Source organism: Mycena indigotica, assembly GCF_014461135.1.
Source record: "Mycena indigotica strain 171206Taipei chromosome Unknown Mind.scaff0013, whole genome shotgun sequence".
Lineage (NCBI taxonomy): Eukaryota > Fungi > Basidiomycota > Agaricomycetes > Agaricales > Mycenaceae > Mycena > Mycena indigotica.
Window position 1 is genome coordinate 2,019,770 of NW_023503012.1, and position 70,346 is coordinate 2,090,115.

At 51.6% G+C, this 70,346-nt stretch overlaps 10 protein-coding genes across 10 annotated transcripts; 6 read left to right on the forward strand and 4 right to left on the reverse strand.

The window, feature by feature from the left end:
* Positions 1 to 3,072: 3,072 nt before the first annotated feature.
* On the reverse strand, positions 3,073 to 3,990 carry MIND_01283000 (Cyclin N-terminal domain-containing protein; the record flags this gene model as incomplete). Its single annotated transcript, XM_037369300.1, has 2 exons — positions 3,840 to 3,990; positions 3,073 to 3,788 (listed from the first exon to the last, which is right to left on the reverse strand). Exons 1-2 carry the CDS (start codon positions 3,940 to 3,942, stop codon positions 3,073 to 3,075), a joined length of 819 nt encoding a protein of 272 aa, XP_037214506.1. The 5' UTR covers positions 3,943 to 3,990.
* Positions 3,991 to 6,706: 2,716 nt separating this feature from the next.
* Positions 6,707 to 8,412, reverse strand: MIND_01283100 (uncharacterized protein; the record flags this gene model as incomplete). The annotated part of the gene is made up of 4 exons (XM_037369301.1): positions 8,320 to 8,412; positions 7,853 to 8,268; positions 7,536 to 7,806; positions 6,707 to 7,480 (listed from the first exon to the last, which is right to left on the reverse strand). The coding sequence occupies exons 1-4, from the start codon at positions 8,395 to 8,397 to the stop codon at positions 6,707 to 6,709; spliced, it is 1,539 nt and encodes a 512-aa protein (XP_037214507.1). The 5' UTR covers positions 8,398 to 8,412.
* A 2,902-nt stretch (positions 8,413 to 11,314) lies between these two features.
* MIND_01283200 (uncharacterized protein) lies at positions 11,315 to 12,424 on the forward strand (the record flags this gene model as incomplete). The annotated part of the gene is made up of 1 exon (XM_037369302.1): positions 11,315 to 12,424. The coding sequence occupies one exon, from the start codon at positions 11,315 to 11,317 to the stop codon at positions 12,422 to 12,424; it is 1,110 nt and encodes a 369-aa protein (XP_037214508.1).
* Positions 12,425 to 12,942: 518 nt separating this feature from the next.
* Positions 12,943 to 13,744, reverse strand: MIND_01283300 (J domain-containing protein; the record flags this gene model as incomplete). Its single annotated transcript, XM_037369303.1, has 4 exons — positions 13,637 to 13,744; positions 13,577 to 13,591; positions 13,423 to 13,523; positions 12,943 to 13,366 (listed from the first exon to the last, which is right to left on the reverse strand). The coding sequence occupies exons 1-4, from the start codon at positions 13,736 to 13,738 to the stop codon at positions 12,943 to 12,945; spliced, it is 642 nt and encodes a 213-aa protein (XP_037214509.1). The 5' UTR covers positions 13,739 to 13,744.
* Positions 13,745 to 13,981: 237 nt separating this feature from the next.
* MIND_01283400 (Vacuolar sorting protein) lies at positions 13,982 to 14,970 on the reverse strand (the record flags this gene model as incomplete). Its single annotated transcript, XM_037369304.1, has 7 exons — positions 13,982 to 13,985; positions 14,051 to 14,117; positions 14,171 to 14,282; positions 14,329 to 14,440; positions 14,497 to 14,674; positions 14,728 to 14,895; positions 14,943 to 14,970. The coding sequence occupies 7 exons, from the start codon at positions 14,968 to 14,970 to the stop codon at positions 13,982 to 13,984; spliced, it is 669 nt and encodes a 222-aa protein (XP_037214510.1).
* Positions 14,971 to 15,855: 885 nt separating this feature from the next.
* Positions 15,856 to 16,683, forward strand: MIND_01283500 (uncharacterized protein; the record flags this gene model as incomplete). The annotated part of the gene is made up of 5 exons (XM_037369305.1): positions 15,856 to 16,054; positions 16,101 to 16,163; positions 16,209 to 16,446; positions 16,494 to 16,569; positions 16,615 to 16,683. The coding sequence occupies 5 exons, from the start codon at positions 15,856 to 15,858 to the stop codon at positions 16,681 to 16,683; spliced, it is 645 nt and encodes a 214-aa protein (XP_037214511.1).
* Positions 16,684 to 42,591: 25,908 nt separating this feature from the next.
* MIND_01283600 (Cyclin N-terminal domain-containing protein) lies at positions 42,592 to 43,410 on the forward strand (the record flags this gene model as incomplete). Its single annotated transcript, XM_037369306.1, has 2 exons — positions 42,592 to 42,694; positions 42,746 to 43,410. 2 exons carry the CDS (start codon positions 42,592 to 42,594, stop codon positions 43,408 to 43,410), a joined length of 768 nt encoding a protein of 255 aa, XP_037214512.1.
* Positions 43,411 to 46,289: 2,879 nt separating this feature from the next.
* Positions 46,290 to 47,230, forward strand: MIND_01283700 (uncharacterized protein; the record flags this gene model as incomplete). Its single annotated transcript, XM_037369307.1, has 3 exons — positions 46,290 to 46,562; positions 46,613 to 46,667; positions 46,717 to 47,230. The coding sequence occupies 3 exons, from the start codon at positions 46,290 to 46,292 to the stop codon at positions 46,797 to 46,799; spliced, it is 411 nt and encodes a 136-aa protein (XP_037214513.1). The 3' UTR covers positions 46,800 to 47,230.
* Positions 47,231 to 61,630: 14,400 nt separating this feature from the next.
* On the forward strand, positions 61,631 to 63,260 carry MIND_01283800 (uncharacterized protein; the record flags this gene model as incomplete). Its single annotated transcript, XM_037369308.1, has 3 exons — positions 61,631 to 62,806; positions 62,853 to 63,135; positions 63,190 to 63,260. The coding sequence occupies 3 exons, from the start codon at positions 61,631 to 61,633 to the stop codon at positions 63,258 to 63,260; spliced, it is 1,530 nt and encodes a 509-aa protein (XP_037214514.1).
* Positions 63,261 to 64,989: 1,729 nt separating this feature from the next.
* MIND_01283900 (PHD-type domain-containing protein) lies at positions 64,990 to 66,181 on the forward strand (the record flags this gene model as incomplete). The annotated part of the gene is made up of 4 exons (XM_037369309.1): positions 64,990 to 65,275; positions 65,322 to 65,381; positions 65,424 to 66,029; positions 66,096 to 66,181. The coding sequence occupies exons 1-4, from the start codon at positions 64,999 to 65,001 to the stop codon at positions 66,179 to 66,181; spliced, it is 1,029 nt and encodes a 342-aa protein (XP_037214515.1). The 5' UTR covers positions 64,990 to 64,998.
* Positions 66,182 to 70,346: the final 4,165 nt, after the last annotated feature.

Genomic DNA, 70,346 nt, shown 5'->3' on the forward strand with positions numbered 1-70,346 from the left:
AGCAAACTTCTCGAGTCGGCAGGTGCTACTATCAAGACGGAGCCTGTCGAATCCGCATACGCTGCTCGCGCTACGTGTCAACGCGACACGCGGTACAAGAACTTTGGTACTGCAATTGCGACAGGGGGAGTTTCCGGTTCTGCCCCCAGAGGGGGAGTCGGTACCACTGGTTCTGGGGGAGCCACCGGTTCTCATCGAGGCGAGGGTTATGTTGACCAGCAGGGCAATCACTGGTGCGATATGTCCATGGATGGATGTCATCGTTGCGGTGGGCGGTCACACAAGGCAGCGTGCTGCATCAAGGACATGCCGTCCGAAGTCAAGGACTGGTGCCTCAACCGTGCATATGAGACGACCCACCTTGCCGCAGAATCCATCCAGCCCGTCACAACATACTTCGCCCAGGAACCCGCTCCAACGCCTGCACATGGACTTTACGCAGTACAGAATATGGAGGTCAAGGCTCGTTTGAGATGGTTGACGATGACTTTGATGCCTAAGTACATGTTCTCTGTCTACGCTTGTCTCTTCCGCCCTGCAGAGGGGGAGTGTTGGTATATACTGTAGTTAGTCTGCGTGTCTGCAGAGACGTAGCTACTTATTGTAGTCACATGATATGGATCGGGGCTTTTCCGCCATCTTCTTGCGCTCATCTCAGAGTCCGGTCTCCGTTGTGTACCGACAATTTTAGTAGACTGACCCATAACACTATATCAAGTTAGAGGATGAGGACCCAAGATATCAATAAAATACTCTTCAACTCAGTATTTAAGCATATGTCAGGGGAAACCCTGATGCCGTCACTTGATCCCATCAAGCACCGCGTCTCTGCTCACGTCTCCGCATCTCCACTTGTGTCTCCACCCGGGTCTCCGTATCCCTGCACCCTGACGCTCCTCCTCCACTACTCCCACCACATCCCGCATCTAGTGGTCTCCAGCCTCCGACTCCCATGGCCACCCCTTTCTGGAAGTCTCTCCAGAGTCACCATCAAAGATCACTAATGCCATCGGAGACCTCTCCAGATGTGGACGCACCACTTTCCTCTGAGACCTCGAGCCTATGGCCTTATAGCCTCTTTGGGCTGTTGCTCATCAAGGTCTCCCTGCAACCTCTACCCGTTGGACCTCTTGGGTGTCCCCAACCTACGTCAGCGTTCGGGCTTACGTTCGGATGGCTGAGCCTTGCCATGGCTCCGCTCTCCACTCCGCGACCATGGCCGCATCAGGTCTTCCTTTGGGTGAGGCCTACTGCCATTAAGGCTCGTGCCTACTGTAGCGCCCCAGGCTGCACGCCCTCGCACCTCCACCTCTCTGGAGATGTCCGGGGACGTCTCCGAGTAACCCTCCTGTCGCTACCGTCCAGTAATCATGGCTGGCTGCCATTCCCATTAGTCCTCTCCAACACTCCCCGGCCCTTGGGCTAGACCGACTCCTTCCCTCTCCACTCCATGCCTCCCCTCTCCGTTTCCGGCTGTCACGTCATGGGCACGCACCCGGAATCGATTCCAATTCCGATTATGATTCCGCTTGTCACGGTCACAGTCACAAGCGGAGACACCCAGAGGCAGCCTGGACCCCCCCGAAGCCCTTCCTGGGCCTTGTAAGGATGCCTGGGCTCTTCCCTTGGCATCACAGTCCCAAACCTGCCTCTCCGGAGCTTCGAGGGCTACTCGACATTCACCTAGGGTCCATTAGCGAGACCTGACTTCTCCCATGCATCGTTTGTCTCTATGCAGTCACTCTAGCATTACTTTGGTCACTAGTATATAGTAGTGCACCTGAGCAGAGGGCTCCTTGGCTTGTTCTCTGAGGATTCCCCCTCTGCTCAGGACTCTGATTTTGAGCCTCGTGATACAGCATACTTAGCAGTGAATAGATTAGGGTGAGGGGAACAGCTGATATAAATGAAGTGGCTAACACATCAGGGTTTAGAGGGGAAAAGGTGACCCAAAGCTGAACTGTTTTATGGCAGATACAGGCCCAAATAGCGGGGGCCAATTCTTACCAAAATCACAGGCCCTGATTTAACTTAAGAAAAACTCCTAAGTCCAAGAATTATCAGAGAATTATCTGGGTAATTATCACAGTGTAGGCCCTGGCACTCTTCTCTTCATGTTAGAAGGCTTGCCCAGATGGGTCGAGCCTTCAGGCATAGTAGAGTCAATGCACAACAGCCATTCCAAATCCGTGAGCCTCATTTAGCCTACCAATAACATTCTTCACCCACCACATCAAGATCCAGGGCCGCATCAAGCTGATACAGTACCCTCGCGATTCATCGCGGACGGCTTCTCCCGCCACACCATATCACTAGCTGTATTGTTTGATACAATGCCGTCTGATAACAATGCGATTGGGCCTGTCGCCCGATCGCCGTTGGCGTGGCCATTGTTCTCTTGCTCCCGAACACCGCGCACAGCAACAGGCCAGCTGATTGGCGCGCTCTGAAACGACAATGGGCTGTCGCTGGCACCGTTGATAAAGGTATTTTGGCGTGCTGTATCCGCCGTGACAAACAAAAACTGAAATCGACAGCATGGCACGATATCGATCGCCCACGAGCGTATCGAACGCAGAGTACGAGTGAACGTTTTCGGGGGTATGGGCCTCGTGCTGCGGCACTGCTGCACACGATCCCAACTTGATCTGGTCCTGAATATGATGAAGTATCCTATTTACTAGTATTTGATCTACATGTGCTCTTCTGGAATGCTCTCCATTCCAGTTTCTCTGCTAAGACGACTATGATTTGCTGTACTGATACCACACTATACGACAATATATATATATACGACGTGTAAAGGAGACTTGTAACCAAAACGAGGGTTGCTTGTACTTGGACTTGTTTGTATGCGATGCGAGTTCGAGTCCATGATCTTGTCCGAAGGATGTGATAATATATACCAAGAAAGCGCGCATGTGCAGCGGCCGCGACCTTTACGAGGCGGTCAAGCGGTGTATGCTGCGGCGCGAGGCACTGGGCCGGGGGAGGCGAAAGGCGCTACTCATATTCGCGCGGATCGCAATAAATGCAGAGGAGGCGAGGAGAGAGTCAAGACGCATGTGGTGGTTACGCGACGCGCACACGGGGGTGCTCACGGTGCACGTGGTGGCGAATAGGGATCGGCACGGGCATCGGGAACGCGCGGAGGAGGTCGTTGAAGCGGCCCTTCTGGGCGGCGACGTCCATGTCCACGGGCAGCAGGCGGTGCTGGACCGGCGTCGGCGTCGGCGGGGAGAACGACCCTGCCGACGAGCCCGGGGAGCTCGGCGTGAGCTCCGGAATGGGAAGAGAGCCTGAGGACGAGTGGCGGGCGTGGGTGTGTGTGCGGGGGAGGGCGGGGAGGGGCTTGGCCGGGGATGGTAAGGCTACGGCGGTGAGCGCAGCGTGGTGGGCCAGTAAGTCGGCCTCTTTGATGGCCAGCTCCCAATTAAGGACGCCGAGGAACTCGCGCTCGATGCGGCCCACGTCCCGTTTGCCGAAGACGCCGGTGCAGAGCGCCCAGTGCATGTTCTTGAGGGTCGAGTCGTTGGTGTATTTGGAGGCCACGATGAGCGCGCCGAGGAACACCCGCTCAAGCGCCCACTCTTCAAGGGCGATGGACAGATGGGGGCGGGCGCGGGAGATGTAAACAAGGGAAGCGAGGACAGTGGCGGGCGTGACTTCAGCCCGGGTGAGGACGTTGTGGACGAAGGTGGTGAAGGAGGAGAGGTAGCCGGACGGTGTTGTGGGAGCGCGGCCCAGCGCGAAGTCGACGGTCTCGACGACGGACTCGATGAGGTACTCTGAAAGAGCAAGTGAGTCATGGAAAGAAGAAAGAAAGACAGCACACGCACCGACAACAGGCTTCGTCAACGGTATAGCTACAAGCTCGAGCACCGCAGGGCTGTGGCTGGCGGGGTCGACGAGCGAGGCAGCGTGTACAGGCGAGAAGCGCATCGTTTGGTGAACGGGCAAGCGGGGCGGGAAGTGGGTTAGCGCCCAGCCCGCAGCCCTTATATAGCCCCATCGTGGACGGGGCGAAAAAGCCCGTCAGGCGCAGCGCCGCAGTCGCAGTCGCAGTCAAAGGGGACCCGAAGGGTGACTCACGTGTGAACCATCGCAAACCATCGCAAGCCGGCTTGGGCGCCCGATTTGATGCGTTGCCCGATTTGGACCCGATCGATGTGTCAGCCTGTAAAGGTAATTTAGCCATGAATTGTGCAATTTGTGGCTGGCGCCCGCGCGACGGAGCGCCTGATTCGTGCGGCGGTGGGCGTGCTGCTGTCGCACCACACACCACGCGGACACAGAAGAACATCCTGCGACCTCCGGGACCAAATTTTCCGCGCGTTGTCATGTGGCGGCACGCCACGTCAGCACGCCGTGTCATGGCCCCACGTCACTCTTTTTGCTGTTTTCCTCTTCCCTTTTCCTGCCGCGCCGCTATCAGCTGCCCGTCCGCACTCCGGATCTGTCCGCCCCACTCATGGTCGAGTGCCAAGCGCTGGCTACATGCGGCTCGGTACGGCACACTCGCTCGACGCTCGTTCCGTCGTTCGGTCCGCTGTTCGAGCCGAATCGTCGCTCCGGGCACGCTGTATCCGGACCGCGCATGCGCTTCGAGGTGGCCAGGTTCTTTCTTCTCATTATCTCGCCTGTCCTTCTTACTGAGACCGTCGGAGAATGCACAGGCCCGGGCAAAAAACGCACCGCCAGTTACGCTCAGGCTCGAAACGGGAGTCGAACCCGCGCCGGGCGACCTCCCGGGCGAGCGCAGAAGCGAAGCGACCTGCCTTGTCGCAGACGGCGCCACATCCAGGGCGAGGTGCTGCAGGTGCATGCGTACTATTGAATTTATGTAGGCAGGTTGAGAACTTGGCAGCATCGAAGCGGACTCCGAATTCGCCATTTCGCCCTCGCGGACGAAGCACCTGCCCAGCGATCGGCGCTAGTCCCCAGCTGCCAGTCAGTGTCCATTTGTCTACCACTGCCAATTCGCCTCGCTCGCAGCTTATAACTGGCTTCTCAGACTCTGGGCTCGTCGTTCCTGCCCTAGCTAGGGTCTCGCCTGGCCTGCCCCACCGCTCGTTCCTGCGTGGGCTATTGACCAGGGACTCGAACGATGTTCAGGTCAACGCCCGGCCTAGTCGCGCCACTACCCTACGCCCGCCAACGCCGACGTCAAATGATAATCTGCAGCTGGTTCAAGGCCTACTAAAGCATCAGCACGCTCGGTGTTGAAATGCGGAGCGTACCGCGTTGTTCGCCAGTTACTGCCCAGACCGTAGCCCCTGTGTAGGTATATAAGCGTCATATAGTCTCCTAATAAACCTGTTCTCTTCCCGCCATCTGCTTCTCCTCGAGTGGCCCGTCCCGAGCGAGTTCCCCCGAGCCGTCTTGTTCCAACACTCGGCCCCGCCCCATCCGAGCTAGCACACCCTTCCTAATAGGAAGATCGCATGGGCCGGCGCAGAAGCTTCCGCGGGCGACTTGGCACCGGCACCGGCACCTTGAAGCTTGCGTACGCGGGCGTCCGAGTCGGAGCGCGTTCTTCCGTGCGTAAATACGCTCTATCGCACGACGGTGGCGGGCGGCTCCCTTCCGATTGCAGCTACTGGATCTTCGCCTTCTGATTGCGCTACTCGAATACTGTATCTTATTTCAGCCTTCGTGTTCTCAAATCACCTCTGGTCCATAGCTGAGGAAGACGTCGAGACTCGAGAGGTGAGTCATGGCTTGAGATGCTGTCCGTTCCAAGTCCATTTCCTGTGTTCGTCGTTCGACTCGGATGCACCGACGGTCACTGTTCAGCTTTGATTGAGCGGATCTTTTCTTTCTCAAATCATTCTGGTCCATTTTGATTTTGACACCTTTTGACACCGCCGAATCAGGAGCACCCAACCTGGCGCCCAACAATGGCGAACCGAATCGCAACACATCAACTGACTCGCGCGGCACGCCCAGTGTTGTGATCGGCGCCAGCGCTGGCCCGCCGTTATTCAACAATTAGCAAATCTCATGCCTGTCGTGTGGCAGCGCTGGAATCGGACCCACATTGGGATTAAGCGTGTCGGGACGGGACACGGACCGACGGCCGCTCGACCCAGCGCTGTGGTAATCAGCGGTCAACGGCGTTGTCGACGTCGTTTGCGTTTGCATGGCAACGCTCCACACAGCCAGCTTTTCTTGATCGCTAAAATTTTGCGACTCGGAAGACATTGGGGACATCTGAGTACAGGCCGCCAACGTTGCAACAGCCCATGGCCACACAATTGGCCCAGACATTGACGGTCGAGGGCCTAGCTTGGGCCTAGCATGAGGCGGGCGTTCAATAGGTTTCTCTGGCGTGCCTTGGCTCGGCGACGGAAAAAAATGGCCCAATGATCCGCAGACAACCATCGCATCTTCCCATTCGGATCGCGTTCCGTGATACGAGTCCGTTCGTGGGCATCGGGCAGCTCGGGCTCCAACGCCGGACGGGGATACCCGGAAACGGCCGCGTAACGTAGGCGCCACCTTCAGCCCTCGGCTCAAGGTAGTGCATTTTCCCAGCTCGTTACCAAACAATGGGCTATCGGCGCCAACCAAATAACAACCGTAATCCGGCGAGTTATAAAATTTGGAGTCATTCAGGCAGTGAATCTGATGGAATAGGGTCGGTAATTGGTGAAAGAATGTTTCGAGCTGAATGGATTACTCATTCAAGCCGCCAGAAATCCCTTCAGCAAACAACACATTTATCGTGCGGGGTCCCGCGCAGACACCCACGCCCCCAATCCCCGGAGTACGAATAAATGTTCGCACACTCTTGTTTCCTGTCCCACAGAACGACAAGCCCCAGGATATCGTCCACCGCCCGCACTCTGATATCACGCGCGTTGAGGTCGATACCGTCGGGCCCCCCGGAGAACCGCGCAATCCGCAGCGCGCCCCCGGGCCGCTCCGGTAGCCGGGCTATGCCCAAGCCGAGCGAGCCTTGACCCGCGAGCCCCGGGCCCCCGGACGAGAACACAAGGTACCGGCCCGAGTATCCCCCCACGTGGTTGCCATCGCCCGCCGGAGCCGCAAACACCAGGGCGTCCGCAGCGTGTGCTTCCCCGGTGCCCGGGCCGGCCCGGAGGAATGTGAGAGACGTCAGCAGCCGGCGTTGCGCCGCACCCACTGCCGCGTATTGTCGCTGGAAGTGTTGAGACCGCCAGGCGACGGCGCGGACGCCGAACCGGGCCTGTGCATCAGCGCTACACGTGGCCGCGAAGCCGGCCGAGGACCAGGAGTTCCACCCGCCGTCTCCCGGTGGGTTGTGGACATTGTCATCGGGGTGCACGAGCGTTTTTGAAGCCACCGGGGCTGAGGGATCAACTTGAATCCCACCGTTCGAGAGGGCCCGCAGGGGAAAACTGTGCACCACAGACACCGCGGTGTTCAATTCCGGTGCAGGGACCAGTCCGTAAAGGATGCCGCTAGCTGCGTCGAAGCTGAGTATACTGCGTTGGTCCTGTGGCCTTGCGGGTGAGTGGGATGCGGGGAAGACACAGGGTAAAGATGCTCACCTCAGGAAATGGGTACCGACAAATGGACACCGGTTGAGATGCATCTATCGGCCAACACAGGAGACCGACCGCTTCCATCGTGAACGTACCCCGGTGACATACAATCCCCATGAGCTTCTCTGTAATAAAAACATCAGGGAAGTGCGGGGTCTGTCGTGTTGCATGTATGATCCGGGGGGAGACCACAGTCGTTATACGGATCTTTTCCCTGTCCTTTAGATCGACGCAGACGACCGCGATGGCCTCAAGCACGACATCATTAGTACGCTCTCTGGTGGCGGAATCGGCATCAGTAGTGAAAAGAGACTGCGACGTACGACTCTATAATCGCAGCACTGAACAGCACACGAGAGCCAGACCACACACAGCTCATGCCAAAGATACGCAGTCGCTCATGGGCGACACTCGCAACAACACGGGCCTGCACCACGTCCCAGCAGTCGACTCTGCCAGGTGGATTGGTCAGCAAGAGACCGGTGCCAGGGATTAAGAAGTGGCCGTCTTTCAGAGCACCAGCGATCCGCAGAATGCGCTCCAGGCGGGGGCTAGGCGACGCGAGATTGCGCAGAATCCGGGCGGCACGGTGCGCCATGGCTTTGAGCTCGGCGAGCGGTAGTGCGGCGAAGTCCCTCGCCCGGGACGTCACAGGGTGCATCTGCACGCACTCAATGCGCTGCAGGCAGCCGATCCACAGCGCGGGCTCCGCGCTTAAGGCACGAATCCGGCGGCAGGTCTGCAAGCGATAGTCAGTGCTTTGATCATGGGGCGCGGAGGCCATACGCACTGCCAGCAGGTTGAGCAGGTCCTCCACGTCCAACAGCGCGGCGAAAGCAAGAACTATATCGGGTGGCGACTTCTCCATGAGCGTTTGTGACAAGTGGCGGATGGCTGTGCTGCGACACGTGCATGTCATCGTGACATTTAGAAGTTTCCCCATCGGGAAAATTATATTTATCTATCTTTTGTGTGATAAAACTGTGATATAAATGGTAGCTTTTGATGCAACGAAAACCTGTGGACAAAGCTGTCCTTTTTCCAGCGGAAAAACTCAAACTGAATTGAAGCTGTAATTTTTACAAAGTAAAATACTAGAGATAAATCTCAAATAAGTATATCCAAGTATTGATTCACAGGAAAAATCTGGCGGTTTTTAGATAAAGCAACAGCTAAACTTGTGTTGTCTTTTTAAATGACAGATTTTTCTGTGGCTTTAATCCAATAGAACAACCCCATATTTTTCTGACAGATAAATGTCCTGATTTATCCAAGATATCCTTTGTAGAAATCCCACATTGATTTAGTGGATAAATATGATATTTATCTATAAGTTTGACCTTGGGTTTTTGTGCTCTAGCTTTACACCAGAGGCATGTCCCGAGGCATCAGGCTGCCTGATGATGCTTTACGGACATCAGGCGAGCCTCAGGCAGATTGGCCTCATGGTAACCATGAGGCAGTGCTGTACCTATGTCATTTCTCTTCCCTAACCACCACAATCTCGGACCTACCAGCTGCACGTCAAACCCCACATTCCGGCTGCCGGCGCATCACTGAACAAGCTCAAGCCTCAAATCGGCAAACGTTCCGCTGAGAGGCGGCCACTGCCATGACACTGCCAATCCAAATTTCAAGGCCAATTCACCGACCATGCTGCATCTCCGCTGTTGATCCTTTGCCATTGCTGTACCACAGCGATGCCGCATCTAGTGATTGTCACGGGCCACCCGCAGACTTGGCCAGGGTGGCCCGTACCCGCACCCGCACTCAACCCGCACTTGGCCTGTACCCGCAGGCATGGGTGCGGGTACTTGCCGGTTAGGCGCAGGCCTCGGGTAGCTCGCGAACCCGCAGGCCCATAGCCATGTTTCCTAAGCACCTCACAACAGACAACAACGACAAATGCGTCCGCCCGATTTGACAACATCCTTAATGAACCTCCAGCCAGTCCGTTCGGTGCCATCGCAAACGACACTTGATTGCAGGGGAGACAAAGGCCAGGGCACCTTCAGAGTGGGAACTTGTATAGTGCTGAAGCTAAGAAATGAATATTCACATGTTTTATAACAAATTGCGTGAGCCGCGCAAGGAATCGGGTGACTGAGGCATACCCAAATCTGTCGCCGTTGCATGGCCGAACTACCGCCGGAGTCGGCGACAGGACGCTGCAGACAATCGATAAATTGCCCAGCAGCAGCGGCGCCGCTGTTCTGTGGACGACCTGTCGCCGTCCGCCAGGGACCCGGCCGATTTAGCTCAGTTTGGCGGTGTGTCGGCCGGTCGAAATGACGACGCGCAGACTTATCTTGCTGCAATCTAATCAGCATGGCTCATGGGGTTGCCATGAGGCCAAATTGCCTGAGACCTGCCTGGTGCCTCAGGGCATGCCTCCGGTGTTAACTCTGAATTTCCATTGCGTCAAAACTCCCCTAACTTTCCCAAGGGGAAATCCCTAAATCTGCAACAGGACTATAAGGGCAGAACTAAATACTGTAGGAATTAAATGGTGGCTATTTTGATGCATTGTATGCCCAAGATCAATGTATCAAAAAAAAAATTATACCTCTATCTATGCCCCCAAAAAATATCCAAAATTCACCTGCTTAAATGAGAAATAGGTATTATAAACGGGGACCAGATCAGCAGCCAATTGAAAGCCCCCCTTTTCTCTCTCTTATTAAGCCAAAACAGACTCAGTTTTTGTCACCTGATTTTTGGGGACTTAGCACAACCAACTATCCATTATCAGTGGTGTACTGATATGCCACAGTGCTGATAGTACTTCCTACGTGGTAAATACTTGTTAAAAGGTGGGATGAATAATTCTAAACTTCAAGGCAAATTTCTGCTAGGTTGAATCAGTAAAGGGTGAATAAAGGTGAATAATATGACACACAGGCCATCTGAAGTGCTGCTATGACATATATTTCTCAAAAGGAAATTTTTGCCAACATTGACAAATCCCTCTCCCTTCTTTCCTTTTGTGGGAATGGATACTTTTCCCTCAGATGCCCACAGGTATCTAGCCATATATCCACCTCATCCTATCGCAAATACAATCAGAAATTAAGAACAGTATCTACTCGGATTCGAACCGCCGCTGGCTGCTTCCACGGGAGTTTCGGCTCTGTCGGCCGACGGAATTTTTGGCGCTGGGGAAGGCTGAAACACTGTAGTCTACGGCGACGTTCTCACCATAGCTCTTGTTGACTTGTTGTCTCCGCCCTTGCGCCGCCACGAGTGCTCGTCCGCGTAGCCAAGATCCGGACGGATGATATGGGACTGCCTGATATAGATTCGATAGCCGTGCGGAAACCTCGAGGCGCGTGAGAATTTGTAACGGGCAAGTGCAGTGGTGGCAAGAACTTCTGTCCCAGCGGAAAATAGTTGGCGCTGCAGCGAGCGGAACTCAGATGGACAGGTCCGCGAGCTCGCGGCGGGGGTTGTACATGTGAAGGGCGTCCGCGAAAAGCCCCAGTTTGCGGATCAGCTGCCAAAGCGGCTAGCCGAGGACATAACATATTGTCGCCACGTGTCAGCCGGTGACTCACTCTTCGCTTCGTACACGCCCACGAAATGTGCTTGCGTGTGTGGTCTGGCGTTTCTCCCTCTTGCTTTTCGCCCTCGTCTGCCGTCTGGCCTCCTCCCCTTCCTCCTGCGTCAGCACCCACACCTCCTTTGATTCATCACAGGGCACCCCATCTCATTCGTGTTTCGACACATTAACGGCTCGTTATCTTCGCGACGCCTCCAGAGAAGCCCAGCGCTAGCAGCTACCGACGATGACGGAATACGACTACAGCGAAGAGGCGCTGCAGGCGTACCTTGCGACCCAGGACCGCATTTCGCGGTGGGCCAAGAAGACACATGAAGTTCAGCAAGCGGACCCCGAGACGCCACGGACACCAGCGCTGTCCGAAGCGCCTCTACCCCGACACGGCGACGAGCGGGGCGGCAAGCGAGGCAAGTCTCTTAGAGACAGAACGCGCTCCAGCGGAGATGGGTCAAGAGATAGACGGCGCCATAGAGAGAGAGAGGTCTCGCCGCCACCTCCGCTACCGGTCCCACCGCGGGGGATCAAGCTCGGTCGTTCCCACAGCGGAGGGCCGCTTCCCAGGCCAAGAACAGCACCTCCTCCTCGAGATATGGACCCATATGCCGGAATATACTCCGCCCCTCGTCATTCTAGACGCGAAATGTACCACGGACCGCCGACCAATCCGCCCTCCCCCACACATCATGCTCCCCTCCATGGCGTCCACACCCACACCCACCATGCCCCCAACGCTATCCGCCATCGCCGATCGAATTCCCTTCCACAGCCGGCAGTACCACCTATGCATCAACATGCGCCACCTAGTCCTCAATTATATGACCCTCTCCAGCCCACATCCTATACTTTTGCGCTCCCGCCCGCGTTCGGACCTGTACCCCGCCCCGGTCCGGTACCGATCCGTCCCGGCGCGCCTGTCCGCACCAACTCGAATCCAACGCCCATGCAGCACCCCATACATGTACATGCTCACTCTCACTCGCACCCGCCACACATTATGGCCCCGCAACCCAGACCAATATATGCCACGACCGCCGCGATCGCGTCGCAGATCCCCCCGATACGTTCCCAACACCAGCACCAACACAGTGTCCCCCCAATCCGTCCGATACGGTACGAGGGCCAGCCGCCAGGAGCCTATGGGAGCGCCAGCGCCCCGCATTTACCGCCGCCCGCGCCGAGGGCAGCGACCCCGATATCGAGCCGGTTGGGCGGTGGAAGCAGCCGCAGGCTCGCTGCCAGCGCCGCCCCCGGCCCGCCTATGCCCATGCCTATGCCGAAGGAGCCCTCCTGGTTGAAGAGGGTCTTCGGCTTCCGCATCGGAAGAAGAGGGTCGTAGTTGCGTTTTCCGTGCCGTTCCTTTTTCTTGTTTGTGTTTTTTCGAGGTGCGTTGCCTCGACAATCTCATGGCTGGACTGATATGTCGTTTAGTTGAGATTGATTCTCTTCCGGTTGGGCTCGGACCCTCGTTGCTTACGCTTCTCTACGAATCATGAAAGACATGAATGAATGATGCCTCTGAGTCCTTAGACCTTTCCTACTAGAATTTAGTTTTCGTGTCTGAACGGCCTTTTGGTGAGTTTGATTCACTTGGGGTTTAGAATTGCATGTCAGGACTTAAAAGATAGCAGTAACCTACCCGATAATTTAGACCATCAGACTGCAAGGTCGCGCGAAACCCTCTTCATTGTTTGGCGACTAGAATACAAGACTAGACTAACTTCAGAGATACCACTCTTGGACGGTCGAACGTCCACGTCCTGCCAAACATCTACGAGCAGTACGTAGACGGTAGAATAGCAACATAGATGGGTAGCCTCCGCGTCCCAGCTGTCATAGCCGCGCCGAATAACAGGTTTATGGCCACCAAGTCCCTAGCACCCAGCTGATCCCAAACAGCGCGCCGAGAGAGCCCACGACGCCAACCACATAGCGTTGTGGGCGTGTCTTCTGTTCGCGCATTAATTCTTTCTTCACGGCCCACACGGCGGCCTGTGCAACGGGGTCAGGCGGGCGGTAGCGCTGGCCCGGATGCCGCTCGTGTCGGTCGCGTGCTCCGAGGACGGGGTCATGAGCAGCGGCGCGTTTGCGGAAGGACGTTTGGGAGGGTTGAGCGCGATGGGAGGAAGAGTGTGGATTCACATGTGAGTGGGACTGGGGAGGCGGGGAAGAACGGGTGGCTGCGCGGCGATAGCGGGCAGCGGTATCCGCCATATGGCGCGAATACAGCGTAGATGGGGCGGGACGCGGTATGGATGGTAGTGTGTTGTCATATGCGCGTCTTTCATAGTCTCCTCAGTCATATGAAGCACACGAAATTAATCGTATCTGGCACACCTAGATACTGGGTCCCGCAAGACATTATACGCCGCCGTAATCTCGTGAAACGCCGGCGTCGACTTGTGGTCGGGCACGTCGGGATGGTGCCGCTTGCTCAGCTACATCTCCGCAGATAAGTCACGCGCAAGGCCGACGCAGCGGAAGAACCCACAGCGAAAAAGGCCGTCTGCCAACGTGTCAGCTTGCTCAAGGAAACGACTCAACGACGGACCTTGATTTGCGCGGGCGACGCGTCCCGCGCCAGCCCCAGTACCTCGTAGTGCGTCGCAGCCGCCCTGTACCGCCGCGACGAGGAGAACCCGCGTCGGTACATGACGGTGAGATGAGAAAAATATTGATCGGTGTGTGTCACACGGCCGGCCGATGTGACGTCACCATCGGGTCTCGGACCGCGTGCTTTGCGAAAATAGGGAACGAGAAGTCGGGCAACCACTAAATATTAAAATAATGTCAACCCTAAATGATTATTCAACGGCTAAATGCTTATTCAACCAAACGAGAGCCATGTCCGCATTTGATGAGCGGCAAGAAAGAAATACATAATGGCAGAAAAATGTCAACTTTAACTCAGTCAGCCCGCGCATCCCTCAAACGCGGTCCACTGAGAGATGTGGAGACTACATACTATAGTGCGGTCATGTCCGCCTGAAGCTGGCGAAGGATCTCCTCCTCTTCGTTTGGCAGTGCTGCGTCTGGTGCGCCAACATGTCAGCATGGGGCCAGGGACCCAGCAAAGAAAACTCACGCATCGGCACTGAGCCAACATCAGGATGATACAGCGGCGCATGCGACGCGGCGGCGAGACGCTCCGTGATCACGTCGTCTTCCAGTTCGGCGAGCTCGAGAAGGAGGTCGTCCTTGATGAATGATAAAATTGGTGATAATGTAGAAGCCAGAGCTCACCTCGTCGACCGTGTCCACGCCGACCGGCGTTGAGATGAGCGCAGAAATCTCGTAGGCGACCTCGCGCTGCTCCGCGATATCGGCCATCGTTCGGTCGACGTCGGCGACGGTCCTGAGTGAATTGATTGTTACTAAAAATGGCTCTAGACAGTCGAAAGGGAAACGTACATCTTCTTGTTAATCGACTGCAGAACTTCCGCCGCGCCCTTCATCGCCCTTACCGTCGCCTTGTTGATGTGCACGCTCTCCAGTGTGTCGATCTGCATCTGAATCTGCAGCTGCTGGCCGCGGAACTGTTCGAGCTGCGTTTCCTTGAGGCGTTTGCGTTTCAAGGCACGTGTGGCAACTGCATTCTGCAATTTAGCGGATGACACGGAAGGAAATGCCGGCGACACGCACGCGCTTTATTCGCCACCACATTCGCCTTCGCGATTCTCAATTGCTCGTCGATCTCCTTTTGCAGATGCGCCTCCTTCTTCTCCAGCAGATGCACTGTCTCGCGGAGCCGCACGATAGCGTCGCGCGCGGCTTGCTTGGTATCGGGACGGCCAAAGTACGATAGGAGCCCTGGCGCAGCGTTGGGATGCTTTCTAGGTTGTTGAGGAGAAACGCACCTGCCATGGCCACTGGTTGACAGTACATCGTATAGAAGAGTGTTATATGTAGCACACGACGCTGTGCCGCAGGACGCACGAGTCACCGGGATCAACAGGAATCAACCGAGCGAGCATTGAGCGTGGACTGCGGCGCAACTCATTTTCTGGTAGCCGGGGCCAGCGCAGCGCATGTCGTCAGCTGATAACAGCTCTAGCACGCCAGCGGGGTAAAGAACTTGCTGTTGGCCGTCCACGCGGGGAGTGTTGCCGCAGACCATGGTGATATGAAGAGGAGAAAAAGGTTGTTGACAAATTGATGGGTAGCGTGACGAGTCGTCACGCCATCCCACGCTGTCATCCTCCTCTCTCTTCTCCGCCACGACGATTTGGCAGACCGAGACCGTGGCTCATCGGCCAATTTTGGTGGACTGACGTCGCGGTCTGCAGCTTGGTCCGTATCGTTCTCCTCGGCGGTCTTGCCCTCGCGGAAGCCTTGACTCGGACTAGAGACTCGGAATACTTGCCACTGGGCCAACAACGTAGTGCTTTGCACCCGACTGTTCATGGGGGTAATTTGCTAATGCGCTCACCGGAAAGGTATTTACTCAGTATAGCCTCTATCCTCCGTCCAAGCCGCTTCACCAGCCCTGATCATCCGTGATACCTAGTGTTGTCCAGGGCCGGGCCTAAGCCCTGGAGCCCTGCCCGGCCCGGCCCTCTCAGGCCCGGCCCAAGCCCGGCCCTCGGAAGGGCCTGTCAGGACTCGGGGCTGAGGCTTTGGGTCACGGAAGCCCTCGGCCCCGGGCTTGGGCCCTCCAAGCCCCGCCCTCGGCGGCCTGCCGAGAGTGACTCATTGAAATTAGTCAAATGACCGGAATCACCGTTTGCACTGCCAAGCACTGCCACAGAAATTTTCTCGTCTTCTTCTCTCATGTCTGCTGCTTCTGCGCGACGTGAGAGGGACGTTCCTGACCCTTCTCTTGTACTCCCCAACAACGCATCGCGTAAACGGCGTGCTCCTCATCGAGCTGATGAGTCCCCCAATGAGCGAATTTCCATCGATGACTCCGACTCCAATGACGAGGAATCGAGCCGGCGCATCAAGCCTGTCAGGAAGCGCGCTAAAAACGGTACTGTGGCTTGGTGATGTCCTGGAGGTAGCTGATTCTCCCAAAGCTGTAATTCCAGATGCCGAGACAGATGCGGAGACAGATGCTGGGAAAGAGATGGATGGCGAAGGTGCGTCTGTCCTACGTCCTTGAGTTGGTGCTGATCAAAACCCAGCCTTTGGATCTTCTCAGGCTTCGTCCATCCTTCCCAGTCCATACGAGGAAGATGCGGAGGGCATGCTGAAAAATGTGCATGTCACCGCTGTCGAAGATGTGGATGTGAATGCACCACTGAACGATACCAAGCCGACCGCCGACCTCGAATACTTCTACAGCAACAAGCACCAGCGCAAGACTTTGGTCCGAGGAGGTGGGGAAGCAATGAAGATACATTACGACTGCGTAGCTCGCCGGTGAGTGGTTAGCCTACACGATGGTCAACGTCTCATATGTGGATAAGGCTCAAGAAGGCTGACAAGGTCTCGTTCGTCAAGGATGTATCCACCAGACGGCGGCACCTTGCTTCAAAGCATCCGGTATGGTTTCTTTGTTTGTCCCTTCTTGGCCTGACTCTGGAATAGCGCGAATACGAAAAGTTCTGTCGAGAAAAGAACTTTTTGTCGATGCTTGAAGCGGATGTGGCTGACTGAAAGAAAAAGGCCCAGGAGGTGAGTATCGACGTCAACTTCACATAACCAGCATCTCACTAACACTCATCAGGGAGCAGAACGTCTTCGTCAATCAAATCTGGACGGTCATCTCACCACCATCAACAAGAACGTACCAAAAACCGGACTCGGACGTTATACGGACGACAAGTTTTGCGGCGGCTGCAGTCTGCTGGCAAATTGTCACGGATCAGGTACGTGGGCCATTAGAAGTATTGCTTAGTATTGACCTCTTTCTATGGCAGCCTATCGACGCCCTCCAAGATGCAAGCTTCCAAGAGATGATCCAACTCGCCGCGAAAGCGCCGGATGGCGTTGTCAAGATTCCCAGCCGTGCCGCAACAAGACAACAGATTATCGACATGTTCCAGGCCTACATACGGGAAACTCGGGAAGCTCTCTCAGTGCGTCAATACGGGGTATCTATCATGTCACTCATGATGATTCAGAAAGTTCGTGGTGAAATTCCCATTGCGTGTGACGGGTGGGATGGAGGGAATCGGGATAGCTACTTCGATGTCAATACCCACTATATTGCAGAGACCGGTGATGGTCTTGACCGTAGTTGGGAGCTGGTTACGCGCGTTATTGGCTTCGTCAATTTAGCCAACCATTCCGGGCGGCATTTAGGCCAAGCGCTGTACAAGATCTGTAAACGGGTAGATATCTGCTCAAAGGTGCGTGTTTTAGTCGATGTCTTTCACCTTCTCTCATACGAACTATCTAGGTTGGGTTTGTTGCATCAGACAACACAAACGCCAACGATACGATGATGAAGGAATTTGCCCGACTAGTTGCACTTGATACAGGCGAGAAATATGAAGATGTAAACTGTCGTATTCGGTATGGGTACCTCACCGTGCCTGTTCCAACTGATCGATTACAGTTGTCTCTCGCATGTCGTCAACTTGGCAGCCCAACGGTTTATTGCGGCAGTCAGTCCGTCAAAACCTTACGATCCGCATAATCCCGAGGCACACATTCCAACGACTGCAGGAGATTCTGCAGGAAAGTTACGCGCTTTAGCGGTCAAGGTAAAATATGTTTCACTCTAAAACTGCTCTGATTCTTTCTAGTCCCGCTCAAGTGATAAGCAGCAAAAGAAGTTTCGAGACATTCAGGTGGCACTTGCAGCGGCTGCTGAATCCACCAAGGAAAAACTTCAAAAACCACTAAAACTTGTTCTCGACATGAAGATTCGGTGGTCCTCGTTCTTCTACTTCATTGGACGTGGGTATCAGCTTAAGAAGGTGTGTCTGTGTGCTCGACTCACTTCAAGATCATATAACATTGACTCCTCCAGGCTGTAAAACGTTACCGGCTTGAGCTTCTGTGCGATGACAGTCTCACCACAAAACAGAAGGCAAAGGTTGACAAGTTGACGATGGAGGAGGAAGACTGGGCTCGAATCAAGAAGATGATCAAGATTCTTCGAGTACGTCAACTCAAATACTGCTTCTAGAGCGGTGGATATTGACTGTCTAGATTGCCGATGACTCCCAACAACTGGGTTCGGCGGAGAAGTACCCGACTCTCCACCTTGTAATCCCTGCTCTCGAGCGTATTCACCAGCGATGGACTGCGATGTCCAGCAAACCCGAGTTTGGAGAGTTCAAGCCAGCCCTAGACCAAGCGCTTGAGTTGATTGCAGAATATTATGACCGCTCTGCAACCTCTGACGCGTACCTCATGGCAATGGGTAGTCTTCTTGGTCCTCGCATTGTACAACAATTGGCACTGACGAACGTTGCTTAGTACTTGAACCGACTATGAAGCTGGCATGGCTAAAGGCATATTGGACTAAGGATGAATACGAGGCGGCCAAGGCCAGTGTCAAATCGGTTGTGTGTATTCCGCTATTCATCGGCTGTTTCCTCACGTCAAAATCCAGTTCAAGACTCGCTTTGAGAAGATCCACAAAGGGCCAGCAGTCCCATATCGGCAATCGAAGGTGTCGAAGAAAGGCCAGCATCTCTTTACGGTCTCGGATGATGAAGACGAAGACGATACTCCCATTCAGTCAAGCTCCGATACAAATGTTCTCATAGTTCCAGGTCCTGCACCCATCCCATCGGGGCCCAATGTTGACACTGCATTTGACCGTTATTTCGATCACCAAGACACGCTCAACGAAAAGCAAACTGTCTTGAACTGGTGGGCCGTGAGTCCGAGTCTCTCCATACTCCCAACGATTCCCACCTGACATTCACCCAGCAAAATGGCTACCTTTATGACCCCACATGGGTTTCTTTGGCGCGTGATTACCTTGCCATTCCTGCGTCGTCTGTGTCGTGTGAACGGGTATTCTCTTCCGCTGGCCTCACAATTACTAAACGCCGCAACCGATTGAAGCCGGACGTGGTGGAAGCGCTTCAAACGCTGAAGTTTGCATTGAAACACAACATTTGGTATCCGGAGATGCAGGAAACACTCTCGTATGAGCAGCAGCTAGAGAATGAAGAGGTGAAGGAGGGCCAAATTCAATCAGAGCTCAAGGTTGTGGAGGATGGATTGGACCTCGCTGATGACTGCTATCTTACAGATGACGAGTCCTAGCTACTTAAGTTGTAATCAAACTTTTGCGTTTCACTTGTGTTATACGCAAGGCCTGAGCCCTAAGCCCAGGGCAGGGCAGGGCAGGGCAGGGCCTAGGGCCAGGGCTTGACCTCAAGTCAAGCCTCAGCCCTGGTAAGCCCGGCCCTAAATGGGGCTTGGCAGGGCAGCCCGGCCCTGAACAACACTAGCACTGATACCCCAATTCCCACATGCGAAGTCTCCCCAATTCCAATTCGCCTCTTCTCCATCTATGTGGATCAAGACCCTGTCCTGACTCTGTCGTTGGACGTCGCGCCCGGCCTTCGCGCGGCGTCGGCATCAAACAGCTAACATTCAATCTCACGCTATTCATGGCGCGCGCCATATATAAGACGGGAACTCTCGATCTACTCGACAACAAACTGTCAAATGCTACTCTGTGGACAGTATTAGTACTGTGGCGCCCTCCACTCTTCTAGTAGGATCCGACATGCGGACGGGTTCTCCAGCGCCTCTACAGTCCCGCTCTGATTATAAAAGCCGCAGGACATACTGCAGACGTCTGATTGCGATCCCAAGAGACCCAGGCCATGTCGACGACTCAAATCATATTCGACCCCAATCCCACCCTAGGTGGGTGTCCTTTTATCACCTGAATCCCACTCATGGCTTGTTATTAGGCGCGCTGCTCATTGGCGTACTTTTCTCATCGGTGTTGTTCGGTGACTTCAAGAATTATCCCTCCAATACGTTGCCTCTAACCCCAACGAATAGGGATCACGACCGTACAAGGGTATATCTACACTAGCGGCAAAATCAAATGATTCTGCCTTTTTTGGTAGTTACGATCAATAACATGTCACATTGCCTCCTTTGCCCTCTTTTCGCCACTGTATGGTGCGGACACCTCCAACCACACCCCAACGACGTGCCATTGAGCATCCTGCGACTAAATGTACACCCACCAAGCGCGCAAAAGCTATCATTCTCCATGATGAGCTTCACCTAACCTATCAACAAATTGCACAATGGTCGCCATTCAAGGCCATCCAACCCTGCGTCATCGCAGCAAATGTTCGCGCGCTGTCAAGAAGCATCATGGAGACTGCTATTATAATGGGAAGATTGGGAGGTGTGGACGCAAACCCAAGATCTCAGAGGAGACATTAGACGAGGTGGTTGAGCGGATTGAGTCGGGAGAATTGCAGACTGCGGCGGATGTTCATCGCAAAGTGATTCCTGATGTCCCGGAACGCACAGTGCGTGTCAATACTTTTTTTCTACACACTAACATCTGATTCTATCGATTTCCCAGGTCCGACACGCTCTACTCACACGTCGTGGTCTTGGGGGGTTTGTCCGACGCAAGAAGGCCAACCTCCAGCCTTCACATGTCCAGCAACGCAAGACAATGTATGAGAAGAACCAGAGCTGGACCGATGAGCGTGTCTTCAACCAGGGAGTCTTTATCAACTCAGATGAAAGCAAAGTCAATCTTGCGGCATCGGATGGCATTCGATACACACGCCGTCGACGTGTATACTGAGAGGAACATCCGCCGGCACCTCCCCCATGGCCGACTCAAGGTCAAGGTGAACGTGTGGGGCGCTATTGGGCCAGATGGAGTGGGAACTCTCTTTCGTATCGAAGGCAACTTGACTGGTGTCAAGTATACAGAGATTCTTGAGCACGCGATGCTACCAATGTATCAGCACTACCAACGCCGTCCACACACCTTCCTCGTCTTCCAGCAAGACAATGACCCCAAGCATAAATCCAGAGTTGTGAAGGACTGGTTTCACCAACACGACATCAATGTCTTCGACTGGCCGGCACTCTCCCCAGATCTCTCCCCAATTGAGAATGTCTGGGCTGAGTTAAAGCGCCGGGCACGCTTGGACAGGCGCTACTGGGAGCTGCGGACCAACATGCAGCTGTTCCAGTTGCTCGAAGAAATTTGGTATAGTGATTCTTTTGGGAAGTATGTCGTAGACGTCTATCATTCATTTCCACGCCGCCTTCGCTTACTCAAGGATAATAACTTTCTTTGGACCAAATACTAGCTACTATTTACCCTCCATACTTTTAGTTTTGCTGTACATTGCGTATTTCTTGCTAGAATACTGAAAAGAGCTTCCCATCACAAAATTGCCAAAAAAGGCAGAATCATTTGATTTTGCCGCTACTGTATTATACTCGATTCCCCGATGACAGCTGGCGCATCAAGGCAACCGCATTGTTCATATGGTACTGACTCCAAACACATTGCTGTTGCAGCTTATAGCTGACGCCTTTCCACAGGATATGTGAGGCTGCGCACTTCGGATGCGTCGCCAAGACTGCGTATACATATCTGATCACCGACTATGGCAACCCCGCGACCATCCTCGGCGCGCCGCTCCGCGCTATGGTCTCCGCACTTTTCCTCACCATTGCCATTGCCGTCTGCGGTAGGTTCTTCCGAATCGTGGTCCCCTTGCCTTCCATCCAGTTGCAGTCCAGATGTTCTTCTCCTACCGCATATATGTGCTCTCGAAATCGCTCATCATTCCTACGTTTACCTACGTGCTCTCTGCCGCGCGACTCGTGATCGGCTTTATACTCTTCATCGACGCGCTGCATGCGAAGTCGAACCCCGAGTTCGTCACGCGCTGGCAGCCGCTGTCGCTCGCCATTTGGAGCCTCAGCGCTGCGGAAGACATCACAATCACGATCTCACTGGTCTATCTCTTGTGGCAGCAAAGGAATAACGTCCATCGCCAGTATGTGGCTTGGTGTCTCTGCCAATATACCTTCACTCATGTCGTATAGGAAGACCATTCTGATGGACAAAATCATTACCTGGACGATCGGTGCGTCCCGCGTCTCCATTCGGAAGAGGTCATGCTAACTGAGTCTTGTATATGGTCAGAAATGGGCGTTGTTACGAGGTCCGGCACAAGCTCAAGTATCCTGAGGTGCTGATCGAATATTGTCTAGCACTTTCTCCGTCGTCACTCTCGTCGTTGTGCGTATACCTCTTCCCAAGCGCTCCTCGATTTCATAAGGTACTTATAGTTCCACCTCATGAGTGACAATTGTTCGTCTTCCCTTTCGAGTTTTGAGATTTATGACTGACTACTATATTATCTAGTCATTTGGGTGGCCTTGTTCGCGATGGAAGCAAGAAGTATGCCGCTTTTCTCGTCGATGAATACTGACCCAAATATCTAGTGTTTGCAAACTCGTTCTTCGCAAGGTGACTATTATACATTCCTTGTGAGGCAATGCCATTGAACATCCCACTAGTCTCAACTCCCGAAGCGTCCTGCGCAGCTTGAAGGACACCTCCGTCAACAGCGGTGGCGACATACTCTCGTTGTCATCCAGCAAAGTGCGTGCACACAGCTCAACATCTACTCTGTTGTCTTAACGGGATCGATAGCTGCCCACAAGCATCCGATACGCTCCGCCCAGCCCCGCGCACGCGGGCACCGCGAGGCAAGCATGAACGCGGGCATTTCCGTGGAAATGCCACACCCACACCGTGACGAGCACATATCCCGAGGATGTCGGGCGATCGCGGGGGAGTCTGAAGCCGACTGCGCTGTAGTTGCGCTTTCGCCGATAAGTTAGTTTGGCGCGTCATTGCCATGTATGAATTCTTGAATCGTAATATGCTGAATGAAACAAACACCAATGCCGCCTGCGGCTGCTGGAATCGGCTGGATGCGAACCGCCATGGACCAACATATTGTCAGCGAAATGGTTTTGGACAAACTTTGCATAAGTACATACTAGTAAATTACCCTAGATATAATGCTTTTATGGTACTGGGTTCAACATATCATATACAGCTTTGTATCCCAATTAGGATTGGTCACATTTTACAGCTTTTGTTACCAATTTGGGGCCTTAACAGCAGTGGTCCTAAAAATGGAAATGTGGAGCAAATGAATTGCTAAGGCCATGTGCATACATTCACACGACATCTGCTTAATGTAAGAGTAATATAAGAGTAATAATATATCTCTTTATAGACTCACTTTCAGCTCTTGAACGCTATAAATAAGCCATGACTGAGCTAAGAATGGTCACCTGCTATCAATAACTGGATGACAACAATGTGCCAAGATGTCACCCTGCACCTATTTAAGCCCAAGAACCTTGAATTATTCAGATATGGGGGCATAACTTGAGCAATAGGGTAATATAGAGTAAGTATCATATATTTTTCATGGATATGGACCTATATTTGCTGCAAAGAATCTCACCTGTAGTTCCCACATATCCTTTCTAATATGAAGTGATGGTATACCTGACCGTCAATTCATATTAGAAGGAAAGTATCAAAAATCCCTCTGCTGCAGTAAATGCTGGAAGAAAACTGCAATAATTTCTAGATATATAACAGAGTAACTTCTGAATCAGCGGTTGCTACATATGCTGCAGTAAATCCCTCAACATTTACCCAGGTATGTAAGTCAGTTCTATCTGATTGTAGACTACTTACTAACTACTTAAAAAGGAAATATAGAGAAAGTCCTAAAATGTCAGCACCTATACAGGCCAATACCTACTAGGGTCGTACACTGTGCTACATAGTGTGGCATGAGATCACAAGGTGACATCTTCCCAAAAATGAAATTTTCGCAGTTGAACAGCAAAATGATCAAAAAATGTCATAAATCGTCACAAAATCAAAGTTGTACATTTTTGGTTGACTGAGTGCGCTCAGTGCAGTCGTCAAATGTACACAACTACAGGTGGAATCGACAGGTGGCCCTCGAGGCCGAAGTGTCCTGAGTCAACAGGGAATACACTGCCGTAGTGTCAGACTGCGGGTCAGGCCATGCAAACAGACAAATTGTCAGGCCCACAAGTATGGCAGGCGGGGTAGATTGAAACTGAAAGGGCCCGTTAACTCGGTCCCTTGTCGCTGTCAGTGGTCGAAGGTTTGAATCGGGTCGTGTCGGGCCCGATGAGTCGATGGCACCTCCTTGCATGGAGTAAGGTAGTTCTCCAGATGATCTAAGCGATAGAGTACATGGTATGCTATCACGCCTTATATACGCGGGCCCGCAAAGGGGTGATCGGACACCCTGGCCTCCTGGCCTCCCCTGCTCCTCCTCGCTCCCATTCCCGGCCGCAGAGGGGACAATTGTACATCCCTTGCGGGCCAGGCGCTACTCCTAACCTCCTAGCACCTCCCCAGTCCCCTGGTGTCGAGTTGGGCTCGGCAATGGCTTGACACGTCGTTCTTGGTCACGTGCGTCCCACGTGTGTGTTCCTCCTACTGGGGCGCATGTTCCCCGTCGTCACGTTGAAACGCGTGAAATCAAAGGTAGGGTGGAAATGGATGAGCCAACAAAGGCAAGTGGAAAGGAACAGGGGAAGGGGAATGAGAAGGGGAAAGAACAGGGGAATGGGGAAGGATGACTAGCACCCAACAAACACCAACTAACACTCACAACCAATGAATATAATATCTCAAATGTAACCCTAACCCTAAGTTGAGGCTCTCCAAGTACAATGTTGTCGATGTTAATGCGGGTGTGTTCGCTCCAGCCAAAATATATGACTGTGGCAATCCAATTAACAACTCAGATGTGTGTGGGGTGATGTAAGACTTTAGCGATCAACGTGTCAGTCAACGGTCGTGGGACGTGTGGTGGTCAGGCAGTCGTGTGGGAAGCCGTTCGGGCTAACAATAGAGTCTCCGGGCCGTGTTCGATCGTTCCGAGGTTGCCCCGTAGGTGGGCCGCGTGTTCAATTCAAGACGTCAATCGTTATATAAAAGCTGTGTCGTTTCGCGAAGGCCCGCTACTGAAAGCGAGAGCCAATGACTCGAATTCCCTCTGGAGTTCAGTGTCTATCTACTACAGGTGTGTGGCCTTTTATACCTTTCTCCCTCCTTGGCTGACAAGCCGCCCCAGCCTATTTCCAAGGCTCCCCCGGTGCCTAGCTCTCCTCCAGTTGCTCGGTATTGCGCTTAGCGCTCGGCGCCAAACGCGCTTTGCCTCCGCGGGCTTGGTAGCCCAAGTCATCTTCTGGCGCCGATTTCCTGCGCGCTCGTGGCACCGGTGCGTCATCTCCCCCTTTTCAAAAATTCTGAGTGTCCCCACTCAGGTTTAGAAGCCGCGTCTTCTCTTGATCGGTATCTTGCTGCGGCCAGATCTTCTCGCGGCGTCAACGTTTATAAACCCATTCACCAGCCCTTCCTTCTCCCACAAATTATGCCCACCATCTCTTATCCCACCTATATCGACGACGCGCTCTTCTCGGTTGACCCGAGTTTCATTTCCGCTGGCTTTCAAGTGCCGTCGCTAACCGTCCTTCTTGTTCCCTCGACCGGTCCTAATGGCGAACTCGTCCTGCCTCGCCTTCATGAACATCCTTCCGCTGCCAATTCTTGTGAGGTCCAGCGGGCCCTTAGTTTCCGTTTCCCCGTGCGTAATTCTTATAGCTTGTTGGTATTTTGTTGACGTTCAACAGCCCATGGCCAAATGCGCCTATTGCCTCAAGAACAACCTCCGCTGCCGCCTTCGCTCGAATGGCGTTCCCTGCACAAACTGCCTGTTTGCCGCCAAAGACGACTGCTGTTTTGTTAATCCCGACTTCTTCCTCCGTTCGGTCGCAGAGTGGCGTGAAGAGGAGATCATTGGGATATGCCGCGAGCTGGCGGCGTCAAATCTTGGACCCAGAGCAACGTCGTACGTTCACTGACTTATCCTCACTATTCTTAATTCATCCCGTTCAGAATTCTGTTTCAACCGTGCTGTAGAACACGCCGACCGCTCTGTGCAAGGTGCCATTGCTCTCTTTGAGGTTTGTTATGCGCTTGCTTGTCTTTGCCCTTACTGACCATTGTCAGGTCCTCACCAAATCCTTTCGTAGCCTCGCTTCTGTTGGCTATGCTGACCTTGCAGTCCTCCCTAGTAATTCAGATCACTTGGGCGCGTTATCCGTTTAGCCTTAGATTCGCACTTCTCCATTAGACCTGGACCTTCTCTGCGTGTACCACTCTTGTAATATAATTTTGTGGTTTGCTGGCTGGCCCAGCCCTTCCATTTCCGCGTCTGCATTCGTCCGGAGCCTTATAAACACAGTTCTTCCGCTCGTGTTAGCGTACACTTTTCTCCCTCATTATGCCTTTTTCTCGTAGCTTGTCTGGCTTCCGTGTCACCTGTTAATCCCACATATCCCTTGTAGTTAGAATGTACTCCACAGCGGTGTACATTCTAACTACAAATGTTTCTGTAAATGGCCCAATGCTGCAATAAATAGAGTTTAAAGTTGCAATAAATGTAATAATTCTGGGGTCTAAGACTTGAATGCTAAGTTGGCAACCTACGCTGCAATATCTACTATAAATATTAAGCTAACAGATCATTGAGGCTTGCCAAAAAAGGCAATTTCAGTTGAAAGGACTATAAGGCATGTAGACTGTAATATCTACTATCTCTGTGATACATTATGATTACATCATTGAAAGTTACCAAAAGAAGAAATGCTTAGTATTAAGGATCTAGTACTTAAGTAACTATGATATATGACACTGTTATATGACATCTTACTATATTTGTTATATTATGTCATACTATTCATATTGATGGTACTTGTTTCAGCTCTATATGTGCTGTTACACAGTGTTATATCATATGTGCTGTGACAGGTGTGACATATCTCTTAAAAAGGAAATTTTCGCCATTTGACAGTACAATCATCAGATAATGTCACAAAGCGTCACAAAATTAAAGTTATATATTTTGACTATATGAACAACTTTCATTAAGTGACCAATAGTGGCAGCTCAGTAATTATGTTAGCATTGGCCAATTATTAGCTGATCTATGCCTTATACAGTGATACTTTACTATGTAGACAACCCACATGGGTTATTGAAGCACCACTAAGGGTACCTGAATATTAAGACCAGTACCCTTTAAAATATAATGTTATTAGTATACCTATACCATCTCATGATGATTCATCATATCTATTGATGCTGAAATTTGTCTACCAAATCTGTATGAATTCAAATGATTGTTGTACTGGTAGGTAGCTATTTACTTAAGCTTTAGATGTTCTGATGTGATCATAGTCCTATATCTTAATACTCCAATATTATGCCACTTTCCCCCTGGTTTCCATGTTTTAAATTGGATCAGGCACAATGATCACTTGATATCTTGCTGAGAAATGCATGGATAATCATGATCCAAGTTGCATTCAGGTCTAATGGATGTCCATAGTAGCTGTGTGTACCCCCCATAATTTTATATATCACATGCACCTGTATACATGGCATAATTTCTATCACTCTAATCTCTTAATAACCTACTTGAAGGTGAGGGGTCCCCTGATGGGATTAAGGTGGGAAACATGTAGAGGGATCCCCCTATGAAATGGTATGCCTTACATCACATACTATGTCCAGAAAATCCTGTTATGCTCTATTAGACTGATGAATACTACTATATATTATATTGGCAATGGAGCTATGATCTATGATTTGATTGGAGATCAAATATGTAGAACTCGGCAAATATGGTGTATACACATACCCACATACTCTGATTGATCTCTCTATATTTCCAGAGGATTAATTGGGGTCAATATTCCGAGATGAGTTGAGTGCAGAACTGGGGTCTATAGACTGAGCACCAGACATTAAGATGCATAGATGAGGATATTTGGATGTCTAGTAGGACTCCATACTATAATGCATTGTGGTTGTGGCATGTGTTGCTACAGTTAGCTGAACAGAGGGTAGGTATGCCTAGAGCAAAAGAGAGTGCCTTCGCTATTACAACAGGTCAGAAATTAATTTCAAGTATGATGCAAGCCTTAAGCCTAGAATTGTATAGGGCTCCAAATGAACCTGTCCAGCACTTGAATCAACCTTATATCTGTTCTGGATCCCTCACAGTACTATTATCAGTGTTATCTACCACAAAGATGATGGGTTCACCATGGTATCACCCATGCGGTTCGAGGAAATCTAAGGATATATACTGGTAGGGGTATGCTCCACCTCCCAGAAACTGGTGGCCCTGACCCTCTAGCATATCTCTATCCTGTGCTATATAGCACCTAGGGTCTTTGGGAATTGAATCACCCTAGCACCTGCTGTGTGGTTATAAATGAGCGGAGGCATGGTGGACCATCCTATGGTCTCAGATCAACTTAGATCATGAGATTCTATGCATGTGGCCCTAAGATATCAGCAAAATACTGTTCAACTTGGTATTTTAACATGCTTGGCAGTGAATAGCTCAGGGTAATGGTAATGAATGATACAGAGACAAGGGCTGAAGGATAGATGGATGGTACACCTTTCAAATGAACTCTCTCCCAGCTTTATCAACCAAGGCTAGCTGGAGATCTGTGCTTATCTTGCAAGGGTGATAGGGATCAATACCACTGATGAGTGGATGTATTGCATTATCAGTGCCACATTCACTGGGAATTAAGAAGGGACACATCAGAGCCTTAGGTCAGAGTAGGCAAACTTACAAGTCAGCTACCTTATATTTTAAAAGTACCAGATATTCTCTTTTTCAGGACTGAAGGGTCAATGTAGTAATTATACAATATGATAATCATCAACATATCTGATCAATCAATAGTACTTTTGAGACCCTTCCTGCTGGTACTTGATTCATGCTTTTAGCTCAAGTAGCTATAAAGATAGAGGCCCATCAGTTATACATGAGCTAGTGATGGGTTAGTGCTCACACATTTATTGAGCTGCCACCATGGGTTACTTAAAGAAAAGGTGGTTATATAGTCAAAATATACAACTTTGATTTTGTGACAATGTGTGACATTCTCTGATGATTTTCCCGTCAAATGGCGAAAATTTCCTTTTTAAGAGATATGTGACACTTGTGACCTCATATGACACTGTGTAACAAAACCAGTACCATCAATACATATAGTATCACATAATATCACAAATATAGTAAGATGTTATATAACAGTGTCATATCTTATAGTTACTTAGGTACTAGATCCTGCTGTATAGTAATACCAACTCTTTCCTTTTTTGGCAACTTTCAGTGAAGTAATCATAATATGTTACTGGAGATAGCAGATATTACAGTCTACACATGTTATAGTGCCTTTGAACTAAAAATGCCTTTTTTGGCAAGCCTCAACGATCTGTTAGTTTAATATTTATAGTAGATATTGCAGCATAGGTTGCCGACTTAGCATTCAAGTCTTGTGCCCCAGAATTATTACATTTATTGCAACTTTAAACTCTATTTATTGCAGCATTGGGCCATTTACAGAAACATTTGTAGTTAGAATGCACACCGCGCTGTAGCGTACATTCTAACTACAAGGGATATGTGGGATTAACAGGTGTTCCGTGTCTCCCCTGTAGTTCGTCCAACCACTTCCTTAACATCTTCACCTTCTTGTGGTGCCGACACCTTCATATCTGCCAGGACCCGGGTCTCTCAGCTTCAGTGAAAGCCCTGCACTATTCCACCTGTGCCTCAGCTCGTCGTTGATGAGCAAGGCCATCCCCATTTCCCTCGACTTTCGGACTATCCATTTGTCGTCTCTTCGCCAGCCGTTGAGCGCGTTATGAGACATCGTCCCGAGGTAGCCTTACTGCCTGATTATCTCTTCCTTGCTCATCGCTCATCTTCAGACGTTGCAAGCTTGCGAACATTGTCGACAATTCGGATTTTCTTGTGTTTTCCGTGCTATGGGTATTCCTTGCGGGCCCTGTGTCGCAGCTGGATCCAACGACTGCTGCTTCGTCGACCCTGCTATTTTCTTCGATAGCCTCCTGTCGTTTCGCAGCACCGAGCTGTCCGAATTCCGTTTCGACTTGTCTTGCCGAGTCTCTCATGGTATTATGGATGCTGCTGAGGCCGGTTCATACCATTTCTCCTTTCTATCTTTGGCTTAATTTCCCACTAGATGCCTTCTATGACAAAACCGTTCTGCGTTTAGACGGTATTTTGCAGGGTTCCATTGCGCGGTTTCAGGTTTGCTTGTTGTTCTTCTGATTCTTTCCTGCTTATCTCCACTTTCAGGTAGTTTCAGAGGCCTTCGATGGCCTAGTCTTTTCTGGTTTTCAGACCTTCCTTTCCGCTTGGGACGACTGTGAATTTCTGGGCCAATTCATCGCCATCCTCTCTGCTTCGGGTGCTATGCATCCTTTGCTGACCATCGCCGCCGCCCAACGTGTCATTGCTTTATCGACTTCTCAGATTCAGTAACTTGTGGATTGACAGAAATATTGCTGTCATTTCTTGGTATTCTTGTCGTTCTTGTATGCTTCTAGCCCAGCCCTATCTTGGCAATACATCGATCTTTGGTTTGCCATGTTCGTGTTGGCAACAGTGCTATTTCGGTCCATTGTATACTTTTCTTCTTCGTGATTCTCGGAAGTGCCAATTTGGCTTGGCCCAGGGCTCGCCCAGCCGCAGCATCCCTCGAACGTAGCTGCTATCGTGGCCCATAAAAGCCCGCCCTGTCCTCTCGTTCCTCACTCATCTATTCCTGCCTGGCGCTGGACATGTCCAACACCAGCTCATTCACTCAGAATTGCTAGCAAAAACGTGGCTACTGGTGAAGAGCCTTACTCACAAAATTGGGCAACAGCCCCAGGGTCACAAATGTCACACTTTTTAAAAAATCATTTTATTCATATTTAGGTGTTAGATCATGGTATTGATGATGGAATTGATGGCCTCAAGATAAAGTGATCAGTGTGGAACGATTTTTGATTGACATCAGTGCTTTTGATGGCTATGTCAAAATACATCAATTTCAGCCCAATTAGGATGTATACCTTTGCTCTAGCTTACAAGCCCCCCTAGATGTTTATCCGGGTCTTCGGCCTGAAGAAATGGTGATTTGCCTTTATATATATGGTAATAGCTTAGTCATAGCTATCAAACTCATTGAGATATTCACAATTGATTCAATGTCACATTTCTTGTCACAATACCTGGTTTTGGCTGGGATGGGCCGTTGCCCAGTTTTGTGAGTAAGGCTCTTCACCAGCAGCCACGTTTTTGCTAGCAAAAGTAGGTGCACATCCTGCCAACACATCCTCTCATTTGTCTCTGGCTGAGCTGGCCTCGGTGCTATTCACGACAACCTCTGTCATCGTCTTCTAGACGATCCTGCTGGTTGCAACCCGGTGCTTGTAGACCTCGCGAACTCCCTGGTATATCCTTCTTGGATCTTTATTGACCTGTATCTCATCGTTCCTAGCTGCTGTTTTGTGATCGCCCATCTTCCAAGAACAACCTCCGCTGCCGCCTTCGCTCGAATGGCGTTCCCTGCACAAACTGCCTGTTTGCCGCCAAAGACGACTGCTGTTTTGTTAATCCCGACTTCTTCCTCCGTTCGGTCGCAGAGTGGCGTGAAGAGGAGATCATTGGGATATGCCGCGAGCTGGCGCGTCAAATCTTGGACCCAGAGCAACGTCGTACGTTCACTGACTTATCCTCACTATTCTTAATTCATCCCGTTCAGAATTCTGTTTCAACCGTGCTGTAGAACACGCCGACCGCTCTGTGCAAGGTGCCATTGCTCTCTTTGAGGTTTGTTATGCGCTTGCTTGTCTTTGCCCTTACTGACCATTGTCAGGTCCTCACCAAATCCTTTCGTAGCCTCGCTTCTGTTGGCTATGCTGACCTTGCAGTCCTCCCTAGTAATTCAGATCACTTGGGCCGCGTTATCCGTTTAGCCTTAGATTCGCACTTCTCCATTAGACCTGGACCTTCTCTGCGTGTACCACTCTTGTAATATAATTTTGTGGTTTGCTGGCTGGCCCAGCCCTTCCATTTCCGCGTCTGCATTCGTCCGGAGCCTTATAAACACAGTTCTTCCGCTCGTGTTAGCGTACACTTTTCTCCCTCATTATGCCTTTTTCTCGTAGCTTGTCTGGCTTCCGTGTCACCTGTTAATCCCACATATCCCTTGTAGTTAGAATGTACGCTACAGCGCGGTGTACATTCTAACTACAAATGTTTCTGTAAATGGCCCAATGCTGCAATAAATAGAGTTTAAAGTTGCAATAAATGTAATAATTCTGGGGTCTAAGACTTGAATGCTAAGTTGGCAACCTACGCTGCAATATCTACTATAAATATTAAGCTAACAGATCATTGAGGCTTGCCAAAAAAGGCAATTTCAGTTGAAAGGACTATAAGGCATGTAGACTGTAATATCTACTATCTCTGTGATACATTATGATTACATCATTGAAAGTTACCAAAAGAAGAAATGCTTAGTATTAAGGATCTAGTACTTAAGTAACTATGATATATGACACTGTTATATGACATCTTACTATATTTGTTATATTATGTCATACTATTCATATTGATGGTACTTGTTTCAGCTCTATATGTGCTGTTACACAGTGTTATATCATATGTGCTGTGACAGGTGTGACATATCTCTTAAAAAGGAAATTTTCGCCATTTGACAGTACAATCATCAGATAATGTCACAAAGCGTCACAAAATTAAAGTTATATATTTTGACTATATGAACAACTTTCATTAAGTGACCAATAGTGGCAGCTCAGTAATTATGTTAGCATTGGCCAATTATTAGCTGATCTATGCCTTATACAGTGATACTTTACTATGTAGACAACCCACATGGGTTATTGAAGCACCACTAAGGGTACCTGAATATTAAGACCAGTACCCTTTAAAATATAATGTTATTAGTATACCTATACCATCTCATGATGATTCATCATATCTATTGATGCTGAAATTTGTCTACCAAATCTGTATGAATTCAAATGATTGTTGTACTGGTAGGTAGCTATTTACTTAAGCTTTAGATGTTCTGATGTGATCATAGTCCTATATCTTAATACTCCAATATTATGCCACTTTCCCCCTGGTTTCCATGTTTTAAATTGGATCAGGCACAATGATCACTTGATATCTTGCTGAGAAATGCATGGATAATCATGATCCAAGTTGCATTCAGGTCTAATGGATGTCCATAGTAGCTGTGTGTACCCCCCATAATTTTATATATCACATGCACCTGTATACATGGCATAATTTCTATCACTCTAATCTCTTAATAACCTACTTGAAGGTGAGGGGTCCCCTGATGGGATTAAGGTGGGAAACATGTAGAGGGATCCCCCTATGAAATGGTATGCCTTACATCACATACTATGTCCAGAAAATCCTGTTATGCTCTATTAGACTGATGAATACTACTATATATTATATTGGCAATGGAGCTATGATCTATGATTTGATTGGAGATCAAATATGTAGAACTCGGCAAATATGGTGTATACACATACCCACATACTCTGATTGACTCTCTATATTTCCAGAGGATTAATTGGGGTCAATATTCCGAGATGAGTTGAGTGCAGAACTGGGGTCTATAGACTGAGCACCAGACATTAAGATGCATAGATGAGGATATTTGGATGTCTAGTAGGACTCCATACTATAATGCATTGTGGTTGTGGCATGTGTTGCTACAGTTAGCTGAACAGAGGGTAGGTATGCCTAGAGCAAAAGAGAGTGCCTTCGCTATTACAACAGGTCAGAAATTAATTTCAAGTATGATGCAAGCCTTAAGCCTAGAATTGTATAGGGCTCCAAATGAACCTGTCCAGCACTTGAATCAACCTTATATCTGTTCTGGATCCCTCACAGTACTATTATCAGTGTTATCTACCACAAAGATGATGGGTTCACCATGGTATCACCCATGCGGTTCGAGGAAATCTAAGGATATATACTGGTAGGGGTATGCTCCACCTCCCAGAAACTGGTGGCCCTGACCCTCTAGCATATCTCTATCCTGTGCTATATAGCACCTAGGGTCTTTGGGAATTGAATCACCCTAGCACCTGCTGTGTGGTTATAAATGAGCGGAGGCATGGTGGACCATCCTATGGTCTCAGATCAACTTAGATCATGAGATTCTATGCATGTGGCCCTAAGATATCAGCAAAATACTGTTCAACTTGGTATTTTAACATGCTTGGCAGTGAATAGCTCAGGGTAATGGTAATGAATGATACAGAGACAAGGGCTGAAGGATAGATGGATGGTACACCTTTCAAATGAACTCTCTCCCAGCTTTATCAACCAAGGCTAGCTGGAGATCTGTGCTTATCTTGCAAGGGTGATAGGGATCAATACCACTGATGAGTGGATGTATTGCATTATCAGTGCCACATTCACTGGGAATTAAGAAGGGACACATCAGAGCCTTAGGTCAGAGTAGGCAAACTTACAAGTCAGCTACCTTATATTTTAAAAGTACCAGATATTCTCTTTTTCAGGACTGAAGGGTCAATGTAGTAATTATACAATATGATAATCATCAACATATCTGATCAATCAATAGTACTTTTGAGACCCTTCCTGCTGGTACTTGATTCATGCTTTTAGCTCAAGTAGCTATAAAGATAGAGGCCCATCAGTTATACATGAGCTAGTGATGGGTTAGTGCTCACACATTTATTGAGCTGCCACCATGGGTTACTTAAAGAAAAGGTGGTTATATAGTCAAAATATACAACTTTGATTTTGTGACAATGTGTGACATTCTCTGATGATTTTCCCGTCAAATGGCGAAAATTTCCTTTTTAAGAGATATGTGACACTTGTGACCTCATATGACACTGTGTAACAAAACCAGTACCATCAATACATATAGTATCACATAATATCACAAATATAGTAAGATGTTATATAACAGTGTCATATCTTATAGTTACTTAGGTACTAGATCCTGCTGTATAGTAATACCAACTCTTTCCTTTTTTGGCAACTTTCAGTGAAGTAATCATAATATGTTACTGGAGATAGCAGATATTACAGTCTACACATGTTATAGTGCCTTTGAACTAAAAATGCCTTTTTTGGCAAGCCTCAACGATCTGTTAGTTTAATATTTATAGTAGATATTGCAGCATAGGTTGCCGACTTAGCATTCAAGTCTTGTGCCCCAGAATTATTACATTTATTGCAACTTTAAACTCTATTTATTGCAGCATTGGGCCATTTACAGAAACATTTGTAGTTAGAATGCACACCGCTGTAGCGTACATTCTAACTACAAGGGATATGTGGGATTAACAGGTGTTCCGTGTCTCCCCTGTAGTTCGTCCAACCACTTCCTTAACATCTTCACCTTCTTGTGGTGCCGACACCTTCATATCTGCCAGGACCCGGGTCTCTCAGCTTCAGTGAAAGCCCTGCACTATTCCACCTGTGCCTCAGCTCGTCGTTGATGAGCAAGGCCATCCCCATTTCCCTCGACTTTCGGACTATCCATTTGTCGTCTCTTCGCCAGCCGTTGAGCGCGTTATGAGACATCGTCCCGAGGTAGCCTTACTGCCTGATTATCTCTTCCTTGCTCATCGCTCATCTTCAGACGTTGCAAGCTTGCGAACATTGTCGACAATTCGGATTTTCTTGTGTTTTCCGTGCTATGGGTATTCCTTGCGGGCCCTGTGTCGCAGCTGGATCCAACGACTGCTGCTTCGTCGACCCTGCTATTTTCTTCGATAGCCTCCTGTCGTTTCGCAGCACCGAGCTGTCCGAATTCCGTTTCGACTTGTCTTGCCGAGTCTCTCATGGTATTATGGATGCTGCTGAGGCCGGTTCATACCATTTCTCCTTTCTATCTTTGGCTTAATTTCCCACTAGATGCCTTCTATGACAAAACCGTTCTGCGTTTAGACGGTATTTTGCAGGGTTCCATTGCGCGGTTTCAGGTTTGCTTGTTGTTCTTCTGATTCTTTCCTGCTTATCTCCACTTTCAGGTAGTTTCAGAGGCCTTCGATGGCCTAGTCTTTTCTGGTTTTCAGACCTTCCTTTCCGCTTGGGACGACTGTGAATTTCTGGGCCAATTCATCGCCATCCTCTCTGCTTCGGGTGCTATGCATCCTTTGCTGACCATCGCCGCCGCCCAACGTGTCATTGCTTTATCGACTTCTCAGATTCAGTAACTTGTGGATTGACAGAAATATTGCTGTCATTTCTTGGTATTCTTGTCGTTCTTGTATGCTTCTAGCCCAGCCCTATCTTGGCAATACATCGATCTTTGGTTTGCCATGTTCGTGTTGGCAACAGTGCTATTTCGGTCCATTGTATACTTTTCTTCTTCGTGATTCTCGGAAGTGCCAATTTGGCTTGGCCCAGGGCTCGCCCAGCCGCAGCATCCCTCGAACGTAGCTGCTATCGTGGCCCATAAAAGCCCGCCCTGTCCTCTCGTTCCTCACTCATCTATTCCTGCCTGGCGCTGGACATGTCCAACACCAGCTCATTCACTCAGAATTGCTAGCAAAAACGTGGCTACTGGTGAAGAGCCTTACTCACAAAATTGGGCAACAGCCCCAGGGTCACAAATGTCACACTTTTTAAAAAATCATTTTATTCATATTTAGGTGTTAGATCATGGTATTGATGATGGAATTGATGGCCTCAAGATAAAGTGATCAGTGTGGAACGATTTTTGATTGACATCAGTGCTTTTGATGGCTATGTCAAAATACATCAATTTCAGCCCAATTAGGATGTATACCTTTGCTCTAGCTTACAAGCCCCCCTAGATGTTTATCCGGGTCTTCGGCCTGAAGAAATGGTGATTTGCCTTTATATATATGGTAATAGCTTAGTCATAGCTATCAAACTCATTGAGATATTCACAATTGATTCAATGTCACATTTCTTGTCACAATACCTGGTTTTGGCTGGGATGGGCCGTTGCCCAGTTTTGTGAGTAAGGCTCTTCACCAGCAGCCACGTTTTTGCTAGCAAAAGTAGGTGCACATCCTGCCAACACATCCTCTCATTTGTCTCTGGCTGAGCTGGCCTCGGTGCTATTCACGACAACCTCTGTCATCGTCTTCTAGACGATCCTGCTGGTTGCAACCCGGTGCTTGTAGACCTCGCGAACTCCCTGGTATATCCTTCTTGGATCTTTATTGACCTGTATCTCATCGTTCCTAGCTGCTGTTTTGTGATCGCCCATCTTCCTTCGCCGACAATCCTGATGCCGGAGACTGTGTCTTCGCCATTCGGAACGCCTTGTACCAAAATGGTTTCCGTGCCGGCGGGCCATTCAGTCGACTCTTAATGGATGTCGTCGCCTTCTGTTCCGAAGTCACTCGGTTGCGACGACTGGCTTGTTCTCAGGCGACCGACACAGCTGATTATGCCACCAACTTGGCCTGCTGGCAGGTGAGTTATTCCTCCCGCTTGCCGTCTACTCGCTTATCGTCTTTAGGCCAATCCTCTGGGTACTCAGACTCCAGCTGCGGCCGACGTCCCGCCACTTCCTGCTTCACCCAACGATCTTCCTGGCTTGATTCCGGCTGACCAAGTTGATGTTTCAGCCCCGTATTCTCCTACTCTGGGTATGTCCATCTATTTTCCTCCTTGGCCATCCTTATAATGCTTAGTATGTGTTGTAGTATCACCCATTTCTGAGCTTTTGACTCGCTTCAGCACTCTCCGCCTTCAGGCGCTTCCTGTCCCGGTGAGTCATTCTTGCTGACATCTTCGCTTGATTTGATCGGTCATCAGCCTCTGTCCCCGGTGTCGATCCCGATCTCGAAAACACAGGTGTCCTGCCTCTTCCAGACACGCGCAAGATGCTTCGTTCCTCCAGCCCATCTATCTCGCGTCCCAAACGAGCCCATGCTCCTTTTTCGCGGCCTTCCCAAGAGAGGCCCATGCCGAGATCGCGCAGCAGATAATGGAGACCCACGTCCAAATCAAGGACATGGATGCAACTAGTTATTTCACAGTGCTCGACTCCCTCAACAAAGTTGCCCACTATGATGACATGTCAGGCCATTATCTGAGGGTATATGTAGGCAACCAATAGTATCTTAACTTACTTGTTAATCAGGCCTCAAATTAATTGCTTGTTGGCCAACTTTGAATCACATCAATGTTTTCAACCAATTTTTTTTTTTTTTGCTAAGTCCATTGGATCACGTGACCACATCCGACAAGCTTCAAGTATCATGGATATGTTCTTACGCAAGTCCTGACAGTCTTGTACACACATTCCTTTATAGCCAAACTCTGGAATAACATGTACTTTAGATGATTGCGCTACAGTCAGCCTCAATTTGCAGCCTAATATTCTCCAACGCCCAAGTCGCCTCCTTTACTCCCTTCTCCCACGATTCCAAAGATGTCGCCTCTCTTTTGCAGCCCCACCAATACAAACTAACCACCACACTGATCATGCCATTTAAGTACCCCCCAGACAAAGTAACACACCTTTGTGATCTGCGCGGCCACGATTTTGGCCAGTGCTGCTTGGTTTCGCACAATATTCCCATCTCGCATGCGGCATGGCCTTGAATGCCACACGCCTCTCTCGATCCTCTCTCTGCTCTCTCCTCTTCATCCTCTTCGTCGCTTCCCTTGTCATCCTCCTCTCCACTAAGCCTTGCCTCCGACGCCAAACACACTTTGGTCTGCTTCATGGCTCCTTCCAATGCTGGTGTGTCTTTGGATGTGGTTGCGGCCAGCATTGAAGCATTGGCGACAGCACTAGATGAGTCGGCGAGTTTGTGTCATCGAGATCTGGTAAGGGCTCCGCAGGTTCTGAAGTAGCTCCGAATTTGTTGTCAGCATCATCTAGCCCAGCGATGTCGATAGCACAAACGGTGGGGAAGGCACCCGCAAGCAAGCACAATTTGAGAAGTCAGAGACGCCAAACCTTGGCACGTGTGTGCGGCAAGGGCTGTTGGCGTCGGCCTTCCATCGCTGTTCACTGTGTGATAGCATATGCATGCATTTAGGCAAACCAAGAACCGTGGGTTCGACTCCCACATGTAGCAATGCCAATTGTTGCCGGCTCGCGCTCGTCAGCGTGATGCGGTGATGGTAGGCCGATTAACCGCGTTGCCATCTTTGCAGTGCGCAGCGCTCAAGATGGAGACGGAGATCACATGGATCAGGCACGCGCTGTGCGCTGTGGATAATGATTGCCGCGGCGCGTCGCCTGCGATAGAGGACTCCGATCCAAGGTGCCTTTGGCGTGCCCTGAGCCCACGGATCGCTATCAGCGAGCTCCGCCAATTCCGTGTATCGCGGAGCACGCAACCCAAGTAACTAGCTACGGGATGCGGGCGGGAACGGAGAGACGAGCAGCTGACGACGGACGTCGATGTGGGGTAAAGAGAGAAATGACGTGCCGGTGCGTGTGCGTGATGACGAGAACCCCCAATTGTAATTTATGATAATTATCGCCCGGAAATTGCGGATGGGTGCCCTTTGATCCCCGGGGATCTTCTGCGTTGCTGAGAAAGAAGTGCTGAGAAAGCTTGGCTGAGCAATATGAGTGGTAAGCGCACGCACAGGCCGCAGGCGGCGCGAGCGAGCACACCAACAGCGCACATGCGCCTAATAGTGGGCAGAAACCAGCACAAAGTCGCGCGCCAGCCACAAATTGCGCGCACCGGCGTTGCCTGCCCCACGGCGGCTAAATTGCGGGGTCGTCGCTGCTTACGTCTCCGCGCTGACCGGCCCGCACTGGCATCGCGCGCAAATCGGGGACTATTGCAACAGAAACCATTCAGTCACACTTTTGACGTATGGCGACGATTGCCGACTGTTACGCGAGGACCGGAGATGACAGACCAAGCCATCAGGCCCCCGAGGTAAGAATCAGATGGTCTTTAGGGCCGGTTCAGACAGATGCTTGAGACCACCTGGAAGCAAGTGCAAACATAGACTACTTATATGTGTAGTACATCGATGTTTTCATATACTAAATATTACGAAGCCCGAAATCCACCGAGACCTGTAAGCCGACCCGGCGCCGGCCCGGCGCTGCTCGGAGCCTGCTCCCCCACAGCCGCACCTGCAAGTCGGCTGGCTCACAATCGCTGAGCCAGACGATTTTAGAGCCGCTCGGGTGGCCAGTCTACAGTCTGAGCTGCCCCACCTGCCAGCGGAACTCACAAGCTTCTGAGCAGGTTGCTGGAAACCAGGATAAGGCCGCGCAGGGCCAACAACCGGCCCCTTCCCCCTAGAAATTTCAGGGAATAGAGCGACACTATGCCCCTCGTATTCCTGAGAATCTCAGGCGGAACGCGTGAGAAATGCGCCCAGCGCGCTCGAGTCTTCCCCGAGACGCGTCCACTGCCGAGCCTAGCCGATGCAGCCCGCCGCCGACGCCTGGGACGCGCCGAACACGATGAGACAAGTTCCCTGAATCTTCCTCGACATGGCCGGATCTGACCGAGGGCCTGTTTGGTGCGAAACGGGCAGTTTCCGGCCAAACACGGCGCGTAGCTGTCGGCCGGTGGATCCCCGCCAAAGTCCAGCATATTGACGAGGACATCGGCGGCCCTCCTCGAGTCCGTTTCCGCGTCGATCTGCGGTCGCGATCGCGCGGGGCGGTGTGTCTGAGTTCCTCCCGTTGAGCCCAAAGATCAGCGCCGAGCATTGAGGCCGAGTAAGCGTGTGCTGCTGGACATGAAGCAAATCACCAGTCAGTCTGAATATGGTGGCAAAACAAGAACGCACAGTGCAGTGGGATACTTGTGCGTAAGAGTAGAACTTGAAGGAGAGTTTGGCAACCTATTCGTCCACACTGTCCAGAAATGGAGCTAATGGTGGGTGCGGCCTCACGATCTCGACACCGGTAAGTAATGACTAGAGACAATGATAGGTAGTAGTAAATGTCTACAACGTAAACATCCTCACCTGTTCTGAGTTGGTTGTTGCATGTCGTAGCCTCTTCGTTACTATAGCCAGTAGGTCGCCAGAAATCGTAGCACCAAGTACCAGGAAAGCCGACTGCTTTAACTATTGTAGCACAAGTGTCAAGCGGGGGGGAAATGCATGGGGGGCAGCGCTAAACCTGGTGCCGTGCCGGTATGAATGTACTACGAAATTGGGCATGAGCCGCCCGACCGAGGGTGCGGCCAACTGGAAAGCGCGGCGGTGCTCTTGAACAACTGAATTAAAACGACACCAGAGTTCAATTGCGCGCACCTGTGCTGCAGGAGGAAGCGCAGGAGTCCATGGAGCTGGTGGCGGGTACTTATGGACGGGCTCACGATCTCGACTCTGATAAGTAGTAAGTGTGTCGGTGATAATGAGTAAATACCTGCGACGTAAACATCCTCACCCATCACAGCGCTCGCATCTGTCGGCCCGGGTGCTGCTGCTTAAGCTAAGACAGCGCGCGGGCGGTGCTAAACGCAACCGTACCTCGGTGGGACCCGCCATCCGATCCTTCGCGAGTCGCCAAACGGGCAGCGCTACATGCATTGAGAGCTGCAAAAAGCCTTTAGATAACACGACCAGGGTACGGGGAACACAATGCACCGTTGTATTAGGCGCGGATGGCCGCGCATACATACGCCAGACGTCTACACTGGCAAACTATACCGGCGGTCATGGGAAATAAAAATTCGGAGTTGTGCACTGGCGGCTTCGCTCACGCCGGGGCTGAATTTATTCAGTGAGTTGAGACTGTACAATAAGTATTGGTGATTTGGAACACTCACCGTTGGCCAAATGCGTGTTCGCGGAAGCGCTAATCATTGGCGCGAGAAACTGCCAACAAATACGAGAGCTTTTCGGCGCTCACTGCTGCGCACCGGTGCATGTTGGCGCGCCGACTGGGCCGAATCAGTTGCTTTGGATTTACAGTGAGAACAAAACTCGACTGAACTTCAAGGAAATGGACCACATTGGCCAAACCTGAACTCGATAATGCTTGAATGGGTACCCCGGAGCCAGTCGTCCTGTATCGCGCCAATATCGCGCTTTGCATACTTTGCTGCATCGTAAACTGGTCGACAGCAGGACTTGACACCGAGACACAAGAGAGTTTAACTGGTTTGTACCAGACACTCAGCCGAAGAACCCTAGCTATGAGCCTATGAGCAACGAGAGAGCCGGTTTGTAGCTGAGGAGTGGGGGTCGCGTTGTAACCATAGGAAGAGAAGCAAGAGGCGCGAGGCGCGAGGCGGCATATGATTGTGGCAGTCGGTCTGGGAGGACAGGCCGTTTGGAGGCCGTCGTGGGTGCGCTGGCAGGATCAGTGACGTGGATAGTCACGTGCCCCACGGCACGATAGCGGTACCACGGTGGCCTGGGGTCCCTGCTTGGCGGTCGGCAATCGTCGCCACACGTCAAAAGTGTGACTGAATGGTTTCTGTTGCAATAGGGGACATCCAAATCGGGAAGCTGATCTGAGCCGGCTCGCGTGAGTCATCCGCTTCGGGAGCGGAGCCGTTTGACGGCTGCCACGGGCTTTTTCTTTTCGCCACGCCCACGAGCAGCGGGTATATAAGGCGCTGCTGCGGGCTGGGCTGGGCCCACTTCCCGCCCACCGCAAGCTTGAGCGCAGATGCACTCGTCGCCGATACACGCCGCGTCCCTCGTGGACCCCGCCATGCACTCGCCTGCTGTTATGGAGCTCATCGGTATACGACTGACGAAGCCGGTCGTCGGTGCGTCGCCGCTTGCCTGCCCTTTCTCTTTGAGACTTATGTTTCTTTCAGAATACCTCATTGACTCAGTTGTCGAGACCGTCGACTGCGCCATGGGCCGTGCCTCGACACCGAGGGGCCGCAACCCGTCGCGCTACCTCTCCTCTTTCACCACCTTTGTGCACAACGTCCTCACTCGCGCCGAAGTCACGCCCGCCACCGTCCTCGCCTCCCTCGTCTACATCTCCCGCGCCCGCCCCCATCTGTCCATCGCGCTTGAGGAGTGGGCGTTGGAGCGCGTCTTCCTCGGCGCGCTTATCGTCGCCTCCAAGTACACGAACGACTCGACGCTGAGGAACATCCACTGGGCGCTCTGCACGGGCGTCTTCGGGAGGCGGGACGTGGGCCGGATCGAGCGCGAGTTCCTCGAGGTGCTCGACTGGGAGCTGGCCATCAACGAGGCCGACTTGCTCGCGCACCACCCCGCGCTCATGGCCGTCGCCTTCCCGTCCACACTCCCTCCCACTTCCTTCGTCCGCACGCACACCCGCCACGCCTCGTCCCCTGCCCTCCCCGACCTCGCCCCGAGCTCGCCGGGCTCGTCGCTCGGCTCGTTCTCGCCCCCCACGCCGCTGCCGCAGCACGTGTCCGTGGACGTTGTCCCCCAGCAGAAGGGACAACTGGGCGACCTCATCCGCGCGTTTCCCACTCCTATCACCATCCGCCACCACGCGTAAACTTCACGCCCTTGGCGTCGTGTTTCCTGCAGCCCGCGATCCGCGCGAATGAGTAGCGCCTTTCGCCTACCCTTGGTGTCTTGGCCCCAGCGCCGCAGCGTGCCGCTCGACGATTGCTTATGTCGCGGCCGTTGCGCCCTTGCTCGGTATATATCCGCCCTCTCATCCAACTCTCATCTATGGCCTTTGCATGGACGACTCAAGGCATACAACGGGCCCTCCTTTTTGGTTTCGTATTACGGTTTACCTACCTACCTACCTATCATCGTATATAGTGTACAGCGTTTAGTTACTAGCTTTCGGAAGAAAATAACAACGTGTTTTGTACATTTGTGCTAGGTTGCGATCGCGAGCAGCCGCATCCATACCAACAGGAGCGATGCAGGGCACGCAACGAAGGTCCTTGAAAACTGAAAACTGAAAACTTCTCATCCGTGTTTTTTTTCGAGTCTCGTATGTTGCTCGGATGACCCGGAGCCTAGTTCTTTGCAATTGCTTCGTCGGGTGGCAACATCTTTCGCCCAATTGCATTTTTTCGGTCAATTCGCGCCGCCCGCCGGCTGGTGTCCTGGCCGGGACTCACACACGTGGGCGTCCGGCGTTTGGGCCTGTCGTGTGGCGTGCCCGAGTGGCGGATGGACGACAGCTTGCGGGCGCGCATGCGCGCGTTTTGGGGACAAGGGCCTGTCGCACGTGAGTCGGGGGACGCACACCGCTGGCACATGCCGCGCTGACGCTCGCGGTAGAGATGGACGGGCGGCTGATGCAGAGAGCGCCGAGGTACGTACGCGCGATGCGCCATCACCCCAGAGAGCCCGAGGATACCCCGCCGACAGATGCGAAATGCCGGCCCACAGGCATCGCCCAGCGGCAGCCACATCCAGATTCCAGACCGCGTGGAAGTCGGGCATATCAAAGTGGGCGCAGCCCGGCGACGCACGTGGGTCGGCGCTGCGTTCTGCTGCGTTCCAGCGTCGCACGATCACGATCGGCGATGGCTGATTCATTCGGGCAGCCGAACCGGAGCCTCTCGGCGCTCATCGAGGGTCCGCTTACTTAGGGCGTGACATCCGGCCAGGCGCCTCCGCACCACGCACGCCGATCACCGTCTGAGCTCAGCTGCGCCCCTGCCTCTCCCTGCCTCCGCGGTCGGATGTGTGAGGCGTAATCGGTGATGACGCGATGCCCTGCCGCTGCCGTGATGGCGCACACAACAACGGGAGGCAGATCGGCGGAGCCGCGTGCAGCGCGCGCGACGCGAGGACAGGGCCCAGGGCCGTCGTGTGGTGGGTGGAGTGGGAAAGCGCGCGCTGCGGTAAGCGTGCGCCTGGCAAAGAAGCGGATGCGTCTCGAAGCGCAGTACATGAGCCGGCCCGACTGCCTGGCGCCGGAAGGTCCGGACCGTGCTGGGCCGCGTCTCGAGCGCTTCCATTCCAATCAGCTCCGCGAATGGACTGGGTGGATCGCTGAGCCGGTTTGCGCGTGAGGCGCGCCTGCGCCATCGATTATCGCATCACATCCCGTCGACGATCAATTTTTTTCTTTCTTCTTTTTTTTCGACGAAGCTGCGAATGCCGATCATGGTCCTGCCGATTCCGAGTCATGGATCGCCCGAGTTATCGATATCGATGTGCAGTGACTCATGCGCCGTGCTGGCTTATGCTTCCGAATGACTTCACAGATGCATTGATAATGAAAGTCATGAACGACATGATATTCGAGTCATAACTACTGTGCATAGGCAAAGTCCATACATGAGTCGATGAATCTACCGCAGGTGCTCGGGCCTGGGGTATGCCGGGGGCGGGTACAACGGCTATAAGCGTCATCAGAGTGTTTTCTCAGTCACAAACCGGTACTCACAAGGGCAGCTTCGGCCTTGCCCGCCTCGGTCGTGGAATACGGCGTCTTCAAGGGCGGCGATGCGACGTAGCGCGGCGGGGGCGCGTCGTTCTGCGTTGCCACCCCCGCGCCCCGAGATATGATAGTTTGGCGACGCGTACGGCTGTGGCGGCACTGGCAGCTGCAGCCGCACGCGCAGCAGAAGACGAGGAAGAGGAACGCTGCGACTGGCGGGCGCGTGAGTGGCGGCGGATACTCGTATTGGAATGGGGCAGGGTGACGCGTACAGATGGAGAACCCGATGATCCAGCCGATCTTGGCCAGCGAGGGGTGCCTGTCGTCGTGGTCCGCGACGAGGAGGGTGCGAAGGATAGTGGGCATCGCTGGAGGGAAGATGAGTGGGTTGGGGAGAGAAAGTAGAGCAACGCGTACAGGTAATGGGGGTATAAGAAGGGCGCGCGGGCAGTGCTTGCAGGGGCGAGCTCAGGCTGTTCTAGTGTTCGTCACGGGACATGGCTGTTGACGCGCTAGACAGCTTTGAATTCGAAGACAGCCGCCGTTCGTTCGTCTTCTTGGTTTCTAGCACATTCCAAGGCGGTGCTGAGAGTCGAATGAGTGGAGGATCCCGAGCACCGCTTGATGACACAATGATGACAACGGGCTTACGCGTTTTCGACACACCACAGCGAGCCAGCTAGGGGCGGCGACGATGGCGCGGCGAGTCATGCCGGCGCCTGATATCCGGGCCGTCCGGCGCCAGCAGCAGTCCGTGCAAATGCCAGCTCATGCCTGCCAGTGGAAGTATGACTCGATTCGAATGTCGGGGTGGGAGGTGACCAACAGTGGCTCTCGCCAGCGACCAAAGCCGGAGTCGCTTCGGGGCAGGTAGACGGGGCTGCGACGCTCGAGGAGTCGAGGAAGGAAGAGAAGAAAAATGTGACACGGTCACTGATCGATCGTGACCGTGACCGTGATCCGCCATCTTTTCTTTTTCGCACCCGTCATCTGCCAGACTGGCGCCAACGAGCACAAGCCTGATGTGCTCTCCCCACCCGCTGCTGCGCTCGTCGATGGACGCGCCGGGCTTAGCATCGCCCATTCTCTTCTCCTCGCTGTCGCTGTCGCTGCCGGTGACGGTGACGGTGACAATTGGGCTCGGCGGCAGTGTAGACGACGTCCTTCTCGACGACGGGCGCACGGTGCGTCTGCGATTTATCCGTCGCCACGAGCAGCTCTTCACGCCTCCCTCATCAGACGGCCTTTTCAGCGCCGAAGTAACGGCGGGGTCTGGTCTCGGTGCAGCCTTCCAAGTTGGGTGAGGCTCGGAGGGACGCTGGCGGCCGAATGAGAGCACCGGCAGCTACAGGAGATCCGGGTCAGGGTGTATGCAACGCACACGCGCGACACGGGACACGGTGCGTCGGCAGTCTCTCATTTTGTGCATGGGCTCATGCCGCGAATGAGCTATGGCAGACCAGATCGCGTTCAATATCATTTCGACTCGGATTCGTGCCGCGCAGGCTACGTCACTCTGCGCCAACCTCTAATACACAACCGTCATTCACCCTCAGGCTCGAGCGACAGCGCGTTATCCTCCAACGGCCCGCGACCCACTTGTGCATTCCAATTTCCTGCGCGAAGCTCCGAATACACACCATCCCTTCTTCAAATCCCCACTTTCTCCCATTTGGTATCTGTCGTCCTTCTCACCCTCCAAGGCTCCAATTGGGACACTATTGCGGCCGGAAGCATCTACAGCAATATCACTGCCAGGCTTAATTCCCTTGCCCTTGCTGATTTCTTCGGCTCGCCTTCTTCCGGTTCTACGCAGACTCGGACTGCCTTCGATAAGCGGTCTGCCCAAGTCAATGGTCGATTGTGGCATGATATCGGGGGGTGCGGATCATGCGAGGGAGGTATCGACCGTAATAAGCGGTGTTGCTCGATGCAGAAAGTGAAGAACAGCTATTCCGAATGAAGTCCAAGATATCTCAGAACAACAGGATACAGGGTCGCATCGAGCTGATGTCTTCGCGATCCGCTGCGGACGGCTTCTCCCGCCACACCATATCGCCGCTGGACGATAGCTGTATTGTTTGATACGATGCCGTCTGACAACAATGTGATTGGGCCGGTGATGTGTCCAATTTTGGTGGTGTGGGCTGATCGCCGTTGGCGTGCATGGCCATTGTCCGCTCCCAAAAGGCGCACAGCAACCAGTGTAGCCGCCACGAGGCGAGCTGGGCCAGCTCGCAGGCCGGCTGATTGGCGCGCTCTGAAAGGACAATGGGCGTCTGCAGATGGGCCTGTCATCGGCTGTCGTTGGCACGCAGACTCCCTTTGTGCGTGCGCCTCGAGGCACAGAGGGACGATCGGCCGAGTCATACGCCGTCGCTTCGCGAATCACCAGAACGACGACCATTGTTGGCACGACTCGGATCGATGGACATCGAAACATTCCACTTACCAACCATATTGAATCACTTCTCGAATGACTCGCTCCAAATTATAAGTCGCCGGATTGACACACGGTTGGCGCCGATCGCGTTTTTACTCTTTTTTCGCCATTGTTTGGTAACGAGCCGGAGGAAACGCGCCACCTTGCCAGTGAGCCGAGGGCTGAACTTGAAGGCGGCGCCTACATTACGCGGCGGTTTCCGGGTATTCCCGTCCGGCGTTGGAGCCCGCGCCGCCCGACGCCCACGTCGGGAGCGGACTCCGAACGCGAATAATATGGATAAGTAACACGGAACGCGCTCTGAATGGGAAGATGCGATGGTTGTCTGCGGATCATTGGGGCATTTTTTCCGTCGCCGAGCCAAGGCTCGCGAGAAAAACATATTGAACGCCCGCCTCATGCCAGGCCCTCGAGAGTCGACCTTCGACGTCTGGCCATGGGCTGTTGGCGGCCTTTACTCATATATCCCCCAGGTCTTTCCAAAATTCTAGCAATAAAGAAAAGCTATGCATGGCGTTGCCATGCAAACGCAAACGACGTCGCCAACCGTGACGCCGTTGACCGCTGATTACCACAGCGCTGGGTTGGATGGCCATCGGTTCGTGTCCCGCCCCGACGCGAATGTGGGTTTGATGTGGGTCCGATTCCAGCGTGTCCTGCCCGCGGACAGTAGATCGACCGAGATTTTGATTGTTGAATTACCGGTGTGCCAGGGCTGGCGCCGATCATAACACTGTTACACTGGGCGTGCCGAACGAGTTGATATGTTGCGATTCGGTTCGCCATTGTGTGCGCCAGGTTGAGTGTTCTTGATTCGGCGGTGTCAAAATGACAATTTTGACACCAAACAGAGTCCGTCAGTGCATCGAACACAGGGAACGGACTTCAAGTTCAAGCCATAACTCCCGACGTCTTCCTCAGCTATGGACCCCACTGGGTGATTCGATGACACGAAGGCTGAAATAAGATATTCGAGTAGCGCAATCAGAAGGCGAAGATACAGCCTGGAGGAAGCCGCAATCCCCGGAAGCGCGTCGTGCGTCGTGCGTCGTGCGATAGAGCGTATTTACGCACGGAAGGACGCGCTCCGACTCGGACGCCCGCGTGCGCAAGGTTCCGGTGCCGGTGCCAAGCTGCCCGAGGAAGCTTCTGCGCCGGCTCATGCGATTAGGAAGGGCGTCAGCATGATGTGCTGGCTCGGATGCGGCGGGGCCGAGCGTGCTGATGCATTAGGCGTCGAACTGGCAGGTGCAGGTTATCATTTGATGTCGTTGGCGGGCATATAGTGGACCTGGTGACGCGACTATGCCTGCACATCGTTCCTGGCCAATAGCCTGAGCCAGTGCAGGAACGGGCGGTGGCGCAGACGGGGGGCGAGAGCCTGGCTGGGGCAGGAACGACGAGCCCAGAGTCTGAGAAGTCAATTATAAGCCGCCAGCGAGGCGATTTGGCTGCCGATTAGCAGTGGTAGGCAGATGGACACCTCGCGCAGCGGGACTGGCAGCTGGTAAGTACTAGCGTTGATCGTTAGGCAGGTCCTTCGTTCTTGTGCCGCGGACAGCGAATTCAGACTCCGCTTCGATGCGATTCATCGAGTTGACGACCCAGTGCCAGTTCAATCTTTGATAGAACGCCTGCGCTGCGTGTGGCGCTCCCTGTCTGCGACAAGCCAGGTCGCTTGCGCCTTTGCTGCGGCTCTGCACTCTCCCGGCGCGGGTTCGACTCCCGTCCGGAGTCTCGGGGCTGGATGAAATTGATGTCCCCTTTTTGCGTGTGCGCCGCAGCCATATCCCGCTTGACCGCCTCGGAATGGTCGCGGCCGCTGCAGCATGCGCGCTTTCTTGATATATATTATCATATCCTTCGGACAACATCACGGACTCGAACATCTGCATCGCATACAAGTACAAGTACAAGCAACCCTCGTTTTGGTTACGGTTTCCTTTACACGTCGTATATATATTGTCGTATAGTGTGGTACCAGTTACAGTAAATAACTCAAAGTCGTCTTAGCAGAGAATCGAATAGCGAGCATTTCGGAATAGCGCTAAATCTTCGTGGCAAGATCGTGATACCATTAACTTGGGCATCGTGCACATAAGTGCTGTAGCACAAGCATAACCCCACAAAGGTGTACCACTTCGTTCTCTGCGTTCGACACGCTAGTAGGGCAGTGATGTATTCGCAAAGCTGCGTGGCTTAAGTTTTTTTTCTCATGGGCCATGACCGATGCAGCACGGCCGAGGGGCGCTGAAATACAGTTATCAACGGTGCCAACGGAGGTCTATTGTCCTTTCAGAGTCGGAGCGCCAATCAGCCGGCGTCAGGGTGTGAGCTGGCCCAGCTCGCCGCGTGGCCGCTATAGCCTATCAGTAGCGACGCCCGTTGCTGTGCGTGGTGTTCGGGAGCAAGAGAACAATGGCCACGGCCAACGGTGATCAGGATACAGGAATCGCATTGTTGTCACTGGCAGACGGCATTGTATCAAACAATACAGCTATTGTTGTGATATAGTGCGGCGGGAGAAGCCGTCCGCGGTGAATCGCGCGGATATCAGCTTGATGCGACCCTGGATGGCGGTGGCCGAGTGGAGATGTTGTTGGTAGGCTAAATGAGGCCCATAAATTCGAAATGGCTGACGTTGGCTGCTGTGCACACTAACAGGTACTGTACTATTTCAATCAATTAGTCCTGTCACGGTCACATTGACTTTTTTGGCCGAAAATTTTCTGCCTGTCACAGGTCACAGTGAATTTCTTTGGTCCCAAACCGTCCCAAAATGGTAATTTCCAAAAAGTTCCGCGCCTACGGCGTGCAGAACTTCCATATAAGGCAGGAGGTCACACCCAATTCAGCCCTTGGCTGAATTGCACATTTCTGCCACATGTGTCACAGGTCACAGGCCTGCAGAATTGAATGAAATAGTACAGTATCTCCCATTATGATGTTCCTGCACAAGAAGCCCGCGGGTACCAGGAAAAAAAAGTAAAGGAACATACTTACATTGAACCTTTTGTTTAAGTCCTTCCAGGGATAGCATCAGACGAATATTAATGGAACTACAGAATCCTAGCTATCCATATATATTATATCTTGTAGGGTATTGTTCAATAACATCAGGAAAAACCTCCTTTGGTAATGTTTGGTATTCCTGTCTTACTCACCTAATATTACCCTCAAGTACTAAGACTTACCCAAAATTACCCCACTTAACTCCTTTAGCTTTTTTACCTAACCCCCCCCTGATATTTTAACCACATTACCTAGGGTTATCTTATTATAGCCTGACCTTACCTACCATGAACTGACTTTAACATGAGCTCATGATAGATTATCTGCCTCAGGACTACTTGATTACACTCAAGACCAACACAAATACAAGAAAATGAATATATTAATAGGCAAGTAAATGAAATTAGGTAGATATTAAAGGGACTCTATGTAGATACTCAGTTGCGATATCGTTACACAATCCATCTATATATCAACTTCTCATACATTCAATGTAGCCTGGGTTAAGCCGGATTCTGGTGTCTGTTCAGACCAGGCCAGAGGCATGATTAAGTTGTGAAGGTCAATTTTTTCATGGTCCACTATTAATTCTAATGATAATTTTACATGCTGTATCTGATCATTAGAGAGGAGTTACGAGTAAAGACATGCACTGGACAGTCTGCAAGATTAAGTACGGTCCACCCATGGGTTAATCTGGGGTGGAGGGTGTTCAATCTGACACCTTATGCCTAGGCACATTCCTGCTAGGATACATCTTCCTTGTTGTTGTGTCCATCATATTCTGGGCCAGTGTGGTAGATAAGATGATAAGGGTTATCAAAAATAGGGTTAAGTATTTTCCAGATAATGATATACCCTTATCTTGTGGCCAAGATAAGACCCTTGATATGTGGCAGCCATTCAGGCCTGCTTGGGCCTGCATTTCTGCCGTGCTCCTCTGAGTCATAGCTCCTGTCAGGGGAACCCTCTTTCGGCCCGTCAGAGTTGCCCCGACTACTGATCGTATCACCGCCTCTATCAGGCGCATTGCCGCCCCCGCCTGGCGTTTCCCCTGGAACCTGGCCTGCAATATGGCGCGGGCATACTGCACAGAGCAAGCATCAACCTTGGCCTGTCAAGAGCGCAGTATATAGTTCCGCTACCTAGCAGGCAGACCCCTCCCCTGTCAGGACCTTGATCCAGGGTACCGGTGATAAGCCGCAGTCTGCGACAGACCAGGAAACGACTATTTTTGTCGATTTTGTTGCTCAGCGCACGTCTCAGAGTTGACATGAGTCCCGAATGGTCAACTAGGGAATTACCTGCACAAGAACCAGTCAAACTCCAGTCAAAATCTATCAAATCGCTCTCAGTGATTCCAAAATCTTGACTAGGAAAAGTTCAGAGAGCCCGTTCTACGCTAGAATCTATCCAATTCTATGCAAAATACCCAAAGGGAGTGTATTCTAAAAAGGCATATTCGGTTTGGCGCTCAGTGGAGACTCGAGATCGACTTCTCCTAGATAAGGGACACCCCTATCTCTGTTGGTATCGACGACTGACATCATTGGAACGTGGTTTCGGATCATGCTGGAGGATCGAGAGTGCCAAGGGACGGTTAAACGGCGAAAACCTACTCAATTGATTGGGGGCTGGACCTGTGATCAACGGCGACTCTAAAACACTGTCGAGGAACAGATCATCTGAACATTGGAAATGCGCCAGGAGAGTTGGGACAACCACCGCTGAGGCCATATGCACAAGATACGAGTTATGGGTGTCAATCGAAAGCTGGGAAGCAGAGCTATCCACTTATCCTACTCAAGATCGAGGGATTCTTCACAAGCAAAACTAGATGGTCGAACACGGAAGATTTACACAGGTCATTGACTCCAATACACGCGATACCAGTCATCTGGACCTGGATTTTCGACTCTGGGCCGTATGGCGAAAACGATACCTATACAATTATGCACATGGACGACTTTTCTTACTCGAGATTTTCCCTGATTCTATCAATTTCTGTTTAGTATTTATATCTCTGTTTTGTATTTGGCAGGTTCACGGATTGCCCCGCTCTACTAGGTGCATCTGGGGATCTAGCTCGTCAATCTATCTTGCTAGCTCTTTCGAAATAGTATTATCGCGTCGGAAGGATTATTGGTTGAGGGTTTCGGTTGCTGAATACAAGAGTTCCGGTTGCTGTTATTGGGTTTCGGTTGCTGGTCGAGAGTTTAAGGCAGTTAGTTCCTGACTCGAGACAACTCAGAGGGTTTAAGGCAGTTAGTCCTGATCCAACGAGAGCGTCGTGGTCAGTGATGTCCACGTCCATGGACACGTCCAATTGGATGTCCACAATGGACCTCGTCCATATCCACGAAAAGAGCGTGACATGGACGAGTTCTTGGACGCTCCATGGACGCGTTGCCCGACCGCAAGAATGGACTTGTCCACGGACGTGCTTGGACATACGCCTATTCGGGGATATTGATTAGATCAGTATGCACGTGCCGCCCTGTCAGCCAGCGCATCGCTTTACTGCCAACGCCGTCCTTCTCGACGCCTCTCCCTCCCTCCTCCTCCATGTACCGGATGTCCTCTGTACTCTTCTCCGCACACAAACCACCCACTCTCGACATCTCTGGCCGTTGCACTCATCGCTATCCATGAGCAACAATATGTGCAAAAATGTCAGGGCCTCTGCAGCGAGCGCTTTGGCGGCGCTTTGCTCGCTCATTCCCTCGTTCGGCTGCATGGACCAGCTTCATACTCTTTCTCCTTCGACTACCACAACCTTCTGTGCCACCGAATCCTCGAAACCACCCAGCCAACTGACGATGCCCCCACTCCAAGCTGTTGACGACCCCGAGCTTAATCTCCAGAGTCAATGTGGAGTTGAGAAATGTAAGGCGCTCATGGGTGAGCCTCGCGTCCATTTGGGATCGCAACACCCAGAGCATCGAGGCTCTATCGTGCAAACTGTAAGTTTCCTTTTGCTCTTATCGTCGTCATTCGTCTTCTCATTCGACATAGTGCACTAACAAGACATGTCACTCGACCATTCCCCTCACAAGCCGCTTTATCATGCAAGATGCCGACGCTTTCATACGACGCTATCACGCCTGCAAGAACAACCAACCAATTTCTCCAGCGGACAATGTCCCGCTTCGCCTTGCGCCTATCATCGAAATGCCGAGCATTGTGGGAGGAAAGATTGTGTGCGCCAACCCGAGTTGCACGTCCCAAGGTGCAAAACAATGCATCGAATACCTTTGCAAGAAGTGTTGCACAATTGCTGGCGTTGACTGCAGTGTTCGGGACCCATGCAGCTCCCACAACGTCGCTGCCATTCAAGACAAGCCCCAACCCCTTCCTACCAATCCGGAACCCTTGTCCCGTCCTACACGCGGAAGAAAATCTGCTGCGCGCCTTGCCTCCACTTCCTCGCCTGCCCAATTCGAACCGGTCAACCGAACCAACTCGCTCGCAATGCCTATCGGCCCCCTTTGGCGTGGGCCGCAGACAATCGAGAATGCTACCCATGCAGCTAACCGGAATGCAAAAGCAATACGGGTTGAGCTTGAAGAGGCTGAGAAGAAGAAGGTGTCGTGCTCACTGTACCTTGTGGTATGTCCACTACTTTTTCTTCATTGTTCAGCTTTTAACTGCTCTCTAGAAGAATGCTGAGTCTGTTACTCTCAATGAATCGATTCCCAGCTTCCCGCTATTCTGTCTTTCGATGCTTCCAGGCATCACAGACGAAGTTGCACCTAACCGAAAACAGTCGTTTCCAATACTGGGATGATTCGACTTCGAAATGGGTTTTCGCCACAATATCAACTGGTATTCATGTCGATCGTAGTCGTCGGGTTATTATGCGTTTCCCTGATGGTTTGCGAGATATTTGGACTGACGAAAACTGTCCTGGTCTCGACATGCTGCGTCAGCCAGTGGGATTGTCCATTAAACGCCCCCTTCATTCACTCCCCGATGATGCTCCGCTTCCAAAAACGGCAAGACCTGATATTCTGGATGCTGATGCCGCCCTAATGGCCCATCTGCCGCCACCTGTTGCTCCACAAACTGTCCCATCTATTTCGACACCGCAACCCGCTTCGCACCCGATATCTCTACCCACATTTAACGAATCCGAACCCGTCAATCGCGAGCTGGAGTCGAAGCGAAGCTACATGTCGTACTCCGCTTATGAGTGGAGCATTAAGTGGGAGATGGTGAAGCGTCGGCAGGACTCTAAAGGGGAATACGAGACGAAAGCATTTGAGGAAGTCTTTCATCGTCCGTATGTTCGGCAAACGCTACAGAACTACAAGGTCTGGTGGAAGGCTGTCCCCGAACATCTCAAGACACGCTACATTGACCTCGGAATTGTCCCAGAAGCCTCGCTTGAACATCTTTTCACCGAGGCCGGCGTTAAAGGCAAAACCGTCAAACAGCTTAACCAGCTGCAACGAGGGCCCTCTGCCATTCCTTCTTCTTTCCCGCTTACGACTCCACCACTCCCGCAACCACCTACCGCCGTCGATGAACCCACTGTGCAAAACGATGACATAACTCCTTCTCCTCTCCCACTCCTGACCGCACCTCTTCCGCAACTTTCTTTGGCCATCAACGAGCCGACTGAGCAGGATGACAACAACAACTTTGATTGGTCTTCGCTGGACTGGTCCGACTTGTTTGGCAAGTGTCCTGTCTGTGGTGTCGTCTATCTCTTCAAACCCTCCGAGAAATTGGATCAGATGCGAGCAACACTCGAAAACAATCCATCGGAGGCCTTGCGGAACGCATATTGCGAGCAGCATTGTGCTGAATCAGTGATCTTCATGTCCGCGCCTGCCTCTCAATGGCCGCAAACAATCAATTACGCCGATATATGTGTTCGTCTCAACAAGCATATCGACACTCTCAGCGATATTGCCTTGAATGCTGAGGGTAGTGATTACTTCGGAGAAGCTGTGAAACGGATTAAATCTGGAATGCCTTTTGTTCCGCGTCATGGATAGTATGTTACATTCTTTCACTTACTATCCTTATTCACTAAATACGACACAGTTTTGGTCAGTTGGGTTATATCGCATGTCGGGACGCTGTCCGTAGCCTTGTCACCCACTTCAATATCCCGCCTGAGTCACATTCGCCACTCGTCATTCAGCAACTAATCGATGAAGTCCTTGTTCCGGAAGCACTGCATCTGCTCATTCACGAGGACTGTGGCGAGACTGTCAATGCCTGGACAGTCCTTCAAGATAGCCGGGAGTTTGGGGAGCAGTTTCATTCCGATGACTGGGCTCGGCAGCGTGCTATTGATTTTGTTGCTCGCACTGCTCGTACTGGTTCTTCAAGTCCACCGATTGCCCACCCTCCACTCCTTCCTATGTCATTCCCAAACATGCCGACACCCCCTCCCCAACTCTCTCCACTCTTCGATAAAGCGCTTATTGATGCCGCAAACAAGCTCTTAGAGCCTGACCACGAGATCAAGACGGAAATGACAGATATTGCACTGTCCGATGTCCAGCTTTTTGTTGCTACTGCGACGAGCCTCTTCCCGAATCTCCTTCACCTGCGCTCTTACACTGTTCCACGGAGCTCCTAGCTATTTCCCGACCTTCACCAACGTTCGAAAATAGCCTTCATCGTGATATTGATGTCCGAAAACGCCTCGAATACTGCCAACGGCATCGACTGGAGCGAGATGTGTTTCCAAAGGCAACTATTGAAGGCTGGCCTCGAGAACCTAACTTTGCAGCACTACAACAACGGGTCATTGGCAAGCGCGATGCCTTGCAGGCAATCCTCAAGGTCCCCAACTACAGCTTCTTCTATCTTTCGGCCAAGATGGAGTTCGACTCGTGTAAAGGCTCAGTCGTGCAGTATATGTCAGCTGCATCTCAGTTCGAGCGTAGTCATCGCCTCTCAAAAATTGGAGCAGCTTAGTGGGTTGATTCTTCTCCGCGCACTATGATGACTGAATTCTCTTATAGCTATGGCGAGATTGGATGGGAAATCATTATGCACCTTCTTCGATTCCTCTTTCCCGAGAATATGAATGGTCCGCAATGCCAAACCAAGTTACCCTACCAACTTATTCTTACGGATGTCCTCTTACCGGAGACGGTGATGCAACTGGTCAAGGAGGATATGAATGTCGATGAGCTTTCAGCAAAGTCGATCATCGAGTCGAGCCATCGGTTTGGCGTTGCACTTCATCCCTCCGACGGCGACAATATCGTTGTTGACAATGTCATCCGCTTCATTATGGAGCGCTGCAACACCTCCGACTATCTTCTCTGGTCTTCGTCACCCTCATCATTGAGTTTCGAAGACTGGGTATCTGCTCAACGCATCAAGCAGGAAGCGGTTGACGTTGTACCGAGTGGAATGGGGGGTGGTGAGATTATAGACTTAACACTCGATAGTTCGGATGACGAGGCAGCATAACAACTTGAATATAATTATATTGTGATACTATTCTTCGCTCAAGAGTGCTTCTCGAGGAATATTGTGGGGATTCTGGTTACGTTGGCGAGACATGTTCACGATAGAGATGTTGCGTCATCGAATCATCTCATCGAGGAAAAAATCGTACCGCTCTGCGCTCATCTCTTGTACAATTGCCTGGAAACCTCCAAACCAGGCATTGGTTTGCTCTGCAGCGGAGGAATTGAAGCGCCATTGGCCATTTGATGTGCGAAGTTGTGCATAGATATAAGGGTTGCAGTATTGCCCGCAGTCGATGTCCCCCTCCTTATGCTTACACTTGAAGTGAAAGACATCAACTGGTAGGGCACAATGGCTGAAGTATGAGTCTCTGTCTTTCTTCAGCATAGCAACGATGCGGCAATTGTTATCGTGCCAAAGTACTTGAGGAAGCGAGCGCTTCGTGGGGAAAAGCCGTTTCCAGAATGCCTAAGATAATATGTGTAAGCTATAAAGTTTCGCAAAGTGAATAGACCATACGCGGACTCCATTGGGTGCCTCAGACCCATAGAAGGTGGCCCGACCAAGAATGACCCCACAAGAAGCAACACAGAGCTCCTCGTTATGGGTTCGGCGTCGTCCAAACCGTGCGCGAATGTTCCAATTGCCCATATCTGGTTTATCCGGGCATACACCATTCTCGTCGATTGCAACATCCTCATCCTCGTCTGCACCTGTTCCTTCAAGACCATCTACAGCGCTTTTGGAATCATCTCCAGGCATGGAATCATGAGGCTGGGATATTTTGAGCCGTTCAAGACGCCGTTTGAGTTGGAACATAGCTTTGCCTTGAAGCTTGTGGTACTGCTCAAGGCCACGATGATCAGTTTCGGAACAAGTGCGATAGTTTTCTTCTGCCTCTTGTTCACAGCCATTCACGACACAAAGGCGATCTTGAGCTTGATGGAGCTTGCAAAACCGGTGCTTAACAGTGGGAAGAGGTTCAAGACAGTCGTGAACCCGGCAGCATGGCCGTCCGATAGTAACACCATCTGTAACACATGACCGAATAACAGCTATCTTGCTCTCAGTAAAAGATATACTGGGGAAGCAAGACTGACCAGTTTTCCCATCTTGGTCCTCTGTATACCATGTACATGCCTCGCAAGCATGATTCCACTCAGGTTGGCCAGTTCCAGCCATGCGTTGGTTCCGCGCAAGGAGCGCAGAGGTCAATCGGGACTTGTGGAGATAGTCATTCGGAATCTCCAGAGTACCATCCCCGACATCAAGAAGAAGTGCATGCAAAAAGAAGGCATTCCAGACCTTCTCGACATCAAGGTCAAATGTGTAACCCCAATCAGGAGGAAGTAAAGCAGCAAGATACGGTGGCTTCATACTCTCGTTATAGATCTTGGCACAGTTTGTACCTGACGTCCTACACAACAACTAAGAAACGGCATAAAGAATAGTCTGAAAGCATACCACGCGTTTACTTGCATGCTGGCAAATGTTTCAGCAATCTCCCGATTCATGTAAAAGTGGGTCGATATCTGCATAAAGCTGATGGTAGCGGCAGGATAGTATGCACACTTTGAGGACTTTGAGTGGGTGAAGTAATTTGGATAGTAGCGCGTGGAGCACTCTGCCAGAAGTTAGTAGTTGCAAGGGAGGGTAGAATATACATACTAGGGCATTTCCGAGAAGTCGAAAAATCAGGCAGCGCGCCAAACTCCTTAGTGAAGACCGTGATTTGAATGCAAATAGGGCTGTCTAAGTCACGTTCGCGCGATAAGCCTGGGTCGGAAATGAGGGCCTTGGCGCATGACTCGTCCTTGCAGACACGGTGGGGGGGTTCAAATGAAAACAATCCTACAGTTGTGTGATTAGCAATGAGCCAGACAGATTTAGAAGCCTACCAATGCCGAGGGGTATCCCATATTTCAGAAACATGGGTAGATACTTAGTACGTAGTCCATGGATCTCTGTATCATCCAGGTTCTCTGCCCATGCTTCTTCATGGAGCGACAGCCAAGCATTCATACAGATGTCATGAGAAATCGAGAGACCAGCTGTTAGAAAGTCCAGATAGTGTTGTGGAAGCTGAGACGGCGGCGTGGACTCGTATTCCTTCTGAAACCAGCGAATATTGGGTTTCAATAGGCAAATAAGCTCAAGAAATTGCGCTGCTTGCTTCCGGCTGAGTTTGTCCGACATAGAGGCCAGTAAATCTTATGCCAGTAACGATTGATTCAAGTCTACTTAATACTGGGGGCGCTTTGGCCGCCCCGCTCGACGCCGCCATGTCGAGCGCTCGACATGGCCAAAGCAGCCGCCGCGGCGAGGGCCGGTCAATGCGGACAATTACATGGCCGCTGGGGCGGCTGGGGAACGGAAAGACGATAGAGAGCTCGCAGGTGGCAGTACAGCTTCCGGTGGACATGGGCTGGCGGTGCATGGACACGCAAATGGACATTTGTGACGAGGATATGGTAAAGGTGACATCCTGTGACCCCGCGTTACACTATGTCCAAGCTTAAATGTCCAAGTCCAAGCTCTTGGACCTGAAGACGTCCATGGATATGTCCATGGACAAGCTTTGCAGTGGGGCCAACGGTCTGGATCCAACGAGTATAAACTCTGCATCGTATTGGCGCTTCTCTATTGCTGAGTTTCGTCGATAGTACGCTTTGGGGCATGACAAATCAACGTTTTTCGCAAGAAACTCGTATCTACCCTACAACCTTACACATCTGTGCCAAGGCTATGTTCACAGGGGCCTGTACTCGCACAAGGAGTTGACGAATTTTGGGTTTTTGTGACTTTTCCTACTCGACATTATACATCTTTCTCTCTACGAAAAGTGGAGTTTTGGTTGTTTTTGTTGGTTTGGTTAGTTAGAGAGCTCATTTGCTGTCCCCACTCCGCACTCATCATCTGGAGCCCACCGCGAGGGGTGATCGAGTATTGCTGAAACTTGGTTTCGTGCAATTTGTGACAAGCAAGAAGAAAAGCAAGCGCCCACACGCTTGGATCGAACGTCAAAATACCACCAAAAGGGAAACAGCGAGATCTAACTGATTCCCAACCGAACGATTTTCCGAATCTACTACTTTTTGTATATAAAAGATTTGGGCCTTATATGAGTATAAAGACACTGAAAATATAGTGTGTACCTTCTAATTTCTATAGTTCAGCACTCTGCCACTCTTATTGTTGGAATTGTACGGAGGGAGGAGATGACGGGCCCGATTGGATATATTCCGGTGAGGAGAGGTTGTTACAAGGGCTACACTATCATAGGTAAAGAGGACATATATATATGACAAATAATAGGGGCTGGGGAGATACCGACGCGTAGGATCATATTTCAACACTCCCACTGTGCCTAACGCGCCGGAAGCTCCCACTCACTTCAATGTCCATTTAGAAACTGTAGGTGTCCACAACGGCAGCTGTTGTTGACGCAAAACGAGGGTCGGGGACTAACGGGCCCGGCTGGGGACATTCCCGCTGATAGTGGCCCTTCTGGCGGCACTTAAAGCAGGTGATACGTGTCAGGTCGACGGCAGGCCGGATTGACGTCGAGAGGACAGTGGTGGTAGCATTATGGGAGTGAAGATTGACGCCATGAGAGTGAGGTCAAGGTACAGAATAGACGAGTGTTACGGGTTACAAGTTGTCGGAGCGAGTTGTCGGAGCGAGTACAAGTCAGAAGAGGTGAGGACCGGGGCCCATAACCTGTTGGAATTGTACGGAGGGAGGAGATGACGGGCCCGATTGGATATCTTCCGGTGAGGAGAGGTCGTTACAAGGGCTACACTATCATAGGTAAAGAGGACATATATATATGACAAATAATAGGGGCTGGGGAGATACCGACGCGTAGGATCATATTTCAACACTCATTACTTATATCTATATACTTTCAGGCCTATGCGCTTGGATAGCCCACTCTGTCAGAGGCCCATCATCAGGTAATTGATGAGAGGTGAACATGTTGGAGTGTTGATATGGCCTGCCATGTGTGTGTTTGAAGGCTCTAGGTACATACATACCTACACATATACACATACACATGTATAAATTTTTTGCAAAAAAAAGTTTCACAAAGATTGAATTTTTTATCCCACTTTTTGATCGCATCAGTGGTCACATGACGCTGATCGTGAGAATATATTACTATATATGGCAGGAGGGGGGGAGGGGGGGTCCCGGGGGGGTCGGAAAAAAACTTTCCGACACTATATCCGTGATTCGAACTTTGAACCCCCCTTGAAATTTTACATCAACTGTTTTCAAATTGTGTGGAAAACCCGCTGCTAAGAATCTATAGCTAATTTGCAGTAGTTTATAATCCTGGGGTAAAGGAATTCATGTAATCAATCAACGTGACTACTTAGGTGACGACTTACTTATGTGATCACTGATCCGAGCAACCAATCAGTGCTGACACACGCCTCCTCTTCTCTCTCCACGACCACCACCATGCCAACGCACAGGTCGACGCCCCCCGAAGTATGGCTGGAGGTTCTCAAGGCGCTTCCGACTGCGTCACTGGCCTCTGTTGCAGAGACGAGCCGCGCGTTTGCCGCACTCGCCCGGCCGCTGCTCTTCGCGCACTTCGAGTTCACCCCCTATCACTTCAGTGTGGGCCGACGGCCCGCGGAGGGCGTGTATCACGTCCGCGGGGGAGAGGAGCTCGAACGTGCAACGGCCAGATTGGACACGTGGACGTCCGGGTCCGTCGCGCCCCTTGTGCGGTCGTGCAGCATCCGGCCATGGGGCCCTCGGGAGTCGGCTGTGATGGTTGTGGTGGACGGCGAGCAGGCGGCGATGCAGGTTTCGGGCCTGTTGACCTTCTTTGCGCGCATTTCCCGGTTCACGAAGCTGAAATCGCTCATTTTGGACGACGTCACCCTGCCGCGCGATGCACTAGCTAGCGTTTATCGTTTGTTGCCGGCGCTTGAGGCCCTCCACGTTGTCTGTCACTTCTCCCGGCGGCCCAGGGCTTTCGACACCGCCGCCGCCGCCGCCGTCGGAAAACTGCGGAGCTTGACGCTGCACACAGAGCCTTGGGACACCACATCGCACGCGGTGTTTCTGCCGTTCTTCATCCCTGCCACGCTGCGGGAGCTTAACCTCTCGTGTAACCTGCTCGCGTGGAGCAATATTCCGACATTTCCAGCTGTCACCCGCCTGAAAATATGCCCCGAATTTACCGTCCATCGCGAGGGCATCTCCTCGCCAACGTTTGCCGCCCTGCTTCCCAGGTTCCCCGCCCTCGAAGACCTCACCATCGTCGGCATCTCCCGCGAGAATCCCGCCGTCGCCGACGTTGTTGCGGGGTGCCGCTCGGTGGTCGGCACGGTGCGGCGGCTGTCCACCCGGTCGTCACGCGCGGTGGAGGTATTTCTGACCGATGCATCGGCACTCAGGGCACTGTCCTTCCTGCCCGGAGACCACATCTCCAAGCTGTGCGGGCTGATTGAGGCATCCCGCCCGCCGCTGGTGTGTTTCTCGCTTGACTTGCTGACCTCCGAAGCGCCCCGCCTTGCGCCGATGTGGGCCTGCCTGCCCGCGCTGCGCTTGCTGAAGATATTCTTTCGACGCGTCTTCACGGGGGAGCCTGACCCGCCGGAGGCTGCGGAGGCGAGCAAGATTGTGCGTGTCCCAATTCCGAGTGCACATGGCTGAAAAAGTTGAACAGGCCCCAGCGTATCTGTTGAGTCTGACGGCCCCGCAGGCGCTCCCGCGCACGCTGCGGGCGCTCGTGCTCAGATGGCGCTTCTTCACCTGCAGCCCCACGTGGCCGCGCAAGATGACGCATGCCGACTTCGACCTGCCCGCGGTTGCATCGGCCGTCGCGGAAGCGAATCCGGCGCTCACCGCGATTGGCGTGGACGCGGCGTCGTTCGCGCTTAGATGGCAGCGGCGCGCGACAGGCTGGGAGCCGTGGGTGGACGAGTGTGCATTTGCGGCGGAGAATGCAGGTGGGTTGTCCCTTCCGACTCGCAGCGAGGGCTGGCAATGATGTTGCTTTGCAGTTGCGTATGAATACATTCAGCGGGGAGTTGAGGGTATGCGGGTGGATAGGGGACTGGCAGCGTCAAACTGAGGCTTTCACATCCTACTGGGCCAAGCCCAAATAACAATAAATGTCCAGTGGACGAAATTTTAGTACCAGTAAGATGTTGGGTCTATCTCTTGAATTTGTAATTTTTTTATATGCAACAAGATTAGATTGTAAGTATGGGCATCCAGCAGGGCCTGGTAGGGGTTTTGGAAATGGTTGGCTGTAGGGAAAGGGGTATCAAATACTGTTGGCCCCAGATATATAGTTTCCTTGAAAATGGGTCCATTGTTTTTTTGAACCCTGAGAGATTAGAAAATGGAGCTCACTGAGAGTGACCCAATCTTTTCCAATTTGGTGTGCATGCATATTAGTCTCTTGAATGCCTATATGAGGTAATCATTTTATGGCTTTCTTTAGACTCGAAATAGCACACACATCTATTATGATCTAGAAGGGCCACCAGAAATTGGCGCTTCCAGCGGTGAAGCGCCAATTTGTCACGCTGGAAGCGCCACTTCGTGACGTGTGAAGCGCCAAGGCTGTGACACAATTTTTTCACACACATCAATATGAGCTGATAGAACAGGAACTAGTGGACAGCTTGCGAGATTGGAGTTGTTTTGCCTTAGGGAATGCTGGAGGTGAATATGTATATGAATGCCAGTGATGCTAGCTGTTTTTATGGAGAATTAGGTCCAAATTTTCTTCATAATCATCCAATACCTGGTATTTGAAGTTGACTTAGATTTTACTTTGCATGCGAAGGGCTAGAAATTTGGGTGGAATTTCATATAGGCTATATGTATTGGTGAAGTAGGGATCTTGGCAGCTTATCTAGTCCAACCCCAATTTTTTTGACTTCATGAATTGTCACGCTGCAGCGCCAACATGTGACATGCAGCGCCAGAGTCTGTGACCTGCAGCGCCAGACTCCGTGACATGCAGCGCCTATCACATAGCATGATGCGCCAATGCAGCGTATATGTAGCGCCAGCGCAGCACCACTGCAGCGCCAGCATAGCGCCACTGCAGCGCCAATGGAAATCTTCGAGGCGCCAGTGCTGCACCACTGTCTTACATGCGGCGCCAACATCACGTTGGTGCAGCGCCAATACTTAGCCAGGGGAAGCACCAAGTTTATCAACAGGCATTGTGCTGCACTGATACAACCATTCCAAATGCTAACAAGTGCCACGCTGCCGCCCAGCCTCAGCGGCCTCAGGCTGCCCTCCGACGTCCACCGAGAATGGCAGGCCACCGGCGCCGACGGCCAGACACACACGTGCACACAGTCGCACACTTGCCAGACGCAAGGTCGACGAGGTGCATCATGACGAGTTACTCGAGTATCTGCGTGTGGAACACGAGGTCGGAGGAACTTGAAGCGCCCGCCCGGACGAGCTCGACCTGCGTGTACCACCATTTCGGGTGCCCAGTGGGCACAATATTAATCGCAGGCACGGGCAGCGTCACAGAACGCGTTGCACTTGACGTGGCCCCCGATGCAGGCCGTTCCGGTCGCTCGCCAGCTGCTGGACGTCCCGGCCCCGTCAGCCCCGGGCGGCCGGGCCGGGTCTTCGGGTTGATGCCTGGATGATTTTGTACCAGCATGACTTGAAGCCGGCGCACCACAGTGTAGATGTCGTGTCTCACGGACGATGTCCACGGTCAAGGGGGTGGAGGGCATGGTGGTGGTCAGTCGCAATCGATTTGATGGCGGCGATCGCTTCCGGAAAGCACTGCCACATGCCACGTCAATGACTCTTTGCTTCCTTCGGCCATGAAGGACACACTGTCCGCGGCGGTCGTTCCAGTGCTCGTTATTGCCTTGATTATCTCACACTGGGGCACTATCTACGACACACTCCAGCACCTCTACGGCTATTTGAATACGAAAGTCCTACTCACAATAAACTGTCTTGTGCTTGTCTTCTATGGATTCGTCCTGGCAGGGCTTGTATTGGAGCCTCGAGAGCGACGCAGAAGGCCGAAAACTCGGTCTAGATCGAGGATTAAACGCGACGAACGAATGCTTGTCCCTCTTCTCGATGCCCATGGTATATTGCTGACTCTCCTTCTATCCGACCTGCTGAATTGAGTTAGACAATGTTATTGGCATGATTCCGAAGGACGGCATCCAAATTGACAGTGTACAGGCTTCAGGTACGCAAATGTTGTTCGTGTCAACCCTACCAATGTCTTCAGCGCCAAAAATCCGGCCAGATAACGCTGCTGTCCGATCGGCAATAAGAGGCGAGCGGCGGACGTTTCTCCAGTGGGATGGCTGGCCAAATGAAGTATTCCACGCGTGGTTCACTCCGCAAGATCTCCGGGAAACGTCGAACCTTGCTATTCATTGGGTCCACGAAGTAATTCCTGGCTTTGCCGGTTCTCCACGAGCGCAAACCCCCGAGCGTGGCAAGCAAACTATCCGGCGGTGCCTCGGGTCTCTTCTTTGTGATGCTGCGGCGTGTCCAGAGCGCATGTGTGTTGCACCCGAGAAGACGCTGCGCCAGCGCATGCGACAACTGACGATGAAATGCCCACGAGGGCATGCACTCATCTATCGCCCATGCGATGTTGACTTCATGGTCTATACCTATCGAAATGGCGCACTCATATCAAATAGCGGGGCACATACACATGTCCAATACACTCATTCCACGACAGGCAACCAATGGTTTGAGTTCATCTCCCCGCCACTCCGTGACCTTCGTTCTCCAGCACCAGTGGCTAAGCGGGACAGTCCCCACCGCGCCGACTCAAACGAGCTTGCTCCAGCCGCAGAGCCTGTTCTTGTCAAGGAAATTGGTGAGTTACCTCTTCAGCGGAAGTTGGCCAGATTGCTGATTATCGTGACTGTTGCCCAAAACATAGCTGGCAATCTTGAAGAAGAGCACAACTTAAGCCCCGAGGAGCTAGCCGAGCTGGAGGAGGATCCAACAGCCAATGATTCGGTGTGATGTTTCCAATTGTCCTTCTTTCAAATGCAATGCCAGTGTAAACTGGGTATTTTTAACTTTTGACCGGATAATACCGAACCATGATGCGTGCTCCATAATGATTGGCGAGGCGTCGCTGCCTCTTTATTCCACACCATATTGACTTAGCAACGCCCCAAAGCACCCCCAAAGCACGATGCTGGTTTGTTGTTAATGCACGAGCAGCAACACCACTGCTGACAATGCACAGAGAACTGCTCTACGAGCATGGTATCATCTAGTTCGTGGAGGTATAGAGCAGGACGACAGCGAAGACGATGCAAGTGACTCCAGCTCCAATGGGTTCCACCAGCAGGACAGAGCCAGCGACCCAGTGCCAGTGTGTACGCATGCCTGGTTTCTCCTTGCGAACGCAATCCAATCTTTCCACAGACAGTATACAAGATATCCGCCAAAACTTTACGGTGCTGCGCGACGAGAGCGGAAGGGTCATTGGCGTGCGAGGACAGCCCGGTGCGCTCTCCCGCGTGCCTATATACTTCCGCGACTGATTTGGTATACCAGCAGCAGAGGAACCTCATTATCATGTCGCTATTCAACACTCTGGTGCTCACTCCGAGTCTGAGTCTGGAGGCCGTGCTCACACAAAGTTGCCGGCAGCTGCCTCTATGTCAGAGTCGCCTCATCTGAGTCGGCAAAACCTACCCGGCGACTTCTCCACGGTTCACTTTGCTGTAGACGCCACTCACTCCAGTCAAAATCAACCCCACACTGGCAGAACCCAGCAACCGGAACGCTTGTCGGCGACAATGCCTTCAAAGTGGAAGTACGATGACAATGAACCATGGAATCCGTTGCCCAACGGTGTGTTCAGTCGACTTCACACACATAAGTACTATCGCGACAATGTTAGCCTCCGCATTCATTGGCCCTGCGAAAGTCTGGGATCGTCCCGAAAACCTGGAAGCCAAAATGCTGCGGAACCGAAGGACGGGAAATGTGCACGTCGTAAATGTCTCGGAATTTTCAAATGCGACCAATGTATCATGCTCACGCGTCCCCTCACCACAAAGGAAGGGAGAGAAAGACAAAAAGCGGAGGGCTGCAAGTGCGGGAAAGGGAAGCTTATCCTGGTTAAATGCGGCGTAGTAGCCAAGGTCTACGTATTTCGAGATGGGGTCTATTTCGAAAATTGCGGGACACACAAGCACGAAATTCCAACAGTACTGCATTTCCTCACTCAACCCGAAGAGGACGAACTCCGAAAAATGGTGATCGAAAACCCAAGCGCTGGCCCGGCAAAACTTCTTGCTGGGCTCCCCAGTTTAGATGGTTCACATCGTTCAGCCGCCGATATCACCCCTGCATTGGTCAACCGCGATAAGATCGAATATCAGAGGCGAAAGCTAACACACGGCTCTCGTATCCACAACGATCATCATTTTCAAAATAAGATCGCCGAACTTCAACAAAAATATCCCGACATTCGAATGAAGATCCACATTGAAGGCGGGATAACTGTCATCACCGTCCAAACACCCTTGATGCAGGAAATGCTACTCAAGGACCGTGTCGAAACCGAAGCCGTGAATGGAATCGTGACCGATGCATCCCATGGCTTTTTCAGAGATGCACACGATTATTTGCTCACAAGCTCCGTTTACGATCTGGTCTTGAAGAGCTGGGCTCCCGGGCTCATTGCGTATATCAATGGTCAAACAAGCGACCACTACGCACATTTCTTCTATGACTTGATCGAGAGCATTGCCCAAGAATGTGACGCTACCGCACGTCAGTTTGTTGATCATTTTTTGGCGAATGTACGGTGGCTGATCTTTTTCTTGTCTTATCTGCTGAGATCTAATCATGGTGTCAGATCATGGATTTTAGTGAGGCGCAACAGTCTGGCTTCGATAAAGCTTACACTGCCTTTTTCCTCCAACGTGAACCGGAAGTGCGAACTGAAATGGAGCTTCATAACGCTGCACGCGCTTTGTTACGGGGATGTGAACAGCACTTTCGAGCCCAGATAACACGCGTCAAGAAAATACACGGTGTTGTTGACCCTGCGCATGCCTATCTCTTTGACAACTACGCTCTTCAATTTCTTCAAATCACTGATCCAGCTGATTTTCTCCGTCATGGAAACGAATTCATGCGAACTTTTCCGCGGGCCAAGTCGTGGATAGAATGGTGGATGCGTCCTAATCACGCAGCAATGCTCTTCCCCAGTGCTCGCCTGATGCCACAAGATGAGTGGGAGTCGCTTGCATCGACCACTAATGCTCAAGAATCGATGCACAACAAAATCAATACTATGTATGGCACAAAGCTTGCTCTATTTGACGGATTGGAGGCAATGATGAGGTTTGCGGTATACTTTGAGACCTTGCACACTGCAGCCCGCCGTTTGAGCTCCACCTCCTTCGTTTGGCTTCAATACTAATTTTGCTTCTAGATGGTGGAGATATCCGATATGGGCGAGGGGAACGCCACAAAGTACGTGCAAACACGTATGGCTATACAAAACACAGTCGTCATCAACCCATTGCCACTGCCAAGGGAGAAACACGCCCACCTGATACCAAAAAGCGGCTCCTCACGACCAAGCCTCCAGTTAACTCCAAATTTCGATTGGGCTTTCCGTGGGAGCGCAATTCGTGTTGGCTTGACACATCTCTCACTGTACTGGGGGCTGCAGTCTCGCGCAACGCAGACGAATTTGCGGCCACATTGGAAGGATTACCGGCAAACCATGTGCTGATGGCGCTAAACGAGATCTTGCAGTTCTATATCTCACGTTCGAGTCAGCCAGCATACGAAGACGGTGGGTGTCAAGGACTTCGACTGAAGCGTAACGAGTTCCGTGAACTGCTAGTGGAAAGCCCGGGGAATAGCGTGAAGGCAATTGGCGATAGAGGCACCCTACTTGTGCGTCAGCTTGATGACTTTAACCCCACGAGAACTGACCATTGAGCTAGGGTTGGTTGAACGATGCACTGCCAAGAGGTAGCGCACCTATTAATGCCGAACCACTTGATGGAGCGGCATCCTTCTTCAAATTTCGCACAACGAAGCTGAAGTTCTGCAGCGGAGATCAGTCTGATCCATTACACGCACAACCCCACTGGCTACTGTCAGATAGTCGCTGGCACCAGGACATTCAACTGTCACTTACCCCGACTACACACAAGAAATGCCAAGGCAGTATTCGTCAATACTTTCAAAACTGGCTGAACCCCAAGCACGCAACGCCGGGTGGATGCTGGCGCGTCAAAAATGATGGCAAAAAGCTCTGCTCGGGAACGAGCAAAGCATACAGCCTTGTTGACAACATCCCTGTCGTGCTAGTTTTTGAGTTCGACTGTCTCGCGACATTGAACTGGGACATACCAAACACGATGAGGGTGCTACCGGGCAAGATTGGGGAGAAGGTGCGCTATAGCCTTGTCGCACACATCTACCTACACCCAAAAATCCGACATTTCGTGGCACGATACAAGTCTAATGACGGTAAGAAGGTCTATAGTTACGACGGTCTTGAAGAAAATGGCCACTCAACTCGTCGAAATGGGAACTACGGAAACGGCGTCATGTATGGCCTATCGCAAGATATCGTTGACGTCCCATCTGGATATCGTCTATGGGGACTTGTTTATCACTTGGACGGTGGAAAAGATGCCCAGGAGATATTTCATGCTCACCGTCTCAAGACATGCGCGTGGGGGGTTTTCGGCGGACGGAAAATTACTGCGACAGAACATCGAGCTTATTCCGCATGTGGAGCGCCTTTGGCTGCGTCAAAATGAGCCATTGAGCGGCGCCAAAGAATATCGTGTTCTTGGGCCACGGGGAGCGATACAGCCTCGGGAAATGGTCAGCGATGAATCAGATTCAGACGATGCTGAGGAGGATGAGCGTTCGACGGGTCCGAAGGAGAAGACGCTACCGATACAGATATCCAAGCTGATCGGCCCACTATGCCATCAAGTTCTGAGTTGCAACACGCATCATCACCGAGCCCAGTTGACTGTATCCCGTGCAAGACACAGAATAGTGAGGGCGACGGAGTCTACGATGAGGTCCAATGTGAGGGCTGCAAAACCTGGTCACATATAAAGTGCATAGGACCCGACACAAACTGGAACAACCCCGACTTTACTTTCATTTGCTCCAAATGTCTCCA